The sequence below is a fragment of the Barbus barbus genome (genome assembly GCF_936440315.1).
Source record: "Barbus barbus genome assembly, chromosome: 24".
Taxonomy (NCBI): domain Eukaryota; kingdom Metazoa; phylum Chordata; class Actinopteri; order Cypriniformes; family Cyprinidae; genus Barbus; species Barbus barbus.
The window spans coordinates 18,864,135-18,936,223 of record NC_136752.1 but is presented as its reverse complement, the minus strand read 5'-3'; the positions used below and the strand labels follow the sequence as shown (position 1 = coordinate 18,936,223).

Sequence of the window (72,089 nt, the reverse complement as noted above, 5' to 3'; positions counted from 1 at the left end):
TTTAATTACTGAAAATCTTAACATCTGTTTTTCTTGTGTTCAGGAAAAAAGTAGTTACACCTATTTTTTTTTTTTTTTTCAAGTCAGATCTTTTCATTTAATCCTTTAATGTAGTTCACAAAGCATGATCTGTTTACGAATCAGACTGAATCGGTTTGTGAGTTACATTATTGACTCAATGATTTGGTCACAGCATTAAGAGCACACTGGAGGAAAAATGTCAATAAATTAACTTAAATGCTGTCTTTTGGAACATTGGAAATTGGAACACTGTAAGAATGGACCACCTTTTGATATTTTTATGCTAATCTTGCGTGAATTTTATAAGCATCTAATTTAATTGAAAAGTGTGACAGCACACTGTAAAAAAGTTGTTTTCTGCTGAATTAGCATAACAAAACTTAATTTTTATACTTTAACACATACCTATCATGACTACCATAATAACACAGGTGGTAAAGAGAAAGACACATAATGAATTTTACCTTACCAAACGTTTTATTTTATTTTTTATTTTAATTTTTTCTTTCAATTTTAAGGTAACTAAACTAATGATGAAACTTTCATTTTACGGAAATCATCTTTTTTTTTTTTTACAGTATAAATGATCAGGTTGTTAAAATAATTTTGCACACCACAATCACTGTGCATCAAAATAAATAGTTAAAACGTTCTAGCAAGAGAGTAGAGACTCTTCACTATTTTTTAGCATCAGACCAAACTCTTCCAAAAATAAAAAATTAAATAAAAAATCTTGCCCAGGCATTCGTCTGGCAGGGCTGTTGTCACATCCCATTCATCTAAAAACTGCTCCAGATGCACAGCACCACTGTGAGCCTCTCCACCCCCACGAGAGTGTGTGCATGTGTGTTTGTGTGAATGTGCATCACGCCCAGTCATCAGGAACAGAGTGACCTAGTCAGAGAGACATGACCCTACAACCCTCAAGGCTCGGCATGCAATCTCTCCAGCTAATTTCCCCTCAACCCTGCCTAACATCACCCCACCGGACAGTCCAAAAAACCACTGCACGTACAAATCCGAAATCATATTTACTGTCAATTCATGACACATGTTTGTCTGTTACGTTGCGCTGGTGTCAGTGACCTTGAGATTGGTCCGGATTTATGTGGTGTGACCAGTCAGATTTGCTTGGCTGGTTGTTGCCTGGCCCCAATTCAGATGGCATTATGTCTACAAGAGCCCTGAAACAATCCCGTCATGAGACATTATTCATTTCGCATTCTCTGATGTTAAAAAAATGTTGGCTATGTGTGGTATGGAATACTTGCCTACAACTGTGCACTGAACGCAGCACATTATATAGTTTAAACTTTTATTTTTTTAATAGTAAGAGAAACAGTAGACATTATTATCTTCTGTAGTTTTGTCATTGTTATCAGCTGTTCAAAAGTTTGTTGGTACTGGTAAGATTTTGGTAATGTTTTTGAAAGGCATCTCTTATGCTCACCAAGCTGCATTTATATGATCCAAATTAGAATAAAAACAGCAACATTGTGAAATATTATTACAATTTAAAACAACAGTTTTCTATATAAGTTCATTTTAAAAGGCCATTTATTCCTGTCACGCAAAGCTGAATTTTCAGCAGCATACCACAGTCTTCAGTGTCACATCATTCTTTTCATTATAATATGCTGACCGGTGCTCAAGAAACATTTATTATTATCAATGCTGAAAACAGTTGTGCAGCCTTATATATTTGTGGAAACCGTGATACTTTGTCAGGATTAGTTGATGAATCAAAAGTGAAAAAAATTCATTGAAAAATAGAAATCTTTTGTTACAATACAAGTCCTTGCTGAATAAAAGTATTCATTTATAATATTAATATTAATTAATAATAATTACAACCCCAAACTTTGAAAGTATTGTATATTTCTTCCAGTTCCTCTATCACAGCCATTGTGGGGTACTGTAATCCACACAACATGTATTGTTGTATTCTACTAATTTTCGCAAATATACTGTAGCGGGTCATATGTGTTTCCTATGCAAGCTAGGCACAGTATACACACTATATATTAAAGAAATAGTGAGAGCAGCATGTTAGTATGCTACATCCATTATGTTTTAAGGCATCCTATTGTCTGCTGGAGAATAAAATCTGATGGTCAGTGTTTGAAAATGTTTGGCCCGCTCAATACGGTGGTATATTTAGTCAAGAGCTTCAAAGAGTCTAGACTTCTGCTCTACCTTATCAGTCGGTGTGACTCACTCGGTGTGAATGCGACGGTAATGCAAATTTGTGCGTGCATGTGTGTGCACATGTAATGCAGATGCCTGCAAAGAGTCTAGCCAGAATTCCAATCACCGCACAGAGTGGAGAGTGTGGGCTGCTCGCATTTTCCAGTCCTCATCTAGAATCAGAGCACATGCACAGTAGAGCTCTTCATTATTAGCTACATGACTAGCCACAAAGCCATAGGTTATAAGCAGAATGCGAGCGAGAAAACTGGATCAGCCTGAAATCACAACTACATCAGCAGCCTCTAATTGCGGGTATTTTGAGAAGAACGCTTCCTTGCGTTCAAAACACAGACTGGCACATTTCCCGTTTTGAGACGGCACCGAGCTCCGAGGACGTTTCTCGTAAGTTTTCCTAATTTAAGTACTAATGGAAATGCTCTCGATCTGCCAGATGCAGCTAATCTACAAATGGGCTTGCGTTGAGGGCTCTCAGAGCTCAGAGTCTGAATCAACCCATATAGTGCATGGCATGGATACAATCCACAAAGACACTCTGCGCTAAACAATGAAACAAACCCATCTTCCACCCTGATGCACTCTATCGCATCCTCATCAAAGGTAAGGCTGGAGAACAATGCCTCCTTCGACATCTCATCTCTCTCTCTCTCTTTACCTCTCTGACTCCTGACTCTCTCTCTCCTGGGGGCTCATTCTATTCCATCAGGCAGAGAAGAGATTTAATTGCCCCTGCCATTCTCGAGGCTTGCTTATGGAGAGAGAAACCCATGCCATCAGGTCTTAATGATGCCTGGCAACCGCGTGGGATCCAACCAACACGTCGTCAATGGCAACGGAGGCACCAGAAGTCCTCTCTCCCAGCGACGGGAAAGGCGAAGGCTTCCTGAGACTTCACGTCCTCAGAGAGAGAGGAGCAGTTCAGCGGAAAATAGCTTTTGGCCCCTCATTCGACAACCTAAGTTGGTGCCAGGCCCGGAGGAGACGTGGGCACCCAGACTGCCAGAATCGTCTGACAGGAAGAAATTGCATGTTATCCATCAGATTATACCAGCAATGACTAGCTGAGAGCTAATGGATGCATTCAAATGTGTTCGGTTTTTCCAGTAACTCTTATTCCAGGATTTGCAGAAGATGTGTCCTAATTTCACCCTGAATTTCTGTCGCTGTTATTTAAGGTCTATTTAATAATTACACCAAAACAAAAAGCAGAAATAACAAAAAAAATCAGATACACTAGTCTAAGCAGTTCCCCAAATTAAAGCACACACTGAAAAACACACAAACCTCTATTAAATAAAGCACAAATGCTATCCCATGACACATAACGGAGGTGAAAATGTCATGATGAACTTTGCAGCGCTTAGCTTGTTCACAATGCGGGGCACCTTGCAGCTTGATCTGGCCGCTTTCACACCATACCTGCTAATTACATCTCCTCCTCTACACTACAGCAGCCCGCTGGGCTCCACCACGCCTTACCTCTGCAGCTGGTGTGTTCTTGTGTGCATTTGGGATAGCGCAGCTCGGCCAGTTCTTACACGTAGATAGGTGTATTTCACACATGAACATGTGTAGTCGTGCACAGAGAGAAACCCACGTCTGTTAAAAAAGAAACTATTCCAAAGAGCGCCAAAGAGGTTTGTGAAGCTAAATGTGCCATTCGATTTTTAAAGCCACTGACAATTCAAGGCAAACGCTTCCAAACCCTATTGAGCTGCCTATGAAGGCTGCATTTTAATCCTAGACGCATTCCAAAAAGTAGGTTTATTTTCATCACAATTTGCAGGAGCAATCTCGTAATGCATTGCGACAAGCTTATGCAGCAAGTCATGCCAGAATGACTGCATTTATGTGTTCTTAAAAATTAGCCATATTTACTTAGTTACTTTCTAAGCGCCCAGACTTCTGAATCTGTTTAAGACCCAGAAACCGTGATGCGTGACATCAGTCTTAACGAGACAATTGGGGTCATGTCAATTACCGCAAAACAAAATTGTTGATGAATTTGCGAGTATTGGGTATATTAGTTGGGTATTTTGTGTACTGGTGATGAAGAAAAGCAAATATATTTAGTCTTACTGTAAGTATGATTTCCGAGGCTAACTTACAAGCTAGGGCAACCCCTTTTTTCAACATGCCATGTATTCAAAAGTTGGAAAAATAATAATAATTTTTTATATTATTGTCACTTCATAAATGCAAACCGTGAAAGATGAGTCATCAACATTACATTTGTTCCCTAGTGAAAAATAAATATATTAAAATGCATATGAAATACATTTACATATTTATGTGCTTAAGTGGTATACTAAACTGGTATGCTTAAAGTCTAAATTGGAACAACTAATTTTGTACTTGAACTACATTTTAATTGTGCGAAAATAGTGCTGAAGTTCAACTAAAGATATACTGATGTATATTTGAAAGTGGAACTATTGCTGTAGTATACTTTAGTTTAGGTAAACTTCAGATATCTTGCATTTAAAGACCGATATTATTAAAAGATCAAACAATCCTCATCAACAGTGACATTAAAACATTTTAGGCTTATATTAAGAAATGTGCATTGTGCACAAGTAGTACTCCAAATAAAGTTTAATTATAATTTTTATATCAGTAAGTCTCATGCAATATGTTAGTAAATATGTTAATAGATTTGAACTATACTTAGTATGAAATAAATGTATTTTAAATATATAAAATTTTTACTAGAGTTGGCTGTAAGTTCTTTCATAAATAAACTTTCACACATAAATGCATATTCTAACAAACAAACTTATTTAAAATTACAAAGTCAATCTCACATCGACACGTCGCTCCACTCAGCAATTCCGGAATCATTTTCTGAGTAACAAATTTCCCAATATGACTTCCCTTAATCATTCAAATTCTGGAAACTTGGAAATATGGTTTTCCTGAATCCGTTTGAAAACTGAATGCAGCTAACACAACTGTGAGGGGGAAAAAATCAAGATGGTGGATTAAGCGACACATATTTCGATTATAAATAGAAGTGATTCAAAACCGAAAAGTCACGATTTTGCCTACATTTTTTTGACTGTTTTTAGTGTCTCCTGTATTAAAATCAATTGTGAGTCAAGTATTCTGTATAGTTGAATCCCTGTGCATATAGCGCCATCTATGTGGTGCATTCTTTGCTTCCTACATGGTGTTTCAAATCACTCACTTGCAGTTAAGGCACCTATCTAAGCAGTAGGCAGTGAGTAGGTTTTGGAAGAGAGCTTGAGCTTTTATCAGCTTACAACCAACCGAACCACATGAGAGCTTGACATCTATAACCAAACCCATACGGCTGTCCAAAAAGCTCTTTGTCAACTAATGAGTCTTTCCAGACTCGGTTCAGCGCACATCTGTCCAAAAGCGTACGGGTACTAATTCTCCCCATCTTTATGAGCTCGGTGCAGTGGCGGAATGTGATTAGTTATATGTTGCATTGGGCTCTGTCTCCAGCTTTGTCACCAGCGTATTCTAATCAGTGAGGCAAATCAGCGCGGATTGAGTCGAGATGGAGAGGAAATATGATTTTAATCAGCATGCAGCGCTCGTGCTCCTGTCTGTCTCATTCACAACGCATTCAGAGACGGAGAAACCATGGAGCAATCAGCCAGACCTCCGCTGCGTCCTATCGAGAAGGACGTGCTTTAATTACCACCAGCCAAGGCTCACTTTCTTTCTCTTTCCTTCTCCCCCTCTCTCTCTCTCCCGCTTCCATAAAATGAATAATTGCAATAATGAGCCATTTTCATCTAGCTCTCCTTTACCAAAGGATGACAAAAATTACTCATCTTGTTAAAAACCCATATCTACCGCAACGTGTATGTGGGAAAAGGGAATATGATGTTGTTCAATGTGCTTCGAGCCGTGCGCAGGCTGTGTACTGTAGGCACATTTGGCCCTAATGAATAATTAGCAGTGTGTTTTAGCTGAGTCACTGTGCTGGAGGGCCTGCACTGGACTCTAATGGAGGTGTTGCCTCACGTCTTCCATCACAGGACTGTCCCCAGTGAGCCAATTGCATAGCAGCCTGTGTGAGGCACGGCGGAGTGTGTGCATGAGCGCGCGTGTGTTAAAAATAACAGCTCTCCCACTTCATGACTCATTCTATGAGCTCTCTGTCCGACACTCCCAAACAGTGTCTGGAAAGAAACCCTAGAGCCAACTCCTTAATTTACTGACTGGTCATTCCTTACCATCTTTATGTGTGTGCTCGCTGCTATACGTTCTATATAAATATCCCCATAGTTAGTTGGTATAGGAAGGATATGATGCTCTATTGAAGCTTCGTGCCAGCCCTGTTATATGATGTTGTTATGTAACTTTTCACAGGGCTGGTCGACAATGACAGCCGAAGGTGAGAACGACAGATGGAACACAGATGCCACCAGTGCGTACATGATTTAGTCAGACTAGAGACCGGACCAACTGTGGCAGACTAGCAAAACTGCTAAAATCCATCATTTCAGACCTGTTTGCAAAATATCAGAGATGAAGAGAGCAGCGTTATTGATCCTGGATGTCATTAAACGCAGTCATGTCACGAAAAAACATCTTCTTAATCTTAAAATTGTGATGGAACGGAAGTTGCAAAATCTTTCCTTCCACATTGCGATCTAGATCTGAATGAAACAGTTTATAAAAAAAGGAAAAGAAAATTAGGGCGAAACTTGGTTCAATCCATAGCGTGTTGATTGGATGGAGGAAAGCCTGAATGTGGGCTTGCATGTGATTAGAAGAAAGGATTTAAGCTGATAAGTTTTTGGAGATGTCCAACATACGTCACCAGAGAGAAGTGTCACCAAAATCGATTTATGACATTTTAATTAAAAATTGCAAGGTAAAAATATTTTAAAAAATGGATCATTCACAATGACATGCATTTAGAAAATAGAATTTTCTCTTCAAGTTGACTTTAATCACCGCATTGGCAAATTGTTTTAAGCATAAATTTAACTAAACAAGTGAGGTTTTTGTAAGAGAAAAGGGGAAAAAAAGATTTGCAAATAAGGAAAGAAAAATAAACTAGAAAATACTTCTTAATATCCCTTGCGATTTTGTTAAAAGTAATTTGATCTTGTTTTAAGGATGTTTAGATATTTTTTCCAGGAAAACAAGACAAAAATACTGATTGATTGAGCACAATGATTTTTGCACTGCACAATAGGAAGCGTGACTGATTATATAAACATTAAAAAGCAATTAAGACAGTGCTTTCACAAAAATACATCCTTCTGTCATCTTCTGGAAATTCGAGAGGCGTATCTTCATCCGATACCAAGGCAGCAGAACCTGTTCACCTCTTTAGAATGCTTTGTATTCTGTTAACACACTCCTGCAACAACAACCCCAGCAACCCGTGTCTATGTCTGCAGATGCAAAACACCCACTCATGCCCATTTGAGCTCTCTAATGTACTCCATCCTCCTTTCTTTTTAGAACAACACATAAAGTAAAAAGACTGAGCAGAAACCAGATGATCTCTTAAGAGCTGAACTCGTGTAATCACCCCAGATTAGTTATTAAGGAAAATGCCCCTGCTGCACAAACACACACACAAAAGGAATCCTTTTCACATTCAAAAAGAAAGATGATGAGGCCCCTCCATTTACTTCCCCCTCCCTTCCACGGGTCTGCAAATGCAACAGGAAATAGGCCTCCATATGTGTCCCCAGCTCATGTTGTGAGATGCTCTCACTGATTGGAGTGAATCATCGCCATTATCGGATAGTCGTGTGTATGTGTTGCGCTTTCAACACACAGACTCCATAGCTTTCCTGAGTCACTGTGCATATATGGGCGAATCAGGTCAGTACTGATGCGGTCTGTGGGGATGGGGATCTATGGGGAGTTTATATACCAATGCTTGTTATCAATGGCCTCCACCAGTCTTTACAAATTCCTGATGATCAGATTCACTTGCAGAATTGAATTCAAGGATTCGTGGACTCCTGGATATGTCTGAGAATTACTGACTCTGTATTTGTACAGAGAACAAAGGTGCATCTTAGTTGTCACTATTCAGTGCCATTTTGTAGTACAAATAGTGTGAATAGTGTGCTCACTACGAAATTTACGAGATTTTACATTTCAAGTACACAGATGATAGATGTATTTAATCAAAAAATAAAGTGTGGACCATTGGACGATTCATGCATGCAACAGAGCAAGCTTTAAAAATTCATAGACTAGACGTTAGAGTGCATAGTGTATATTACGTCATTTGGGACGAAACGCAAGTCTAAAACTTCCTTCTCTCCCTAATATTTCTCTCAATATAGGGAGAGAAGGAAGCTATCAATACTGCTATCAATATATGGCACCTCTCTGCAAATCATAAAGGATCAAGTTTAAATTAGACACCCAGCACTGTCCTATATTTAATGTTTAATATAATCTAGATCAAATTTTCATATAACATATGTAGTGTAGTATTTTTTTTTAAGATAATTTTTTGGCATTTTCATGCTTTTATTTTGGAAAGGACAATAAGTTGACAGAAAGCGAAATGGGACAGAGAGGGGGGACAGGATCTGGAAAGGTTCGCGAGCTGGGACTGGAAATCGGGATGCCCGGAGTGCAATGGCGCTACACGTTGAAACGCCGTCCACGAGTCCATTGCCACCGAATATAGTAGTTGTTTTTTGGAGATGAGAGTCATTTAATCTATCCATACTGCAACCTAATTTGACTGTTTGTAGCATATGACAAAATCTTGACAGAATTTGAGGCAAAATACTATTTGATTGGATGTAGGGCCTTTGACGACAAGATAGGAAACGTTTGCCTCCTTTGAAAAGGTTTATAAGCTTATTAGGCTTTAGAATACTTGATTCTGATTGGTGAATCGTGGCATCAAGGGTCAGATATTTCCTAATATTCTCCGACATCCATAGCAACATTGAATATAAAACTATTCATGCGGATAACTGAAACTGGCACTACAGTACTTTCATGACTCTCATATCACCTCTGGTTGATTATAAATACAAATGCATTTCGCACAGTCTTGCATCCCAGCTATCAATTGCAGTGAAAAGGAGATCATCCGAACAGATCTGCAAAAATTAGCCCTGCTGTTTTCGAATAGCTTTCCGAATATGACCCCTGAACGAACAGCTAGTCCCATCCCCAACTCACGCCATTGGTTGCATCAGCATTTCTGTGTAGGACGAGGTGGTTCGGTTATAGCTTTCAGAGCCCTTTTACATTTTGGTACGCTCCTAATTTTGCACAATTATATGTTTAGTTTTATTTTATTATTCGATTTTTGCTTTCTCCCACTGTCCTGGTTTTTTTTTTTTTTTTTTTTTTCTTAAGAAAATTTTATTTTGCAGCTATATTATGTCATTTAAAGCTACCACAGTCCTAATTTAGCCTGAGACACTGCTGGGCTGCAGATGTTTACAAGGGGTGAGAGGTAAGGCTGGATTTGTTTACACTGCATGCCTGCTGATCCTGAATCCTGGGATCTAACCTGAGCTGCCCCTGAATGTTTTATTCACCTCCACACAAATCTCTCATTCCCTGTGTTTGGTTGTCTCAGTCTTCTTTTCTTTCTCTCTCTCTCTCTCTCTCTCTCTGTTTTCCTCCCTCTCCCTCCCTCTCTCAACTCAACTAGGTCACAGCAGCATCTAATGTAGATCAGGGCTTCCCATGAAAATGAATCTAATCTAAAAGAGTGTTGTAGCCTTCATATACAATAACTTGTTTGAATACGATGAACTCTCTTAAGAGTAACAGGTTTCCAGAGGAACAAATAACCTCTACACCATGACCTATTTATATAAATAATCCACCTTTATTCATAATACAACTGTTGATTCAGAGCTACAGTAGACTTTCTCAGTGCCTACATCGGTCCTTCCATCTCTTCTGTACTGAATTCTGTTGGGAATTGTTCACAGAGACAATTTACTAGTGAAAAAGTTGGAAAATGTAAAATTGGATTTCTGTTCTTAGAATGAAATATGTTTTTCAATTCAAGCGCACGATTAGTAATGCTTATTTTCAAGCATTCAATATAGTGATACTTTGCCATTCACTGCTGCAGTCTGCCAAGGATACGATGTTGATGCTAAATCTTTAGTTTCATGCATGTTTAGAGTATTCAGAAAGCAAATATAAGAGACACTGATATTTACATTGGATGCATATGGAGAATAATTTGTTCTAAAATATTGCATTTTAAATTTGATTTTATTTATAGTAAATTTGATTCTAATTTTAATTACATTTACTTCATACAAATATACATTTGCATACACACTATAAATGCGGGTGTCAGAAAATATCCTTATTAATATCCTTTATGTTATTACGTCATCATCACAAAACACTGCAGAGTGAATCATATGCTCACTAGCACCAAATTCATTGATTCAGCCAAAAATTCCCATATAAATATTCATACTCTGAAAAAAAGCAATTGAGATATTGTGGTTCTTCAGTCTTAATGAGCATGGCGTGAACACTGAATGGCCCGCTGGGTGTGTATGTGTGTGTCCATGCTCATCAGCCAATAAAAGCCTGTCTGTCAGCCTGACAACATTCCTGTAGCACCACATGATTCAGCAAAACTCCACCATTAATACCATCAGAGCTACTTAACCTTTCTGTAAACTTTTTGGTACTGAACACAGTAGATTATGAATGTATTATTAAACGGCTTGGTTAGTGTCATGCTAACACTGAGAAGCCCAGGAGTTTCACTCCAGCTTGAGGTAACATCTGCTGGAACCAGAGGGGAATTGGAAAAGAGTTTGGCAGAGCATGGCATGAGTTTGATAGGTAGGCTGGAATGAGAAAATCTCACTCACTTTGACAGCATAAGCACTGACTAACACTATCTATTGGTATAGGACTACATATAACAAAGAGAGTATTTACATGCACAATCTTATGCCAATTATGCTAAATAACCTGAAAACCTACACATACATTTTTTTCATTATACATCAAATTTAATTCATATTCAATGTACTCATGTCTGTTTACATTCTGACATCCAAAAAAGCTGAAAAAGAATGTCACCTAAACATGTAATCCGGTTTTTATAACAAGCTGTTTTTTTAAAGCATTTTGTTGTACATATAAACACACTCATTGTGCATTGTTAGCATTGCGATGACATTATTATGACTAGAATGTGATTCCCGCACGGACGGCTCTGACATTCCAATGAACGTAACACAAAAATCAGTGCAGGTGGTATTGAAGTATCACTTTAAAAATATTAAAACGAGTCAATAATTTCTCAAAACACAACCTCAGTAAAAAAGCCACAGACAAATGAGCAAAACATACAGGCATAAGTAAATGTGGTCAGGATAATGTGCATGTATATTTAATGTAATATCCACATAAATGAAATCTTTCCAATTTTGTTCATTCCCAAGCTGCCTTCACCAACGATGCTATTTTTTATCTGAGCCATTGCCACACATCAGACAGAGTGGTTAGTGTTTGTGTGTGTGTGTGTGTATGGGGTGGTGGGGGTTGGTTGGCGACTCATTAAACCTGTAAGATTGTGAAATGGGCAAGGTTTATCTCTCTGTTTCCCTCTCCCTCTCTTTTTCTCACTGTCTTTCTCTTTCTCAGCGTATAAATGGCTCACCGAAGCAAGGAAACCCTCTGGGGTCATGGAGCTTCTAGCCAGACAAATCACATCTTCTCCTGAGGACTCTTTCTTCTCCTCAAACCCAAGCTTACCTTCAGCCTACTCAGTTTCTGATCCTAAATGCGGCACTTTGCTGACAGGAATGCACACGAATAAGGCCGCTTTAAATAGGAATTTATCTACTGATCTAATGTCATTTCTTGTAGTTAGCCAGTTAGTTCCCCAAACCAAACTGGGAACTAAAAGGAAAACAAGAACACAAAGAAGGAAAAAAAAAAAAAACGCAGTATAGAAGTCACATTGCAAGTCTGTCACTGTCATATCACATTCTAAGAATGTTGCTATGGTAAGGTTAACTTAACCAACAAGCATTGTTATCTATAGAGTCATGAGATCATATTCATAAGTGTGACAGCTCTCTCCTGAACTCTTGTTGAAACGTCTCACTGCTGATCCAGGATCAGAACCTCCCACTTGAACTTCTCCTGAGCTATTATTATGACTAGATATGACTGCTTTCTGATCAGTTGAAAAGGGCAAGTGCAACAACACCCCCAGTCAACAATATCACCCTTCATTGCATAAACATGTGTTCAGATGCTTGTACATATGAATAATGCACAGTGTTCTCTAAAACTATACTCCATCACTGATGCAGATATGCACTGCCGTCTATCATTGTGTGTGAGATTTGCACACCAGATAATCTACATTCTATTACATTTATGCATTTAGCAGGTGCTTTTATCTAAAGTGACTTAAAATCTATGCAAGACCGTTTAAATGTTTTAATTAGTATCATTAGGAAATCTTACAACCAGCTAAGAAGAATGATTATTATTATTTTAAAATTACACTTTAATTATAATATTTAATTTTTTGTAATAGTTGGTTTTATGATAATAACTAGACAAAATATTAAAACAATATTTATTATCATAAACATGTTTAATTATTATATTTAAATAATAGAAACAATAACAAGTTTTGGTCTTATAAATTATTCTAATATTTTTATTGATTATTGAGTTAATATTAATTGAAATAAAGTTAATCTTTATAAATAACAAATAGCAGCTATAATAATAATCATAATAATCATATGATTATTATTGTTAATAAATAATGATAATAATAATTTGTTGTGTTTTTAATAATGTTGTTGTTTGATAATATTTTAATCCAGGAAACAAATATTATCTTTCCATAATGGAAGGCAATAATAATAACAACAATAATAATAATAATTATTATTATTGCATTTTTGAATCCGGGAAACAGAAAAAAACTCTTGGATGGAACTCTTCATGATGGAAGTCCAGTGCATACCTAATTAAATTGCCCTATGGCATGTCACTGGTTGACATTATATAACATATTATATATAATATATTCACACCTATGGCTGCATTATAAGTGGCTGTTTAATGAGCACCAACTGTACAAGCAACACTTCTCTTCTCTTTGTTCCACAGGTAAATCTACAACAGCCCCATCCAGCAAAGCCCTGCCGCAACTCACATTCAACTTCATAATCACTCAACTTTCGGAGTCACACAGTCATTCTCCTGAGGTGAAAATGTGTAAGACGCTCTTGTTTTGCTCCTAAACATGCACAATTAGCCAAAAGGGAACAACATTCTAAATCACGATTTGCTTAAAAGTATTACATAAGAATAAACGGTCAGGCTTGGGTGAAAAATAATATTTTTGGACGCTAATTATTGAGTGTCATGCGTATATGTAGTTGGGAACAACCACTAGTCGGTCAGATAGTTATAGCGTTGCGATTCGAAAGGCAAAGAGGTAGCGGAGCTTACTTTGTCAGACAGCTACTCTGCAGCCCTGTGTTGGAATGCAAAAGTGATGTCTTCATGAATGCATTAAAATGTCTTCTTCTCTCAAACACACACACACGCAGACAAACATGCACACTCCTTGTTCGTAAAGGAACATAGATTATGAGGCCACGACATGCCAGCATGGCAAAACAAGAAGAACAAGAAGTAAACAAAGTGAAACCTACTGAAATGGCGACACTGTCTTTCTCTCTCCCTCTCTCTGTCTCCTCATACACCGTGGGTCTGAAAGTCTGCACCCGTCTTTCTCTTTTTCCCTTTAAAACGCTTTATTTGTCCCTCAACGCACACTCTTTCACTTCTCTCCTCTGTTCTCCTGAGCTTTCTTTGTCTGAGCTCGGTATTCCGCCAGCACTTGGAGAGATGGAGGGAGAGAGAGTGGAGAAGCAGGGAACTGCAGCCGCTCTGGAGAGGCAGTAGAAAGAGCGGGAGAGCGAGAGAGAGAGAGGAAGGGAGGGAGGGAGAGACACAGACAGAAAGGGAGGAGGGGAGTGAGAGAGTTGGAGCGTAGGGAGGGAGCTGTGAGCAGAATGTGTGAGGCGATAGAGAGAGAAGCGTGTGAGCCGGTCTCCAGAAGCGACACGACACTGCAGCAGCAGCGAGTGTAGAGCATGCAGAGCCAGACTTACCCACCTCTTTTGACCGACAGACAGACAAACAGACAGCATGGACCCTCAGCTTAGAAGACGCACAGGCTGCTGGGCCAAAAAACAAAAGGAAGACGGAACTGTATCACAAAATAAATAAACCCGGTCTACCCGAAGCCAGAGAACAAAGGGCAGGCTGGAAATGTATAACCTTAATCAGTGTCTCCCATATTAATTCAGCCATAGACAGTCTGTTTCTAGTCACTCCCTGCTCTGCTTTCCCCATAGACTACAGAGTCTACATAGCCATATGAGCGCGCTAGCGTGTGCAGCAGTGTGGGTGTCTGCATTTGATATAGAATATGAATTATGTGCCAGTAAAATGTGCCTCATTGAAAATTAAGCAAACACCGTGGTATACAAAGGCTACGTCTGCTTTAAATCCCTGCTGACAATGGCTTCGTTCACGAACACTTTCAATAAAATCTCAGTTGAATTAGCTGGGTTCTATTTTTAATCAAAAACCAAGGCAAAAAGGATGAGCATGAAATTCCAGTGCTTTTCAAAACCGCTGAACCACTTTGACAGGCTTTTAAAAGCACTTTAGGACAACCAACATTGTTATGTCTCTCTTTTTGCAGAATCTGGAGATCCCCAAGTGCTGAAACATAAGCGGACAGCGCCTGGTGCTGAAACAAGGGAAAACACCGGACAGCTCCTGGTGCTGAAATTAGGAATATACTGGACAGCTCCTGGTGCTGAAATAAAGCAGAGATTGCAGTTCATCTCTGACCCCCCCCCCCCCCCCCCCCCCCCCCCCCAGTCTTCTCTCTACCCATGCAAGCAAACCCCACAAAAACAAGGCAGCCTGGTTGCCTCTCGACGGAGTGGCGCATATAATGGCAGCTGTCTTGGAAATGCCTCCCTAATCACGTTAATAGGTTTAATCAGTGAATTAGCAGCAGGAAAATGTCAGAGTGGCCAACAGAAAATGGAGAAGCTAATTAATGGAAAAGGAGAGTGTCTAAAACGCCGTGTGCTGGAGACAGGCGTGAAGGGTGCTGTTCCTCATGGGCATTGCTCGAGTGGGGCCGCCGTGAAACGCAACCCTGTGGCAATTACGCATACAAGAGCAGACTCCCATTAGACGAAATGCATATGTACTTGGCTGATTTCCCAGAACCCATGTCTGCGCTTTCAGTATTCACGAGCAAGACTAACCATTGTGACTATGAATGCATATAGCCAGCTCTCTCTAAAGCGGGGGAACATGCGACACGCGTCGTTCAATGTGCACGTGCCGTAGTGGGTTTCTTAGAATGGCCTACGCCTTGTCTGCCTGGAAAAACAGACCGATCGATAGACTCCGAACGCAGTCGTGAGCGTACACACAAACTCGCGCACACACGCACGTTCAAATCACACCAATAACGAGGCTCTCGTAGCCGCAGTGCTTGGAGGAGCCTATCTGGACCCCACGATCCAACAGATATCCCCGTTCTGCAGGAGATGGGATCAGAAATCATATTCTTAATCCTAAACCCGAGGAAATGAAAAACACTGCTCTAGGACCAGGAGAAACAAGCTTTGTGGTGGGAAATGAGGAGACAGGCGGAAAGAGGCAGGAGGAACGAGAGCAGCCTCTGCCACGGAGAGCAAGGGAGTTGGGGGTGGAGGGGGGGGGGGGGGGTCGGGGTGGGTGGAGGGAGGAAAGAGCGGTAATTAAAGGAGAAAGGCAGGGGAGGCTGGGAGGAGAGGAGACTGGAGGAGACATGTACACGCACACACACATTCACGCTAAGGGAAAGAGCTGAGGCAGCGAGGGAGAGGAACGGAGGGGTGCAGACATGTCTTCCCTAGTGGAAGAGACAAATGCATTGTGATAGGCTGGGAAGCCTCATAGGAGCTGATTTATTTCCACAGACGGTGTGTAGGGCTGTGACACACTCATGCACAGACACACACATACACATGGGCCTGCTCGCAGTGACTTAGATCAACATATGCATAAAAATACATATATGAAATATATGGGAAAACAACACTCGCAATATAAATTATCGGAGGCATGTAAAAACCGGTCTGTAACAAAGATGTAGATCTTCTACAGATCTGTTTTCACGATTCTTTCTCTTTCCTCTCACTGTCTCCTTCATCATTAATCTCTCTGTAGGTCTCTGCTTCGCTTTCTCGCTCTCTCTCCTCGCTCGCTGCCAAAATTTGCTGTTGCAGAAGCGACAGAACGCGACCTTCCGTTCAGGCTGCGCCAAACGAGGAGCGCTCATCAGCCATGCAAATGAGTGTGCATTCATTAGCGCTGACAGATGGCCTGCTGGAGAGATGATGATGGAGGAGAGAGGAGGGAGCGTTTCTCACACTCATTTGCTGCAGAGAGCTGGAGAGAAAGGGTAGATTGTGTCAGAGGTGTGAGGGGTTGGCTGAGGCAGGATGGTTCAGATCCATTCACCGAACTGCCATCATCAGCTTTGGGTTCGGATACCATGTGACAGTGACAGGTGCTGGTCTTAGGCATTCCATTGTATGTGTGTGTGTGTTCGGATATGTGTGTGAGTGTCTTCCTATGTCTGTTTCATCCACCATATTGCGTTTTTCTTACGATTATAGCTTGCGTTGGCTCGGTTCTACTGTGAATGTTATTGGAGAAAGCATATGAAGCTTTGTAAACAGGAAGTGAATGTTAGACAGAACAAATTGTTGTCTTCTTTGTAGAAGAAGTTTGTGTTGTTATTTTAAGTGTACAGAATACATAAGAAATGCACACTCATGCACATATACATTATATATAAATATATATATATATATACATATATATATATACACATACAGTATGTGTATATGTACACAGACACTGACACAATGTTAACGGTAGACGGATGAATGGATGGACGGACAGACAGACGGATGGATGGATGGATATGTGTCAATGGATGGATGGGCAGAGCAATAGATAAACATGGATGGATGGATGGATGGATGGGCAGAGTGATAGAAAGACATGGATGGATGGGGCAGAGCAACAGATATACATGGGTGGATGGTAGACCGGTACACATGTATGCATGGATGGGTGGATGAATGGATGACGGATAGATGGGCAGAGCAATAGATAGACATGGATAGATGGGTGGATGGATGGATGGATGGGCAGAGAAATAGATAGACATGGATGGATGAATAGATGGATGGGTGGATGGACATGTTGATAGACATGGATGGATGAATGGACAGACAGATCGATGGATATATGAACAGACAGACATAGATAGATAGATAGATAGATAGATAGATAGATAGATAGATAGATAGATAGATAGATAGATAGATAGATAGATAGATAGATAGATAGATAGATAGATAGATAGATAGATAGATAGATGGACACAGACAGATAGAATCTTTATCATTTCTTTGCAGTAGTCAAATTAACCTTTTTCTGTTTGCAGCAAATGGAGATTCCACATGCACAAACACACACACCCTCTCATGCCTGCACTATTGCCCTGTTTTTGTGCTACTGAACTTCACACATCAATCAATGGTTTGGTGAAGATTCAGAGCAAGGTAGTTGGAGAAGACAACATCTCTGTGTGTGAGAGATCGTGTTGTGTGTGTATATTTGTGTGTGTGTGTGTGTGTGTGTACATGCCTCTGCTACCTCCTCAATCCAGGCATGTTTGAAGGCTATGGCGGTGTGACCTACTTTAACTGCCTGGCTTGAATAATGTATCTCGCAGAGACGGAGAGAGAGAGAGAGAGAGACAGAGATAGCGAAGAGGGGGCTAAGAGGCGTGAGAGAGAGAGTAAAATGAGTGCGAGAAAGAGGCAGAATAGGAGCACGAAAAAGAGAGCGAGAGAGAGAGAGAGAGAGAGAGAGGAGGAGGAAAGCAGCGAAACCCACAGCACGGTTTGTCATTCACACATCTCTGTCGATATGCCTCAGTGTCAACAAACAGTCTCCACCAGTGTGGAGTTAAAAGCAAAGCTGGAAAGAGCGAGAAAGAGAGGCAGGGAGAGAAAGAAAGGGCGTTAGTGCAGGGTTCAGATATGAGAAGAAAGCCCAGGTCTTTAACAGTCTGCAGTGCAGCCGCTTAGCTGGAGAGGAGGGGAGGGGGGCGCAGATGGTTCGCAAGCATCCACACAAATGCTGCTTTATCCATCACCTCCTTGTCACCTTTGTAACACAAATCCCTCTTTAAGTTCTCTACTGAAAAGACCATCATAGACTAGTATGAATTTCAAGGCTGGTCCAGGCTGGTCTAGCTGTAGGACTGTCATAGCTATGCTGTTCGCTTTGTTGGTAAAGCAGATCCACCAGCATTACCTTTCTGGTGAAGATGATTGACCAAAGCACACCACAATCTCAGCCATCTTGGTGATATTTTTAAACATTTAAACATTTATTTAAACACATATTTACATTACAATCGATCAGAATTTCACCTTACTTTTTGCTCATATAAATAACAGCAACTGCATCAAATTGCATATTTTTGCTCAGTGTGGTCCTCTTAATAAAAAAAAAATGTTTTCCCTACATATTCTTACCATATTACATTATAAACCTGATGCAACAAATATTATATTTAAAAAAAAAAACAACTAGAATTTTTTTTTTTTGTCTGAAGGCTCAAAAAACTTAAATTTAATACATACGTATATATATTTCTGACTATTATTAGGCATAAATTACATAATACAGAAAGGCACTTAATTAGTTCTTTTACTAATTAAGTGCTTTGGTACAACCCTCCCCACTCTCCAAGAACTGTACTTATCCAGAGTGAGCAAAAGGGCTGGTAAAATTACTCTGGACCCCTCACACCCAGCACACTCCCTCTTTGAACTGCTACCGTCTGGTCGACGCTACAGAGCTCTGTGCACCAGAACGACCAGACACAGGAACAGTTTCTTCCCTCAGGCAATCCATCTCACGAACACTCAACAATAAACGTGGAACACACAACTATAATACACTATCCATTCACCACACTCACTAATTTTATCTTTATTTTCTCATTTCTAATTTGCACATACTTGACCTGTACATGCATAGTTGTCTATATCATATATTGTATTTTTGCTGCTTTGTACATTGCCTTTTGGTCAATTGTTGTTATTCTTTTATTATCTGTGTCCTGTCCTGTTGCTGTCTTTCTGTTGCACTGTGTAGCTTCTGTCACTACAACAAATTCCTTGTATGTGTAAACATACTTTTTGCATTGCAAAAATAATAAAAAATTACTAATGTCTTGTTTTGCAGTTAAAAATATCTAAATAAAATAAAAATAAATGTATTTAGGAAGCATTACTGCACAAGACATTTGGAGTGAATAGTGTCTTACTGCATTGGCAGATTCTCAGTTTAAAGTTAAAAAAAAATTAAAAACAAATATGCAAATTTATCTTATTTTAAGGATTTTTAGCTATCGTTTTAAGGATCTTTAGATATTTTTGTTGTAAAAACAGACAAATCAAGACAAGACAATTCTCCTTAGGATTCTGAATTTTTATTTTTATTTAGTTTTGCAGTGTAATGGTCTGGATAATCAAATCATTTTAATTACAATGAACTACCTTATATACTTTTCAGTATTACATAAAACATATATTAAATGTAATCATCATTGCATGCACTTCCACCATCTTGGCTGCACTGACTTCAATACATTTTGGGATTGCCTTCTCCATGAGGGACACATTTATGCTATGGCCAAAAGTTTGAGATTTTTGTAACAATCTTCGGGTCAGGAACATGTCATTTCTGGACTCCACTATCCAAAACAAACATATGTCAGTCGTTTCAAAAGATCTGGAGTAAGACAGACAACACTCTCTTATCGCTTGTGCTAGTTGTACATTTCAACCTGTTTTGCAAAATTTACAAAAAAAGGAGAGCATTTTGCATAAAGCCTGGAACATATATTTAATTTAACCCTAAGCTCTCGAGCCCCTCCCTGTGTCTGTCTGCTATGTGTGAAGAAGGTTTAAGCAGCACCATGGAGTCTCATTCAATGGCCATATGTGCTCAAATGGTGTAGGTGCACACTGACTAATACATGCGGTGGCTAATTGGATAATTGTGGTAATGCCGCTGACTCAGTCTGTTGATTGTGTGTGTGATTCTTGCCCACGGTGTTTAGAGGTGAATGAATGCAAGGTTAAAGAGCTCAAAATGACCCACGTCATCCATCTGAAACCAGGAGTGCTGAAGGGTCTGTCTGTTTTTCTGGTGACGTTTATAACAGTCTGAAAGCAGTGTTTCAAGCATTAAATGTAAACTTAATTTAAAGGTGACGTGCATCATTTTTTCATATAATAATTTAACAAGTAGAGACAATTATAAGTAAGCCATTTGGACAACCAGTTTTGTTTTGTTTTTCTCTCTCCAAACACCAGAATACAGGAGCAGGACTTAAGAGGCATTTGCAGTATTTGGGAAACCTGTTTGGAAACAAATATATATTATATATGCATTCCTGTTCAAAAGTTTGGGCTCAGTAAGAATTATTATTATTATTAACAAATTAATATACTCTTATTCCAAAAGGATGCATTAAATTGATCAAAAGTGCCGTTTACATTGTTAAAAAACAAATCAAATTTCAAATAAAAGCTGTTTTATGGACTATTAGTCCTGAAAAAATGTAATTTCCACAAAAGTAGCAACCATTTCAAGAAAACCATTCATGTAATAGCTGCTGAAAATGTAGCTTTGCTTCCACAGGAATAAACTACATTTTAAAATGTATGAAAACAGAACTGAGTTATTTTAAATTGAAATAATAATAATTAAAATTATTACTCTTTTTACTTTGTTTTTTCATCAAATAAATGCAGTCATGATGAGAATAAGAGACATTAAAAATGTTACCGACCCCCAATCCATTTGTTGCCAGTAATGACACAGAAACTATACAATTCTGCTTCAATATGTTCACTTTAGCTATTTTTCTATCATTTAGAAAAAAATCTGCCATCTACAAAATGTTGTTTCTTCTTTTAAAGCTTAAATAAAATAAAAAGCACAGAATGAATCTCCTGAACCACAATGCATCATGATCACTCTTTCAGTGGTAATGCAGCTTTTCAGCTGAAAACTCTTGCATGTAAACATCCGCCTGTGGTAATGTCAGTGGATTTATATCTGTGTGTGTGTCCCACCGAGGCAGTGACATGGATCACAAGGTTCAGCAAAGCTCCTCGCCTGTGCTTCCATGCTGTGTGTGTCACTCAGTCTCAGAGTACCCACAATGCTATGGGCCGAGGCAACTCTCGAGCCTCAGTGGAGGTCACCATCCCCAGCAAAGGTAGACCAGAGGACACGCTTCATCAGATGACCGTAAACTTCACTCCCTCCCCGTCGGGAGTACTGGAGGAGGCTGAAGGGGAAGGTTGTTTTAAAGTGAAGAGGATTTTGGTGCATATGCATTCTGCTGTGTGGGAGATGAGAGTACGGCCTTTCCCAGCAGGCTTTAGATGCAGACAGAGCCCTCTGTCTCACACCCCCTCTGTACTCGTCTGAAAAGGGAAGGCAAGAGGAGAGAGTACAGGCTTGTCCTGACCCGCCTGGCTGTGCCAGTTGTGTGTTTGTGTACAATTTTATTGTTATGTTGGCTATACAATAGTGCTGTTCCAAATCTTAACTAGCTGCCTCAGTGTCTACTACCTAGCGGAGAAGCAACACAAACAGCACTCTGAACAGGAGCACCCACGACTGATTTCAATAGAGTTTGGCATTAGCATGTTGCTAAGCAGTGTACATTTCTAACAGGCATACAAATAAATATTGGTAAAAAATAAATCTGTTTAATCTTCGATTGATTACATTTAACTAGTTTTTTACATTGAACTATATCTAAGCTAGTTTATAATCAAAACATCTTTCAGCTCATCCACCAGTTTTGAATTAATTTCCACGCAGTGTTAAGTAAGATTTATATACAGTTACAGTATATAAATATTTATTAATATTTTAAATGAGCTTTTATTTTATATTTTCAGTTTTCATTTTAACTTTAGTTTGTTTTTGTAATTTATTTTATTTATTATTTTTTATCATTTTTATTTGAATTTCAATTTAGCTTTCATTTATTTCTATTTTCAGTTTGAGTTTGAATAATTTTACTTCAACTTCAACTTATTTAATTTCTTATTTTCATTTTTTGTTGAAGCTTTTTATCTAATATTTTATTTCAGCTTTAATTAAATTACCAAAAAAAGTTTTAATTTTAGTAAAGGGATAGTCCACCTAAAATGAAAATTCTCTCATTTACTCACTCTCATGTTGTTCCAAACCTGAATGCATTTCTTTCTTCTGCTGAACACAAAAGCAAATACCACCGAATTCCGGAAATGTTGGGATGTTTTTAAATTTGAATAAAATGAAAACGAAAAGACTTTCAAATCACATGAGCCAATATTTTATTCACAATAGAACATAGATAACATAACAAATGTTTAAGCTGATAAATTTTCCGAAGACTTTTGTTAGATGCCGTGGTTTTCGGGCTCTCAGACAATACTACATCACTCACTCATGATTCTGTCATTGATATTACTAAATGGGCCCAGGAATACTTCCAGAAACCACTGTCGGTAAACACAATCTGCCGTGCCATCTGCAGATGCCAACTAAAGCGCTATCATGCAAAAAGGAAGCCATATGAGAACATGGTTCAGAAGCGCCGTCGTGTCCTGTGGGTCAAGGTTAATTTAAAATGGACTGTTTCAAAGTGGAAAAGTGTTCTATTGTCAGACGAGTCCAAATTTGACATTCTTGTTGGAAATCACGGATGCCATGTCCTACGGGCTAAAGAGGAGGGAGACCTTCCAGCGTGTCATCAGCGTTCAGTTCAAAAGCCAGCATCTCTGATGGTATGGGGGTGCATAAACGCATACGGTATGGGAAGCTTGCATGTTTTGGAAGGTACTATGAATGCTGAAAGGTATATAAAGTTCGTCCAGACGACATCTATTTCAGCAAAACCACATACTGCAGCTATTACAACAGCATGGCTTCATAGTAGAAGAGTCCGGGTGCTGAATTGCCCTGCCTGCAGTCCAGCTCTTTCACCTATAGAGAACATTTGGTGCATCATTAAACAAAAAATACGTCAAAGATGACTACAAACTCTTCAGCAGCTGGGAACCTATATAAGGCAAGAATGGGACCAAATTCCAACACCAAAACTCCAGAAACTCATAACCTCAATGTCCAGACGTCTTCAAACTATTTTGAAAAGAAGAGGAGATGCTACACCATGGTAAACATGCCCCCGTCCCAACTATTTTGAGACCTGTAGCAGGCATCAAATTTGAAATTAGCTCATTTTGTGCATAAAATTTTACAGTTTCTCAGTTTAAAAATGTATGTTATCTATATTCTATTGTGAATAAAATATTGGCTCATGTGATTTGAAATTCTTTTAGTTTTCATTTTATTCAAATTTTAAAAAACGTCCCAATATTTCCAGAATTCAGGTTGTATTTCAAAGAATGTTGATAACCAAACCATTTTGGTGCCCATTGACTTCCACTGTATTTTCGTCCATACAATTGAAGACAATGGGATCCAAAGCTGCTTAGTTGAGTAAATGAAGACAGACTTCTTTTTTTTTTTGGATGGACTATTCTTTTAACAATAACAATGCTGTTTTTATTTATTTATATTATTTATATAAATATAATTTCTGTCTTTTATGCAAGGCATAGTAGCATAGTGATTCCACAATTTGGCCTAAAGATGGTATCTTAGGCAGCAGCATAATTACCATGACCTTTTGAAAAAGACTTTGTGTCAGGAGAGCGCCTATGAAGTTTTAAAATGCCGCCTCCATAGGCAGCTAGCTAGGTTTTCAAGTAAATATTTTTTAAAAAACATACAGACACAAATACAGAAAACCTACAATGCACAAAATACAACAAACACACGTTGTTTCACCACCACGGCACCGGTCCTTCATCATGCCGAAGATCACAGGGCTGAAGGTCTTGTCAGTCAACCTTCGATCAAAGCAAAGCCAGGCTCTCTACACGGCGCGCTCTCCCCAGCATCGATTTCCCTCTTTTTCATCTCGGCTGTGTGATGTTCGCTCAAGATAGGGCTGAGGTTTGGGACGGAGCCGCCTGCAGCAAAGCAGAGCTCGCGTTGGATAACACTGCGCTCTGCTGAGGAAGAATGGAAGAATGTTTAATAAAAGAAACATATCAAGTAATTGCTTTGTCTGTCCTCAAGGGGGCAGTAATGTTAGAATTCTTTTCTGTGAATTAGGAATCAACCGAGTGAAAGAGACTTGAATATTTATACAGGCATGAAAACACACAGTCGTACACACCGCGATGCATGTGGAGGTTTAGAACAATGGGAACAGAAAGAGAGGATATTTAGGAGAAAGAGAGAGAGTGAGATTGCTGGTTGAGTGAGCTGATAAATGAGAAGCCAGGCTGAATGAGGGATGTGCATGGCTGGCTGGCTGCTACTGCTGCTGTGTGAGACTCAGCCTACACCGGCAGAATGTAAAGCAGCAGCAGGCACACTGGGGTGCAGCGGCTGTCCCAGCCCCCTACAGGCATGAACACAAACAGACAGACAGACACACACACACACACACACACACACACACACACACATTCTCTCCTTCCTCCTCTCTTTTGCTGATTGGAACAGGAGTGAAAGAGTAAAATGATCAAAAACAGTGCAAGCTGAATAATTGCAAAAATGTTGTAGAACTACGACATTGAATTATAGGAAGACATTAAGGAAGGATTTCAGAAATAACGGGTAACTCCAAATGCTTTTTCCTCTGAAGGCTTTTCTCATCTTGGACAGTCCGTTGGGCTGAGAACTGGTAGATGAGAGTGGTGGCAAATAAACTCTGGAAAACTGTTATTGGGGGTCCTAATGTGTGGATGGAAATAAACAAAACACAAACAACATCTTGTAGCTCAGCTAGTTGTGTTTTTATGAACACTAGATTGTCTAAAAATGATACCCAGCATAATACAAAGTAGTACACCCATTTAAAGAGAATCTCAGATTGTAACGCACTAAATTCCATAATCAGTCTGGTAAAACAAAGCAAAATTTCATTCCTTTAATCACAAATTACAACATAACTTTATATTATATAATTACATATCTTTGATGATATATAAACTGACAGATTAGATGATAGATGAAGAAATTAGTGAGGTTTATCCTTAAAACAATGCATATATATATATATATATATATATATATATATATATATATATATATATAATTAAAAAGATAACTAATAAACATATCTAATTAATATTTATTGTAATAATATATTTGAATTTTATGTATGCACTACTGTTCAAAAGTTCAAAAAGGGCTTTTCTTATGCTCATCAATTCTGCATTTATTTAATCAAAAATATAGTTAATGGTAATATTGTGAAATATTATCAAATATAAGATAATTGTTTTTTTCTTTTAATGTATTTTAAAATACATTTTATTAATGTGATTTTCAGCATCCATTACTCCAGTCTTCCGTGTCACATGATCCTTTAGAAATCATACTAACAACTGTGCTGCTTAATATTTTTTTGTGATTTGTTTATTTATTTTTTGATTAATATAAAGTTCAAAAGAACAGCATTTATTTATTTTTTGCAACAGTGTAGTCTCCACTGTCAACTTTGATATTCTTTATTAAAAAATCCTACTGAGCGCCCAGTTTTGAATGGTACTGTATATACAGTTTACATTTTTAAGAATATTTTGATACTTTGACTGGAAAGCAAAACATAAATCCCAACTAAGTCTGTGTGTTTTGCATTGTGTGCACATGCACCACAATCCAATCTCAAATAAGATCTGTCTGGCGTGCTTTTTGCTTCTGAATGATCTCTCTGAGCCTGCAGTGTTCCAGACAGTGTAAAGAAACCACTCTCAGCTGACCACAAGGAAAGAAAGCACAAGAAAGGAGGAATAAGCTGGAGGGTCTCATTTGCCTTTACTGCTCTTACAGTGCTGTGGGCTCATTAAAAGTGCTGAGGATGCTCTGAAGACACGCACATTAAAGCCTGTGGAGTAACATTCCAAGACTGTGAAGCAGACCAAGTATAAATACAAATGAACATGGCAAAACAGATTTATAGCAATGCAGATTTTAAGTAGTTATGTGTCCTTGAAAGTCTTTTTACAGCGTAATAAAATGAAGGGGTGATAACTGGAATAAAACAAAGGTAAGCAGAGAGAAGGAGAGGAGGAAGGGGGGGGAAACAGAACAATATGAAGGTATGGCAGTATACTTGAAAACGCCTTTGGCCACATGCACAAATTCTAGTGTACAGGCGTCATTAAAAAAAGTTAATTAATCTTAATTAACTTCTCCTTTGTCTCAGAGTTCTTTATTGCAGGCGGAATGATTTGCCTCACAAGGGGAAGAATTGGGCTCAGCCTAATGCCATAATCAGCGGTCTGCAGGAGGCGAGGCACTCACGCTGCTGATTGCTTTTTGACAGACTCACGCTCTGACGTGCTGCTTTCCCCCCCCCATCTCTCCCTGTTTTCTGTTGTATGAGCAATCTACATCATGCACAGTATGAAATGGACGACGGCTAATCCAAAGCAGTGAAGAATTTAAGATTTTTCAGAAGAGGGTATTTTTGTCAAGCCCCCCACCACTTTGTTCACTGTGCCAACAGGCAGCTCTCAGTGTCCGTTTAACAGGGATAAGTGTGTGTGAACTGGAACGGGTTTGCATCCATGTATGCATGAGAGACAAACAGAAAAAGAGGACGAGAGAGAGAGAATCCAACTCGCTTCTCATCCTCTCTCGTCATAATTGTTTGAGAGCTGGCTATGATGAGACGTGCGGTGAATCGCAACTCAGTCTATCACCCACAAACAAACAAGAAAGCAAAGAAGAACAAAGACCTTCTCCTCGGTTACACAATGCAGCAAAGCTTGATGGTTTCTAAGCCCATAAGTGCTAAAGCTGCTGAAATTCTTATTATTATTAGACTATCAGCTGAGCGTCCAAACATTCAGGCCTCAGGATATACCCTGGTTGTCAAGACGCTGAATAATTCAGTGCTGAGAAAACAAAACAAGTTAGATCAGCATAAATGGCAATACTAGTTCAAGGAGGTTTGTGCTGTATAACTTGGTAGACCAACTAATAACTAGCTATACTCCAGATTATATATCTCGCTACAATCATTGTATGAGAATGGTGCAGCAAGCAATTAGCTAATAACTTAAAGGGGACATATCATGAAAATCGGACTTTTTCTGTGTTTAAATATAATCAGGTCCCCAGTGCATCTACTATCCCAATAACTTTGTTTTGTTAAAACATGAAACGCTCAGATTTCACTCCCCCTGTGATGTAGAAAGGGATCTTATTATAATATTACCTCCTCTTAATCTGAACATTTCCACCTATGGCGCTACCATTTTGTTTTTGTGATTTCTTTCCCTATTGTTTACCTTCACAGACATAATCGACTTTATGTTAAAAGCACACATAAGTTATAAAAACAAACGTGTGTGTATTTGACAGTATAAGCACAATAAGACATGAAAGAGAACTTAGTTTAATACTCACATGTGACATGTGACAGCCGCTTTCTGTACATGTGCTTCGGATGTGTGCGGTCACAAAACCGTATATCAGATGTTTAAACTGGTTTAAAATGCATGATTTCAGCGTGATAGACATGACAATCAAAACCTAACAGATGTTTTTTTAGCAGAGGTCTTAGGTACTAGCTGTAAGGCACAGTCCTATTCTGGAAAAGGGGGTGGGGAACAGCAGCTCATTAGCATTTAAAGAGACATGCACAAAACAGTGTTTCTGCTTCCACTCTAAATAGCGATTTTCAAAAAGATATAATAAATGATTTGTGGGGTATTTTGAGCTGAAACTTCACAGACACATTCTGGGGACACCTGAGACTTATATTACATCTTGTAAAAAGGGGCATAATAAATGTCCTTCAAGTAACTACATCAAAATGATCAGAATTGTTGTTTGGGAATTATATAGCTAGCTCATCAGTTGATGACAATGATGTAGTTAGTAACTAGGTACTAGTTCAGCTACATCAAAAGGGCTGTATTGGTTGACAGTTTTTTTCCTGGTAAACAATTACTAATTATTTCTAATTAGGAAGCATGGTAACCCTTACGAAAATGAACCATGGTTTTATTAAAACCAAAAAACCATGGTTACTATAGCTAAACCCCGGTAACCACAAATTAACCATGGTTTTGCTACACTAACCATAGTTAAACCATGGTATTTGTAGTAAAACTGTGGTTATACAAATGGTAATCAATGCGCCAAAAAAAAAACATGTTTTTTGTAAACCATGTAATCAAAACCATGTAATCAATGCAACCATTAACCATGGTTAATTTTCATAAAACATCAAGATCTAATTTATTCTTCCTGCATCTTTTAAGGTTTACTTTTCATTTTTGTTCCATCAAGCCGAATAGAAACATAAAAAGCGGCTTCTCTTCGAATTTGCGTTCAACAGTCTCCAGATGGTCTTTGTTTGGTGCTGTGGTGTGAGGTAAATATGGAGGAGGGCAGAGAGTGGCACGCGACACTTGGGCACCGGGGGCTGCTGGGAGTGTGTAGCGGCCATCTTGCCTGCGTTATCTCTCTCCCATATGTTCACCCCGGGCTGGCTCATCCTGCCATAATTGACTTTCTCCCATGGAGCCCAGCCATAGCTGCAGGCTGGAGTGCACTTGTGTGCCTGTGCTCACCCTGATAAAACTATTACACACTCCCCCAGCGATTCAGTGTGTGCATGGCACATGATGCGAGTGTGTGTGTGTGTGTTTGTTTCCGAATCAGAAACTGTACTCCAACCACTGCAGTATAATTGGAATCTAGAGAGGCAGTGGGCTGTGGTGACACTGGCATAGATCCTTGACTTTGCCTGAACTCCAACCGGAAAGCACAGTTCAAATTTATATCCCTTTTCGAGGAACCTGATAATGTTCCTCGTGGCCGGAGTCATGCGAGTGCACAAACATGAGCAGAAACAAACAATGCTCGCTAAAGCAGACTGTAACTCTCCTGTAGCTGCACTATAAAGCGTTTACTCCTCTCTAGCTGGTGTTGTGTTGAATAGTAAAAACCTTTCTGATGTTTGTGTGCTGCACAGCCCCACTGAGCTTCCTGTGAGCTGCTCCCAATAAAGTCTCACCTGTGGCACTGTTATTTTCTCTCTCTCTCTCTCTTTTTCCAGTGATGTGCCTCGGGCTCTTGGATCCAAGCCTCTATCCGGGTCCTTTGAGTGGCAGTGCACTGATTGTCACCGGGGCTTGTTAAATTCGTTAATTGTATTGAAGGCTGTCACGTTTTCACGGGAGGGAGAGGAGCTGTAAATTATTCATTATCCCTTGAAATGCAAAAGACAGCCGAGGCGAGGGAATGGTGCTATGTAGGTCACTTCCTTCTCTCCCACCCCCTAAACCGACAGTCACAGGGAGAGGGAGAACGAGAGAGCGACAGACAGAGTGAGAGTGCTTAACTGCAGCATAACCATGGAACTGCGGCTAGGAAGCCCCACAGGAGGAATACTGATGACAGGAAGCTCTCGCCAAGACTGCTGCACTTTCAGTTTGTATATACTTCAGTTTGGAGCCGGTTTCAACTTTTAAAGCTTAATCAAACTGGAGTGGCAGTACCTTTCTGTTTCCCTGCAGCCATGCTCAGGCCTTGTTTCTGATGCAGCAGTCCCAGGAGTTCGATTCAACAAAATAAAATGGATTATCAAATTGCAAAGGCTGCAATTTAGATAAATTTATGTGCTTTGTGTTTCAGATTGAAGCAGAGCACTGTGTTCTTTTACACACAAGCAGCTCATGATCCAGTGTTTTCAGCATCTCTGAGCGTCTCGGTTCACACATTACTTTGGGTCACTTATAATGTGCATTAGGGAGCACAACATGCACCAGCCATCTCCCCACACTTGTATTGAGAAGCACAAACCAGCTGTTGTCAATAAAAGTGAAGCTTTAAGGGCTCTCTGCATTAAAAACTTATCTATCATTTGAAAATGAAGAAATGAAGACACCTTCAAATATTAGTATTTTAAAATTATTATTACTGTTTTTAATAGTAGTCGTCTCTTAAATATTTGTTAAACTTTTTACAGTAAAATATTACACTAATAATATATCTTTTGTAAAATATTTATTTATGATTATTGTTACTACTAAATAAAAATGTAGGGCTCAACAGTTTGGCATAAATGTTTCAATTACATACCAATATGACTATAATCACCTAATACTATGGTCATATTAATATATATATAATCACAATTTTTTGGCCAAATTGTGCAACCCTACAAACGAGCACAGCAAACATGGAGTTTAAAGATACAAACAAACAAAAAAAGAAATTGCAATTACAATATTCCCCCAAATTGTGAAGCATTAATTTATATACATCATGGAACCTAGACTCTGGTGCAAACATGCCATCCCTAAAGACGGGGCTTAAAAAGCTTTAATAATGCCTACTTCATCTTGTAGCACCTAAAAACCTGCATGGAATCATAACAAATTTCCCCTGCTTCTCAAAGTTTAAAATGTGACTTTTGCTCATATTTCTCTTTCATTACGGTTCTAAGTCAGAGTGCTTTTTAGCTCGATGTGGAAGCGGGGGGCGCCTGTACTCACGGTGGGAACAGGCAGCCATTTTGGCTCCACACAGGGAACCTGATGGCGTAAATACGGCTGCCATCAATCAATCCCTGGAGCCCTGCAGCGACACCATCCCTGATCCTTTTCTCTCGCCCTTTCTTTCTTTCTTTCTTTCTTTCTTTCTTTCTTTCTTTCTTTCTTTCTTTCTTTCTTTCTTTCTTTCTTTCTTTCTTTCTTTCTTTCTTTATCATTTAAAGACACACACATGTTTATGATGACACAACCTCTCTCTATATATATGCATTTGAAAACAGGGAAAAAATATCTTTCTATGAAAACAACTCTAAATAGATTTAAAAATCTGCCTTCCAACATCATCCACTGCGTTGCATGTAAATGACACTTGTGTGTCAAAATCAGGATAATCACTTGTGAAATAATCAAGAATTAGCCGGTATAATCAACACCATTACGGCTACATGAAAGAATCATTAGTGGAGGTGTTACAGTAGAATAGTGCTGATGGTGAGTGGGTGTACGCACGCACTGCAATAACTCAGGCGATCATCTGAATGAGACTGAAACAACATTGCGCTTGGAGGTGGTTCAGAATTCAGCAGGAAATGAAGTTACTGAGCGGAGAGTCATAGAGCGGAGAGCTACTGCAACAAAAGCTGTGAATGAGAGTGATGTAAATGGTATTAATGCCAAACTGGTTGGTAAGAGAGCTAAAGTAAGACCTAAATCTTTCAAACTTCACTGATGAAAAGACCAAAGTAATGGTCGGCAGCATATGTTGTGTTTGGATGCTGCATCCATGCCAGGCTGATTCGGCTGCTCAGCCAGTGAGACCTACAAATAATACAAAGTCAACACTGCTTTTAATGGCAGTTAATAAAGAAAAATGTTGTTTGCAAATGTATCTATCCATATTGAATATAAACCAGACACACTCCAAGTTATGCCCACTACAAAGCATGCCAATAGAGCGCTGCAAGGGTGACATATTTTTGTAGGCCAAATCCTGGAAAGGAGTTAACATTTTAGTCAATTGGATTTTGATTAAATGCCTAAAATAAGGTCTGTGGTTAACACAAGCTTAAGATATGTTCATGTTTTATTCAACAACATGTATTTTAAATTAATCTACTCAGTAGTCCACTTTGTTCTGTGCCTTGTGTGTACAATCACAGTCTTGCAAAATATTTTAATTTAAACTTTTGTTTATAGCCTATGTTTATGTTTAGCTTTTTACTTCTGGCAGTTGTGTTTATAGGCTAAGGTTAAGATTAGCATGAACAAAATACAGAATCATACATGTTTGTTGGTCATAGATTATTTTCTGCAATAATCCAAAATGTCAAGGGAACTAGGGTGATACTTACTTTTGGGTCAGCCTAGCTATCGCCACCTTGTGACAAGGTATTATATTATTAACTGGTCTTCAGTTGTATATATCAGTTGTGTCAACTTCTCACTTTTTCACATTTTATTTTCTCTTTAATAAAATACAGATTAGGGATTTGCTGATATTGAAATTTGGGACAATATACTATTGATAAATTCCTGTTATGCCCAATAAGCAATGAATGGCCAAAAGTTCATACCAGTGGTTCTCAAACCAAATTTAAATGGAGATGAAACAAGCTTTAAAATAAGCTAAAACAGATGCTGGTTTATGCTGGTTAATGCAGACAGACAGACAGATAGACTTTTTTTGTGAAGAAGAACCAGGGTTCTTTCATTATACGTGTGGATTAGCAAGTCATCAGCACAGTTACTGATAAACATCACTCCTGTGAGAGATTCTTTTTCTATTGAAACTAATACATGTGGCAGCTTTACAAAAATAAAACAAATTCGAATGCTCTCAAACAAATGCAAAAGGATGAGAGCTGGGCGAAGGATAGCAAGCCCACAGAAGACGGAGGGAGTGAGAGTAAAAACCTTGTAGGTTGAGACTGTAGGAGGCTGATTAACATTTAATAAAGATCCATGAGCCAGATTGGATGACACTGAAGCAGTGGGCAGCCCAGACGGCTGCTGTTCAGGCGAAGGGGAGATGGGCGCTCAATAATAACGAAAGAGGAAAAGGTCATAATGCAAGGGCACAGCTTTACACTCTTCCCTTTGACAGTCACGCTTATAGAGGTTCTCTCTGTTCCCAGTGCAGGACAAGCCTCTGCTGTTGCATTTCACCAACTGTGCTATGTTTCTCACATGTTACACTGATGTAAATCAATGCCACTGTGAGAAAAGCAAATGTACATCAACCTTTAGCACTCAGAGCTCAATGCACTATGGGCAAGGACGCTCCTGCTGCCGACATGTCACGTATTGATTTGTACACCCACAAAGCTGGTAGTCATGTGACTCAACGTGACCGTCAGCTCAGTGCATCTTAATATATCAGCAGGGCTCAGCTTTGGAAAAAGCAGAGAGTGAAATGAGAAGGAAAGCTATAGTTGTTTGTTTGCAATGCAAATTCATTGCCTTTAAGATAAAGTAAAAAGATGTTAATCTAAAATGAAAGTAAACAGTAAATGGATGTCAACAGTGCATCCACACACAATGTAACTCAAATTACTGACACACACAAACATCCCACAGTTTGGGGTCAGTAAGTATTGTTTTTTTTATGTATACTTTATTCAGCAAGGAAGCATTAAATTGATCAAAACAGTAAAGACATTGATAATGCCACAAAAGATTTGTATTTCAAATAAATGCTTTTTTTATTCATCAAAGGATCCAGAAAATATGTATCATGGTTTCCACAGAAAATCTGCATATTAGAATGATTTCTAAAGAATAATAATATGACATTGAAGACTGGAGTAATGGACAACATAATAAATAATAATCACAATATTACTGTTTCTCATAAAATAAATGCAACCTTGGCTAGCAGAATTTTTCAAAACATTTCACAGACTAAATAAATAAATGCATACATTTAAAATATGGAAAATGAACTGCTGTCTAAAGCATGAAGAATACTAAACTTTTAAAAGTAACATTTTTTAAATGGACTACTGAATATGACAAATATTGATTAAATTTCAAGGACATTTTCAACTATGACTATATATAAAAACTAATTGCATACTGAAAAGCATTTTTTCAATCTGGCAACGTCTAATCTGATTGGATAACTACACAACTTCCGAGAGTAAAGGAATACAGGGCTTTTTATCATTCCACAAAGTCATGTTTACACGGTACTGAGTTGATACAATGAATTATTTGCCAACATTTACAAGGATAGAGATTAAAATAAAAAGAAAAAAAAAAGAAAAAACTTTGAAATATATGAATAATGTTGAAGAACACGTTAGGCACCCATTATCTGCATGTTCTCCTTTATTTTTTGATCACGTCTATGAAAATCAATTATTACTTTTGACTAAATCCTTTTCTGAGTCTACACACATTTTCTCTTTTTTTCCAGTATTTTGTACAACCACACAATTGTCTATATTGTGGTATCTATTTCAGATAAAACCATGGTGAAATCAGAACACACCATGATTGGTTGCTGTACATGTCAATTGTATTGTTTAAGTGGATGGGTCTTTGCCAGAATACACTGCTATATGAACCAGACCTTTCGCTGTTTAGTAAAACCTGACAACACGAGACTGGGTGCATGTGCACTGCTGCATGTGATCCCATGTATCCCATCCCATTAGTAGGGAATCTTTCAAGTACTGGCCTCCCACTCTTTCTCCTTTAGTGGCTTTCGATCTGAAATGCCGCAGTGCCCTCAGTTGGCAATGGCACTTCTTAGTGCTCTCCTGCTTGTCATGTCAGACTGACTTCAGACCTGGAGCCAAACCAAGATAGCGAGCATTTCCGACCGAGACTCTACTATTTTTAGTAGATCTACTATGTTTAATTCAATCTGCTCCAAAATTAACAAAGACAACGCTCATTTATGTTAGTGGTAGTATAAAGAGCTAGAAACACAAAAAAGGACGTTGTGGTGTGGAGGAGAAAGAGAACGAGGGAGAGAAATAACGAACGGCTGAACACAGAGCGAGAACGAGCGAAAGAAATCAATAGCTAGGTTTCATGCAGGGCAGGTTGCTGTGGGCTGTGTTGTCAAGGTGACAGAGGAGCTATGGGGCTTGGTGGCGCAGGCTGATGAATGGGCAGCGGTTGAATGACCTCATGCTACCCATACTGCTCTGCTCCTCTCCAGCCTGACTGAACCTGCAGCGCACACCTTCTACTACTGTATCAACACCAGCTTGCTTTGTGCCAGCCGCTCTTTGCCATGCCAGGGCCAGAAGTGGGCACAGATGCTTACACAAGCCTGGCTGTGTCTGGTAGCGATTTGCACATAAATCTAATCAACAAAGGAATATGGTTGTTTCTGCTACATAAAGATGCCAATTTAGGCAAAGACTGCAAGTTGCTGCATATGATAGTAGCAGGACAAATTATGTGAACTCTGACATGGATTTCTGTATAAAATGATAAAAAAAATATAATTTGATCTTGAGTCAGAACACTAGACAACACACTAAAATGACACATATTCATTGAAAAATGAACACATACATACATTTTACATTCATGTCATGGTTATCTTGGATGACCTTTTATTATGTGAAACAACTATGAAGAACGTTGACATTCAATCTGCACTGGCTCATATTAACTTTCATCGTATGGACAAAAATAAAACGGTTTGGAAAGACATGAGGGTAAACAAATGATTACAAATGAGTAGAATGATTGTTAAATTATCTTTGGTTAGCTATTTCTTTAAAGGGGTCATAAACTGCCTTTGTTGTTTTATTTTGTACGGTTCTTTGAGGTCCACTTATAATGTTATTAAGATTTTTACATCAAAAGACATCATAATTTAGAATGGTCTATTTTCTGTCCTGTTTTTGACCCCCCTCATCAGAACGCTGTTTGAATAGGCGTGGCAGATTGTAGACTTGGAAGTAAACGCCCACTGCTATGATTGGCTAATAGTTGTGTATTTACAGTGTAAAGTCCTCATAGATGGACACTGCTGTGATTTAGGTTAAAAACGCATAAATACTTATATCAAACGATCTGTTTAAAAGACAAAGCGATAGTGTTTGTAAAAACGAATCCGTGGTAAAATGAAGTGAACAAAGCACCAAGTTCTTATTTTGATTTTGAAGAAATAACATATACATACATATCTCTGGTCAAAAATTTGAAAAGTGTTTTGAACGTTTTTGAAAGTCTCATATGCTCACCAAGGCTGCGTTCATTTAATCAAAATACAGTAATTTTGTGAAATATTAATACAATTTAAAAGAACTGTTGTCTATTTTAATATTTTTTAAAATATAACCTGTTTATTTCCTATACCTGGGATGGAAAAGCTGAAGTCAGTGCTACATGATCCATCAGAAACCATTATAATATGATTTTTATATAATATTTTAGATGTTTTTATATTTTTAACAGTTGTGACACTGCACCACAAAACCAGTCTTTAGTCGCTGGGGTATATTTGTAGCAATAGCCAAAAATATAGTACATTGTACGGGACAAAATTATTGATTTTTCTTTTATGCCAAAAATCATTAGGATATTAAGTAAAGATCATGTTCCATGAAGATATTTTGTAAATTTCTTACCGTAAATATATCAAAACTTAATTTTTGATTAGTAATATGCATTGCTAAGAACTTCATTTGGACAACTTTAAAGGTGATTTTCTCAATATTTTGATTTTTTTGCACCCTCAGATTCCAGATTTTCAAATAGTTTACATTTACATTTATTCATTTAGCTGACGCTTTTATCCAAAGCGACTTACAATTGCTATATATGTCAGAGGTCGCACGCCTTTGGAGCAACTAGGGGGTTAAGTGTCTTGCTCAGGGACACGTTGGTGTCTCACAGTGGATTCGAACCCGGGTCTCTCACACCAAAGGCACCACCCCACAAATAGTTGTACCTCGGCCAAATATTGTGCTATTTTAACAAACCATACATCAATGGAAAGCTTATTTATTCAGCTTTCAGGTGATGTATAAATCTCAATTTCGAAAAACTGACACTTAAGACTGGTTTTGTGGTCCAGGGTCACAATTTAGAAAAGGAACCAATTCTCACCATTAACTAGTTGCTTATTAGCATGCCTATTATTAACATATTGGCTGTTTATTGGTACCTATAAAGCACATATTCTGCATGACCATATTCTACATTCCTAATCCTACCTTACCTTACTAATAAGCAGCAAATTAGTAGTTTATTGAGGCAAAAGTCATAGTTAATGGTGAGAATAAGACCTTAAAATAAAGTGTGACCTTTTATATTATACATTTTTATACATAAAAAATATCCCTATAGAAACTTAGTTACTAGAGGTGAAACTCTTAGAGCTCTTAAGAGTTGAAAAGCATGCAATATTAAAACGAAGTAAACAAGAGAACTGCTCCACCCTCTAATGCCCTTTATGTTTGCTGGTAGTGAGAGAGAGAGAGAGAGAGAGAGAGAGAGAGAGAGAATTGATGCATACTCATACACTGAGTTGTGCCATCTGCTCAACTTGGCAGCTTAACATTATATATGGGTGGAATGCCCCTCCCTCTCTCTCTCGTTCTTTCTCTCTGATGATCAATCAGCAGTGGTTGCGGTCACCACAAAGTTATCCGTGGGGTCACAGCAGGCACAGCGGGCACAACAGACACTCTGGGCACTAGTAGATTAACAGGGGTGGAGCATTCAATGAGGCAGAGAGTGCAGGACAAACACAACACTCATAGAGCTGCAGCTCTGTTATACAGCAGAAACACTGTTAATGTGAAAATACAATATGATCTTGCTCTTACTTAGCTTTTTTGAAGAATTTTTGTCAGAAATTTTCAAAACACAGTCTTTTGAGGTTTTGTGCAAGCTAACATTTGCACCTTAGCCTTAAAGTGACAGTTTACCCAAAAATGAAAATTCTGTCATTAATTACTCACCACCATCTTGTCGTTCCAAACCCATAAGACCTTTGTTCACCTTTGGAACACACATTAAGATATTTTTGATGAATTCAGAGAGCTTTCTGAACCTGCATAGACAGCAAAAGAACTACCATGATCAAGACCAATAAATGTAGGGCATCGTTAAAATAGTCCATGACATCAGTGGTTCGACGTTAATATTATGAAGCAGAATGACTTTATTCAACAATTTCTTCTCTTCAATGTCAGACATTGACACGCGTTCACCTCAGGTGAGTGCACAAGCAGCTATTTAGCGCTTTTTATTTACACATATGAATACAAAAAAAACAATTATTTTTTAATTTATACATTTTGTGTGTATATATGATATATAAATATACACATGTACACATATATATAGATCACAAAGAAAAACACTCAACTAGTGTGCTTTTGCTACAGTTACTGCCTCAGGCGACTGGTAATATATATAGCATGAGACAACCTAATTTATTACTATTATTAATCATATAATATATCGGGGGTGGGGGGTATTTAAGGCATTTAAACACATATGAAAAAAGACATATACAAACCCATCCATTTAGATGGGAAAAGAGCATCAGACTGTAAAGTACATGTGTTTGATCGTATATATTATCTACTCCTAAAATATATATTATCTACGCCTATTGGAATGTTGTTTCATGGTCAACGAGAAACCGGGAATAGATAACAGTCACCCCTTTTCCACTTATAAGTGTTATTGAAATAAGGAAATATATGTCCTAAAAAGAAAATAACTGCATGCTATATTGCCCGCTGTTGTTTGCCCACAAGTTTGTTGCAGTTGTGCTGTAGAAGGCCATGCTCCAGCGAGATAGAAAATGAGGCACAACAAACCCTCTGACTCATCTCATAGAAGAAACAGAAACAATGCTCCTTCCCTCTCTTTGCATCTTCCCTGCTGCACAGCTAGATGTGGGCCAAGATCAACCTTGCTCTCTCTCTTTCTTCCCTCCATCTATCGTTGCATGTCAGGACTGCTCTGAGACCCAGCCTCACAGCGGGGACACATTCCTTCACATCTGATGGACTGATAATGCTGCCCCCTCTCCGTTCACTTGACCGGACATGGTAGGCACACTCTGTCGCTCTCTCTCCTTTTTTCTGTCGCACATACACACACACAACCACATCCACGAAATGCACCCGTTCATTCAGGTTGATGCCGTCAGAGGATGATCTCAGGGGAAACTAATTAAGTTGAAGGCAGGCCCTGCTGTCTGCTGATGAGCTGCAGAGACTCAGACTAGCCAGCATCTGAGTTCTCATAACTTGCCTGTATTATCTACAGCACTGCCTTCATATAGTTTGGTTCTGCCTGTCAAGAGATTACTGTCTGTCATTTATGCATAACTGGCTAGGAGTGGAAGATTAGGAAGAAAGAGAGAGGGAGCGAGAGATGGATAAATCAGTCTGAGAGCTGGTTTGAGAAGTCAGATGGTAGACAGGGGGCACCATTGAGCATTTCATATTGTTTTATCAGTTGGAAATTAATGCACGCCTCTATAATACCTGGGTTGTTTCTGAAATTGCCCCCTATACACTTATTTAAAACACTATTTGAGCAGACATCCATTTGTAATGGTGTCCAAAACCATAGTGGATATTATAATTTCAGTGTCATAATGCACCTCAATAATGAATATACAACTGATGTGACTCAAGAATATATGCACTGTGAGAATTGCAGTGTCTGAGTCCCCTCATTAATTTTTTTATTTTTGATTAAGTAACCTAGACAACTTCAGAACCTGAAGTGTCATCTGACTATATAATCTATAGATTAAATACATCTAATTTTGAAGGTCCTGTCTGTTTGAAGGAGTCAACAAGTTTCAACTTTTGGGTCTGTTGAATCCCCCCTTCCCCATTTAAGCAGTACCTTAGAAATCAACTGAAAACACGCTCTCATCCTCTTTGCTTCTGTGATGCAGAATGAGGAAAAGAGAAAAATATGGCGATGGTGCGGAAAGGCTCCAGCTTGTGTACGCAAGAGCACTCTTCCTCACTCTCTCTCATTTTACACTCATATCATGCTGTTCTCAGCAGCATTCAGATTGACTGTTGTTTTCTATAGCGACTCCAACCAAGCAAGCCACACATTTTAAACATTTAAAAGACATAACATGTGATCCCCAATTGCTGGCTTTTTAAATTCTCAAAAAGAGAGAAAAGCAGCACCAGAGATCCCCTATTAACCACTTGAATGCCTCATACTTGCAGCTGTGCACTCCTTGTCTCTTTCATACTAATTTCTCATCTACTGTATATCATCACTATACTGCAACATTAAAAATTAACATTTTATTAAAGGGCAATAGGTGTCTTGGAACTGATTTTCAGATGCAATTTATCTTCTATGATGGGTATATATGGGTATATCAAATTCAAACAGTTAGTAATGCACAAGAAATTATTAAATGTTCTGCAACTGTCTGGTTCCTGATAGCATATACAACTCTCTATCATTTCCATATATTTCCACCAATAAATAAAATTGTGAAATGAAGTATAAAATGTGACCCTGGACCACAAAACCAGTCATACGGGTCAGCTTTTTCAAATAGAGATGTATACATCATCAACCAACCGTTGATAAGCTTTCCATTGATGTTTGGTTTGTTAGAATAGGAAAATATTTGGCCGAGATGCAACTATTTGAAAAAATATTGAGAAAATCGCCTTTAAAGTTGTCCAAATTAAGTCCTTAGCAATGTATATTATTAATTAAAAAAATGATGGTAAGAAATTTACAAAATATCTTCATGGAACATCATCTTTACTTAATATCCTAATGATTTTTGGCATAGAGACTGGTTTTGTGGTCCAGGGTCACAAATGAGAAATAGTCACATTGTGAGATATGAAGTCACACTTAAGATAAATAGTCTCTGTAGCAAGAACAAGTTTTGATAGTAAGACATGCAATTACAATTTCAAAAAGTAAAAGTTAAAATTGTAAGAAAAAGTTGCAACAAAATACATCTAACCCTTCTAAATATATACCTAGACAGGCCTATAATAAAATATTGTGTAATAAATCAAATGGTTGATAATATTAAATAAAAAATAATAATTCACTACTGAGGCATTTTCCCCTGAGTATTTAAATATCTGTGGCATTTGTCAATGCTTCCTGTCCAACAGAGCTCTTTCCTGTTTTCACATCCTCCAACTATGTATTCTGAGCCCTCTAACATTTTAAATCTTACTCTCTCATCTTTTTTCATGTTTTTGCACGCTTCCTCTGCTCTATTGCGCTGTTCTCTCTTTTCTGCTAATACCCTGGTGCTCAGCAGGGCCCTGCGCCCCACAGTGTGTCTGCCTGCATCTCACGCTCATTAAGATTAAACATGGGACTCTACCAGTGCACAGGCAGAGCTGTGGGCATGGAGGTAACCCAGGTTCACGAGCTGATTGTGGCAATTATGATTTTATTTTCTAAAGCCCCTCAGGTGCCAGGGGAGGTACATGAGTGTGATTTAGCGTTTAATACAATCCTGTGTTCCTCATGCAAATTCACATGTCCCACTCCTAACAAGTGGGTTAAAAATATGCTGTTCTTCCTCAGTAAATGCTGTTTGCTTTATACATATAAACTTCAGCAAATTACAAAGCTTCGGGTTCAGACAGAAATGCTACTAATAAATAGACCTATTCAGTCATTCATTTTTAAGTCAGCATAGCCTAATTCTCCTTGGGAATTTCAGGTGGGCTTTTAGGAGAAGATATCATCATGGAAAAACATTGAAACATTTTAAAAATGTTCCACAGAAGAAAGAAAGTCATACAGGTTTGGAACAACAATGAAGGTGAGTAAATATGAGCCAAATATTTTCAGTTGTGTGTGAACTATCCCTTCAAGGACCTTATTAATGGTTTTAATGTTTTGTTCCACAACTTAAATTATGCACAGTCAGACCTCAAACACAAATTTTGAAACCATTGTGTGCTTTTAAAAGTAAGTCCCTTGCAAGCTGCCATAAGGACTACCACTACCACAGGAAGTTTTATGTGCGTTCTGAATCAGAGAACCACTGGCCCCTATTCTAAAAACCCATGCAAAATTCCTAAGGGAAATTCCCATAACTGATTCTCTTTTGGGTTTTAGGACTACAAACTGAACAACTTTATGAGGATGCAATGTCTTCACAAGCCCATGCTGGTGCATTTTTGTGCTTGAAAAAGTGATGTTATAATGCCGCACCATCTCAGTGATCCTGCGTTTGGCTGTCGGCACAATCCGCCTCCCTTCACAGACGACTCGCTCTTCATTATGCATCTAGGGGGGGGGGGGGGGGGGTTCTCGTCTCTGTAATAATATCTCATGCTTGGTTAGAAGGCTGCTGCATAATTAGAGGCGGGAAAACTGATGGATGGGAGAGCAGGGTGGTGTGACCCCGCTGACCTTGTTATCATTATGGGTGGCAGGGTTGACCAGTCCAGCCCCTGCTTCAGCAAGCAGCTGTTGCCTTTAATGGCATCATTTGCTCTTCACCTTGTCACCCCCTCTACCTTTCTCTCACTAACTCTCTCTCTGTCTCTTCCTCTCTGTGGTATCTTGTCTCACGGTCAAGGGCAGTTGAGAGCATGCCAAATCTGACTGGCAGCCTCATCAAGGTGAGGATTCAGATGGTCATCTAGTAACAGAACCACCGAGTGAGGTTGATTCTTCTGAAAATCTTTAAAGAAATTCCATCAAATATTATTTTTTAATAAACATTTACAAATAGACTACATTTGCATTTACAGAAATTACTTCCTACATGACTTCAAAATATGACTATACCATAAAGTAGATACAGTGGCCCCAAAGAGTGGGTAAAGACCTAAAGAACATGTCTGACTATTATTGCATTATATAAGAAAATATCAAACTGAGTTGCCTCCATTTTAAAGACGGAGACCACAAGCAAATAATACATATTTGAAATAGATATAGCATTCAAAATGAAAAAAAAAAAAGAAAGTATTTGGACACTTACCATTTGTAAGTTTGTTTTTGTTCCAATTTTTGTATCGGTTGTAGGTAACCTGCATAAGTGAATTTATAAATCCACTAAAATCACCATTTGGGTAATAGAAATTGGAATTAAAAGTGAGATTAAGAGAAAATGTGTCAAACACATTTTGGGGAAAGAAACTACAGAAAGAGAAAGAAAGGAGATTGAAATCACCTTTATATACAACATTTAGGTAATACCATACTGTGTTAAGAAAGAAAGAAAGAAAGAAAGAAAGAAAGAAAGAAAGAAAGAAAGAAAGAAAGAGAAAGAACTCCAAAAAGAAAAAGAAAGAAAAGAAAATACAGAAAGTAAGAACTATGGAAAGAAAGAAGAAGGCAAAGCAAAAAAAAAACAAAAAACGGCAAAAGAAAAATACAAAGAACTACAGAAAATAGAGAACTACAGAAAGAAAGAAAGAAAAGAGATACAAAAAGAAAGATAGATTTTCTTAATGATCTAACAACTCCTTGTGCAAGTAAGGGTGACGGAGACACAGATGTTCCTTTTGTTTTTCTCCTTACAAATGCTGAAAATATTGCTCGGTAGCTGCTTGACAAATGTATCATTAAAAATCCAGCACGGCTGGCTCACTTTGGTTACGTGTGAGGAGGTGCCGCGGCCGCCTCATCAGCGAGCATGTGATGGGGAACTTCAGCTTTAAGAGAATGAATCTCCTGCTGTGGGATTAAATTGAGTTCTCTGGTAGCTTGATGAGTCAGTCTCATACGCACACAGTCAGGCCAGGCGACACGGCAGACTCTCCTGAGCGCACTGATTTAAGTGGCTGTTCAGAGCACGGCCATCTGCACTATTTGGGTCAAGGACTTTGTGTTTCGATGCGCATATAAGACGATGCAGTGCTTATTAAACTCGAGCTATGGTGGTATTTCAGTGTAGTGAGGGTTTTGGAGAGCTCCTAAGCAGGTGTACTGTCTGAGAGATAGGGAGGGTGGAGTGAGAGAGAATGAGAATGAAAGCTGCAGAGTGCCGCAGTGCTGGAGCTCACCTTGTCAAGCCCCTCTCTGTGGGCAGGCCTTGCCCTTGCAAACAGCAGACGACCAGGTGGGTGTCTCAACCATACTGGCCTATTAAAAGGAAAATGTAGGTGTAGTGCAAGTTAAGTTCAATCAGTAGCATTTGTGGCATTATATTGATAACAGAAATTATGATTTAGACAAGTCCCTCATTTTCAAAACAAAAATGGAGGCTACAGTGTGGCGCTTGAAATAAAAGCAAATGGGACCAGTTTTTTATTTATTATGTAACCGAAAGTAGCGACAGATCATTAAATCCATATTGTAATGTACATCCAAGTGAAAAAGAAAAACTAAATGTGGTGGGACTTGGTTTTACAAATTAAGCTAAATAATTGGCTAAGTCATGACTCATGTATGACACGTGAGAAATCTGCCATTTCACTGGAAGACCAAGTTATGACATTGTACTGAAAAATTACGAAAAAAAAAAAAAAAAAAAAAAGCATAAGATCATTAAGATTCTTTTGGAAAATAGTCATTTAGAAAATAGAAAATGTCATGCATGCAGAAATGTGAAGCTTATGATTTTGTAATAGTAGCCTAACGTTACATTAATTTTTCTATTAAAACGTGTGCATTATTTGACCCCTAAGCTGTCTAAATTATTTTTACGGTCGTTTTGTAGTTTATAGTTGCAAAATTGGATAAAACTTATATTTTCCTCAATAAAATCGTGTTACCGTGCTTATTGTTCACGTTTGGTGGCTATACCAAACAATTTTAATGTTAACATATTGGTACAATTCACTTCATTAAGTGCCTCAGTGTTAAAACAGACTTGCGTTTTTACGAAAAGGAGGGAAGGGTGGAAATATATTTTCTTCTGCAATCAACATTATGTCAGAAATGCTGTCGTTTAACTTGTAGTGAAGTTGTTTGTCTTTACTGTACCCTTCGCGGAAGCTACGTCGCTCTGAAGCGGCTTCCGTCGAGCACGCCGTGGTAGTTCGCTCCGTATGTTTACTTCTCTCGGGTGCGTTTCTTCTCCCTTCCACTATTTTGCAGCTTCTGATTCCGGCAGCTTCAAAGCCCAACAAAATAAACACAAATGCAAACTTCTCTCTTCGCATTAGCACATCACAACAACAAGCGGCGAGGGTTTCTGACAGAATCTTCTCTGTCTTTATCGCATGAGATATCAAACAGTCAGACTAGTTCTGAGGCAGCAGTTAGTTAGGCTGATGCCGTTCCAGACAGCTGTCATGGAAACAGATGTCTGTTCGGTTACAAGCTGCAGCTTTGCTCCCGTGGTAACGGCTTGCCGGTGCCTTTGATTGTGCCTCGCTGTGCCTGCTCCGAATGTGGCTTCCATTGAAGTCCTTGCACAAAGAGGTCTCATCGTGTGATTGTTGGATTCATTAGTGGAAATTCCCCTACAGTTCCTTCCAGATTTGAGGGCCCGAGTCAGCTGTGACATGGCTTTTTGAAGAGAGAAGAGACCAGATGTGCTGTAATGATGGGGTGTTTTTGGTGTGCCTCCTCCTTCCCTTAATCTCCAACAAATTATCACCCTGTTTGATTATCAAACAGCCTTCAGATGAGTTCTAAACGTTACCAGTTGGAACAACTAACTTCCGTAAACATTACAAAATGAGCCAATCTACATTCCCCATTAGGCTTGAGGATAGTTTTCATCTTCAGATCCAACAAGAAGACTTGCAAGGAGACAATCTGCCATTCAAGGTAGGCTCAAGAAACCTGATGCTGTGAAAGGTTATGAGGACTAAATCCTCCTTGTTTTCACCAAGCAAGGACAATCAGAGTTTCCTGACCTATAACTGTTGACCGCACATCCCGCTCTGAAGGTCTTGGATCTCAGCGGGAATTCAGAGGAGCTGAGTTCTGAAAGCGAAGGTCAGGACAGACCGCAAAAGAGAAGATTCCTTCACTCCTCCTCAGCCTGCTGTGCAGCTTATCTGTATTTAAGACAACACTCAAAGCATCTGTCTAGACGCAGGCTTAAAGCAGAGAATCGGACAGAACAGTTATATAGCTTGAGATAAACGACAGCACTGAGAGAATTTCTGGAGCAATGAACATGAACAACAGGCTAAGGCTCTCACTAGATAAAGAAAATTCTGTGTTTATTAACCCTCAACCTTTATTACCTTCTTTCCTCTTAAGTATTTTGATGAGACTTGTGGTAAGAAACAACAACAACGAAAACATCTGACTTTAGACAAAAAAAAACCAAAAAAAAAAAAACCCAGAATTATCTTTTTGTGTTCAATAGAAGAAATAAGTCTTCTGAACTTGACTGAATGACAGAATTCTTATTTTGGGGGAAAAAAAACATTCCTTGAAATCCTTCTTTGTAAATCATTTTGATAGGCTTAAATATTAACTGGATAAAGCGAATTGGATGAAGTTCTCCTCATCTATGAAGAAAATTGAAAAAACAATAAAATCAGAATATCCCCATCATTTAGTTAAAATAACACAGGTGAAGATGGGAAAGGCTCAGTAATAACAGGGCAAAGCTAGATTTTTGTAAAGATAAAATCTGTATTCTACTCAACGTTTTCAGCATGAACTGCAGTGACACCTGCTGTTCATACTGAGGCATTTCCGCATGGCCATTTCTTAAACCCTTGCTGAAAATAAGAGGAAGATGATGCATTCAGAGATAAAGAATCAATAATACATTACAGTGGCAGAATATTAGCCAGGTTGGAGACTTTACACAATTATTTTTCTCACTTGTAATGCATCCAAAAAATGTTCTAAGTGCTTATATTTCTGAGAGATGGGAAAATAAGTACCAGCAATCAATCTCAGGAACAATATATATGACAATTTAATTGACAGAACAATAAAAAACAAACATTTTGGATAAGAAGAAATCTTGGTTCGAGTGTTGTTTAGAACATTTCAACACTAGCACAAAAAAAAAATTAAGAGGAAAAAAAAAAAAAAGTGCATTAGCCATCGAGGGTAAACAAACTACAACCTCCTAGGCACCTAAAACAAAATGTAGCATTATAAAATGAACATGGCAACAGTGGACTAACACGAGGGCTTTGCTGCTCCCTCCCTGGACAGTCTGTCTGCTTCCTCATTGCCTGTATAGCCAGCATGACCTGGAATGTGCATCTAGAATTTAAGAATAAGAGAGTGCATTGTACAAATGTACATTTCTTCATTTGTAGTCATTTCACTGGCAATGCCATGCATTTGTTTCATTACTCATAGCATAATGCCAAGCATGCATGAGAACATCTGAAAGTGAGCAGGAGGGTTCTGACATGGAGACACGGTCCTCAAAAAATTGTAGCAAAAATGCAAACAATTTCTTCAAAAGAACTAAACATGAAATATTAATATTAAAGCTAAATATTAATGTGAATATGAAACTATACACATTCATGTTCATTAGGTGTAAAGCAATATAAAAAGTGCTATATAATTGCCTCATTCAATAAATAGATATTGTATTGCTTGAAGGTATCTCTCAATTTCTCAAAGTTCTGGCATAGTCTTCAATATATGAATATTAGATTTAATACTTGGATACTGATTTAATATTGTTGGAGCTGGACTCTGTAACTGAATTTATTCATTTATTTTCTGACACTGTGTCATGTTTGATTGTAGAGTGCTAGTAACTATAGTTATCCAGCCAGTTTACATTAATACCAAATTTTGAACAAGAAGTGCAGTATATTCACTATTCTACATTCAGAAGGAGTTAAAGATTACTTCCAGACAACATAATGGCCTTAAATCACAGCATTCTTAATAGATCAGCTGCTCTGGTATTACTTTCCCTCCTTAATCACCTGCATCAGTGCAAATTATGCAGATATGCAAGACATCTCTCTTTGTGTGTGTTTATCAAAAATTATAGAGTGAAAGTCTACAGCTGCACATTTACATCCCAAAAGAATGTTTACACACAAAGGTTGGGACATCATGCTTGAAATGCACAAACTGATGAGCAGATGCCATGATATTGTACGTCACTGTGAGTACAGATAAAACATACCCATACGACCTCAAGTTCTGCATTTAGTTTATCCAGCTTTTGGAAGTCATCCTTGTTGACTATGGCCCCACCACCTTTAAGCCTCCAGCCATTAGACTTCCAAGTCTTAACCCAACTTGTAACGCCTTTTGAAAGCAAAAAAAGTAACAGTGCAGAAGTATTGAAATAAACTCAAAATTACTATTTGTAAAGTATGTGTATGTATGACAGTATGTGTGTGTGTGTGTAATATATATATATATATATATATACACACACACATGTATTAAGAAGTATTTGAACAAAAGCAGGAAGCGCATACCATTAATGGTGAACTTGCTGTCCGTGTATAGCACAAGCTTTTTAAAATTATTTTCTCTGGCTTGCTCAAGTGCCTTGCAAGCAGCCTGTGAAGAAATGTTTAATAATATGGTTATCATTAAATGGGTATTTAAAAAAAAAAAAAGCAACACTGCTTGTGAAAAACACTGCTGTTCTTACCTGCAGTTCTGCTCTTTGGTTGGTCTGTCTTCCTGGAAGCCTCTCAGCCACATTACTGAAGAAAGAAAGTATTTAAAATAATTAAAATACATTTTTTGACACTTACAAAACAGTTAAAATGTGTACAGGCCAAAAAAAAAAAAAAAAGTGGACATAAAAGTGTTGTTTTCTGGATTTTTTTTAGAATGCTATTAATCAGAGATGACTTACAGTGGATGATCACGACCCCAATATACACCAATTCCTGCACGTGCTCCTTGTCTCCCATTGCCTGCGCAGCAGCCATCAGTGTATACTACTACAGCATCACCTGTAACAAATGCATAAAACATTTTTCTATGGTATAAATGCAATAAACAGTTTACTATGGTAAAACCTTAATTTAAAAGCTACAACACTATAATTAGTCTATTATTTGTAAATATTGTAACATTATGTACATATTAGTCAACATTTGAAGTGGATCAAAACCTTTCAAAGTTGTTCTAAAACAAAATGCGTTCTTGTCTTAAGACAGCTTTGATTAACTTTTTTTTGATAAACTTAAAATGCTGACTACTGTATATGCATAATCATTATATACTGTAAAACTATTGTAGACCTTATATGTAACGTATGTATATGTAACAATTACCCATATATGTAAATCCATCACTACTGGGTGCAGCGGTCTTTGGCTGTGGGACCTCAGTAAATTTCACTCGTTTTGGAGAGGACAGTCCCTCATCATCATCATCACAGTCCTCATGTGTCCTTTTACTTCCAAGGGGAACAGCCATTGAGGCATCAGGCACATTTCTAGAGGGCAGGACCTCATAGTCACATCCTTAAATGGAAACAAATGTCAGTGTTAATCACTTGCATTACAGTATGTTTTAGCAACCTATCAATACAAAATTCCTGTGACATATCTCAGAGCACAGCCTTTACAGCTGTCTGCTGGTCTCTCTCAATTTATGGTCACATGACAAAAATAAAGCACTAATTTGCTTTATTAATTTATAATTTGCTTATTCTTAATCCTCTCCCTCTTGCACGCATTTCTTTACACACCTGAAACCCCGATGATGCATAACATGGTGGATCTTTAGAAGGGGTGTGTATGGAACATTTGTCATCTTAAATAAACTTACACCTTTTAAATTACCTTTTGGTCTCTCAAAAGATGATGATGCTGCAGCTGACTGGCTCCTCACAAAGGCCCAAGCATCCTGTTCAGAAGCGAACTTCTTAAAACTCGCAGAGGGAAACTTATCCACCTGATGTTTGCATTCCTCCCTTTAGGAGAGAATACGCAGTCAAGCAATGCAGTGCAAAATGCGCTAACAATTACAAATAATAGATATCATATAGTTGGTCACCATGTTTGGTATACTCCTGGTCTAAATCCTTTCCTCACAGCGTAGAAAAAGGTTCCTTTCTTGCCCATCTCTTCTGCGGCGTCACAGAAAGCCCTGCGTACAACATTAAAAAAACCAGGCAGTCTCAACATAGTCTCTGCTTAGAGCAGAGTAAACACGGCAACATCCTTTAGTGGTGGCATTTTTAAAAGACAATGACCTGACAAAGACGAAATACTTATGGATTCAGTAATTTAGACTGTCGTTTGCAAAATCTCCGCAGCATTTGTAACGACTGCCTCCTCTACATTAGGGGTCAGCTGACCAAACGCTTCTTCCTATTTGCTTTTTCAATCCAGTTCACAGAGCGTTACCGCCACCAACTGAAGTGGAGTGTGGCTAGTGCAGACAACCTTGAGAGTATAAAATGAAAATAATAATAAAATGAAAGTATTGAGTCACAGTGCCTCGGTCATATTTAATATTGTGGCATTAAGATAGAACTTTCATTTAGTGAGTCGAAAGCATACAGGGCGAACAGCGTAGTCTGATTCCTCAACATATGATTCTTATGAACCGATGCTTTTCATTAACATACCGCGCGACCAACGTAGTCCGAATACCAAAGGAATGACTCGTATGAATCGGATCTTTTTAGTGAATCAATCAATCAAACAAACAGTCCAGTTTGCGAACGAATGACTCTTTTGAACATCGGATCTTCTATCACGTCTAGATAGAACTCTTTGACTGGGAAAACGTCTTAAATATATGATACATATTAAATGCATGATTTTTAAACTTCTTCAAAGATTGCAAGTAAGTATTTTCAGTAAATGATAAACAAACATATTTTAATGACTGCCCAAAAACTATTTTATAATCTTGTATATGTGAATTATTTAAAATAATAATAATAATAATTATTTTATTCCTTTACACAACTTATAAGTGAAAGGAGCGGGCGCGTGGCGCCCTCTGCGTCCGTGATGGTGATTACATTTCCCATCATGCAACACACCAACGCGCTTTTACCGGCCTCTCGCGAGAATACGTTCTCTTCCCAGGCCGTCGTTGAAAGAGGTGAGACTACTGAATGTGCCCAGCTAAAGAGTTTTCAAATTAAAATGTCTGAAAAAAGTAATATTTGTCTCCACGATAGACCTTTATGTGATGTTTAGACAGGGATGCGTTAGATGCGAGTGTATTAGAGAATGGATGGCTATTTTAGAAATAGAAGTGTATAGTTAAGATGTGCTAGCAGACGTGTCTGTACTTCAGTATTACTGGGCCCCATGTGCTGATCTAAAATGGTCTAAAATGCTTATATATATATATATATATATATATATATATATATATATATATATATATATATAGTAAAACATTATATAATCTCGATGGCCCATATTTGCGATTGAATTAAGCATGAAATGTAAATATAGTCATTCTATGCTAGCTAGTCAGTGCTAACGACATGCTTGGAGTCGAAATGGTCTGCTTAACGGTAGCTGGTGAATTAATTTACCGTGAACCGCTGAAGTTAAGATAACAAAGTCGGAGATAGACAATTTCATCAATTCCCGAGTTACATGATTATATATCTCTGAAACAGGTATTCTGAATTCTGATGTTTAGTATGTCACCTTGCTCGCCTGCAGGCAGTAGCTTGTATGTCATCTTTGAAGCATAGTTCAATTGTTTTAATTTTACTCGCCCTCATGTTGTTCTAAACTTTAGTGACTTATTTCTGCAGACCACAAACGATTGTTATTGCTGACGCCTTTAGTCTTCATTCACTTTCATTGCATGCTTTTCCTCCATAAATTGAAAGTAAATTGAGACACAGGCTGTCTGTCAGTTTCCAGCATTTATGTGTGTTATGAGGATGTACTTTTAGGTTGGGAACAACATTGGCGTTAATAAATTAGACATTTCACACTTTGAGTGAGCAGGTTCTGCTGTGGGTTTTTTTTTAAATTCTAATAAGTCTGTTTGTGTTTCAGACACAGGCCATGTTCAGTACCAGCGCGAAAATAGTGAAGCCGAATGGCGAAAAGCCAGACGAGTTTGAGTCTGGCATTTCCCAGGTATAATATATGATATCTTTTTGAAACGTGATCGTCTATCTGTAGCCTCTAACGATAAGCTGTTGTCTGTCTGATGCAGGCTCTTCTTGAGCTGGAGATGAACTCTGATTTGAAGGCTCAGCTGAGGGAGCTTCACATCACTGCTGCTAAGGTAAAAGCCCTGCTGGGTCATTCATTTTGAATGAATGCCATCACATTAGTAATTCAGCTATAGCTGCTTCAGAATAAGTAGCTGTTTGAACTGATAGTTGACAACCAACGTGGACATCCTGTGAGATGGCTCTCATGTGGCTCTGTCCGTGTGGCATAAGGGAGCGCAGCACTTCGGTGCCATGACGTACAGTCCCGTTCCACGACGTTGGATAGCAAGCTTGTCCCCGGCCTCTGGCTGGTGTGGACGGCGTCCTGTATATTCCTACATCTTTCCAGAGCCCTTTGGGCCGTTACTGGGGAGGTAAACCATGCAGTGCACATGCCCTAACTGTACTGGTCCTTACTGAGCACTAGGTTCATATATTTGTCATTCATATATTTATGCACTTGTAACTTCATACTATTCCCTCTCTTTCTCTCAGGAAATTGAGGTTGGTGGTAGCAGGAAAGCCATCATCATCTTTGTGCCTGTACCCCAGCTGAAGTCCTTCCAGAAGATCCAGGTGAGGCTCGTGCGTGAGCTGGAGAAGAAATTCAGCGGCAAACATGTGGTATTCATCGCACAGGTAAGGCTTGTTCTTTATAAACATGTTTTAATATAAAATTGTTGGCTGCTTTATTTTTATTTTTTGTTATTTAATTCAATTCTTTTTAATATTGTTCCTTGGGGTGGTATATTTAAATGCCTCACAAAATCCTATTTTAAATAGTGGTGATTTAGTCCATGGCTGTATCCGAAATCGCTCCCTATACCCTCAAATAATGCACTATTTGAGGGGACAGCCATTTTAAGTGGTGTTCGAAACCATAGTGGATGTTCTCAAGTGCACTCACTCAATCCCACAATGCACCGCAAAAACGAGTGTACAGCCGATGTACAGTCAACAGCTAGAGAATCCCCAGAATGCACTGAGTCGCTCGCCGAATGAATTCCCGCGTCTCGCCAGAAGATGGCGCCCGCAGCTGAATCATCCATTCATTCATTTTAGAAGCGATCGTCCACGGCGTAGTAATACAACAAAGGTACAAAATTAGCTGATTATTAGGGTTTATACATAATTTCCATGACAGAGTTCAAGAGAGATCCTTCAATCTTACTACTGGAGCTGCCCGTTTCAAATGATTATTTAATAGCAAGCAAACTATGTAAAAGCGGCAGTCCTTCTGGTGCACTCAGTGTCCGAATTCACTCACTCGTTTTCATTCACTCCTTCAAGTGAACTGTATGAGTGGACTAATGTAGGGAATAGTGAATGAGGGTATAGGGGGCGATTTCGGATACAGCCCATGTCTGTTAGCTTTGATGCCACAGTTTATGTGAGTGTTCCTACACTTTGAGTCATTATTTAATGCAGGTATGCACAATTAAAAAAAATATTGTCCAATCAAATGCATCCAATCAAATTTCACTAGTATGCATTATTTTTAAATCTAGAGACCATTGGATTGGGCAATTAAAATTTGATCTGTGTATACATGACAAATTTGACGGGACAATTTGAAAATCTAGAGAGAAATATACAATTAAGTTTCTAAATTGTTCACACCTGCAAAAATTGACTGGACTATTTAAATGGTCCAATCACATTTTGCAAACATGCTCAATTAAAATTGAATGTCCAATCAATTGCTTTTTTTAGGTTTTAAAATGTCCCCCTTTATCTGCAACCTATCTAGCATTTACTGCGTAAATTTTGGCCTTTATTTTATTTATTTTTTTGTCCAGCTGAACATCCTGTTTTAGGATCATGTTTTCACTTCTACAACAAATCTCGCCAAGTGATTTCATGAGGTCCTTTAAACTTTGATTTAGTCTTGGTGTGATTAAATTTTTTCCCAACGTGGACATCCTGTGAGATGGCTCTCATGTGGCTCTGTCCGTGTGGCATAAGGGAGCGCAGCACTTCGGTGCCATGACGTACAGTCCCGTTCCACGACGTTGGATAGCAAGCTTGTCCCCGGCCTCTGGCCGGTGTGGACGGCGTCCTGTATATTCCTACACCTTCCCAGAGCCCTTTGGGCCGTTACTGGGGAGGTAAACCATGCAGTGCACATGCTTTTTAGAGCAACAATGTGATTTCTGCTGAAGACTTGGCATGTTGACCACCAAAATAATTTTTAATCTTGATTTGATCTTGTCTTCCAGAGAAGAATCCTGCCTAAACCCACAAGGAAAAGCCGCACAAAAAACAAGCAGAAGCGCCCCAGGAGGTAAATGTCATCTTGTTGCATTTTGGAAGCTGTGTTTGCGGAGTCAGGGTTAGTAGTGCTTGCTTTTTTCAGTGTGATTGTGCCTACTTTAGCAGTGTTGTGCCGATTAGCCTGTTAGCATATAGAAAACCAACGTGGACATCCTGTGAGATGGCTCTCATGTGGCTCTGTCCGTGTGGCATAAGGGAGCGCAGCACTTCGGTGCCATGACGTACAGTCCCGTTCCACGACGTTGGATAGCAAGCTTGTCCCCGGCCTCTGGCTGGTGTGGACGGCGTCCTGTATATTCCTACATCTTCCCACAGCCCTTTGGGCCGTTACTGGGGAGGTAAACCATGCAGTGCACAGCCAAAACTGTTATATTTAAGATGCTTAATTTGTGGGTCACATGAACTTCTTTTTAATAGCAAAGTTAACCCACTTAATTTGTTTTCCCTTTCAGCCGAACTCTGACTAACGTGCATGACGCTATACTTGAGGACCTGGTATTCCCCAGCGAGATTGTTGGCAAAAGGATTCGCGTGAAACTGGACAGCAGCAGGCTCATCAAGGTCCACCTCGACAAGGCACAGCAAAACAATGTTGAACACAAAGTGAGTACTTCCCTCTTAGAAATGTTTCTTTTAATAATCACCCAACGTGGACATCCTGTGAGATGGCTCTCATGTGGCTCTGTCCGTGTGGCATAAGGGAGCGCAGCACTTCGGTGCCATGACGTACAGTCCCGTTCCACGACGTTGGATAGCAAGCTTGTCCCCGGCCTCTGGCTGGTGTGGACGGCGTCCTGTATATTCCTACATCTTCCCAGAGCCCTTTGGGCCGTTACTGGGGAGGTAAACCATGCAGTGCACACTATTAATTGGCAGTGGGGCTGCTATTTTTGGAATCTTGCTGTATTATCAAGCAATCCTAATTTAATTTGTGCAATCCAAGCGTTCTGTTTTTTTTCTTTATTAACTTAATGTTTTCCCTTTTGAAGACTTCTAGATTAGTATGCACTAGCTTTGTTTTGAGATGTTTTAATTTAGGAGTTGGTCACAATCGCCTAAAGTTTTTAACTGGGTTTTTTAAAACTGGACATTTAAGTAACCAAGCTAATTTGGGTTTTGTTTCAGGTTGAGACCTTCTCTGGCGTCTACAAGAAGCTCACAGGCAAGGATGTGATATTTGAATTCCCAGAGTTCCAACTGTAAAATGCAGATGACGAAATAAATTTGTTTACTGTCATGTTCCCTGTCTGTTTTACATTCTTTTACTAAGTCATGGAGTGACTTCTCACTTTTTATGTGGTCATATATTTGAATGGTAGTTCACGAATGTCCAGCAGAAAAAGACATGTTCTGAAAAGGTATGAGGTCATGGCAATCTTTTACTCTTGTGCAGCATTGTGCAGCAGATTAAGTGTGAAAACAGAATGCAAGTTAGAGAAGATCCATTGTGGATGGTGGCCCATGTCATTATAGAGGGCACAATGAGTAGTAAACTGTCTTTTATAGTGTTCGAACTAATCTCTGTTCAGACCATGACTCCCAGAAGATATGGTTTAAGACTTGATGTAAACCAGGTCACCCGGCAGCCAAGATTGTGACTCTATTAATTGCCAGAAATAATATGCAGATAGTATGTTGGTCAATGCCCAGTATTAGCTTTAGAACTAAAATAAATATTAGGTTAATCGAAAAAGGTTACAACTTTTTTTTTTTTTCCCCCAGCAAATTGAGAGTTTGTTTTCTCTTACCAGTGCAACGGATCAACCAAAGACGACCTTATCGGACGCCTGTGTATAATCTTTTATTTTCTTGTGTTCTGTGCAATAAGTAAACGTTATTCTTTGTTTAACATTACATGAAACGAGACTAACTCAAACGTGAATTAAAGCACTGTTTATTTAAGGTATGCAGCTGTCGCCGGATTGGTCTACTGCTGCTTGTGGTAATTTAGTCCTGATTTACATCTGTTCGATACAAAATCGATAATTATACCATGATTGAGCACGGCCGTTTATAGATGTTTTTCGTGTGATGGTAAAGAAATAGCCCACCTGATGTATAATAAAATGGATAAATTGTTAGCAGCATGCAAAAATAAGCGCGTGTGTGTTATATGGCCAGACCATCTCTATATGGCCGTGAACATTGTGCGAGGCCAGTTATTGCTCAACAGAGGGAGCTATTTTTCCAGAGACTCGCTGACGCTGGGAAAAGAATACGAAGTTCATGGTAGAAATGTAGCATTAGTTAGATTCTTGTCATATAAATTCAAAATATAAACAATATATAAACACTAGTAGAAATTTCCGTTAACTATGTTACTGCAAACGTCCCACGATTGTGTTTTGAGATTAAACTGTGCTTTCATAATATTCAACGTGACAGTTGTTGATCAAGACTGGACTTCGCTCTCTTTAAGAGTTTGTTTTTGAGAGGGCGATAGATGAGGGTTAGCGATTCTCTCTACAATTTGCAGCGTGGATTCTTGTAATATTAAACAAAAGCTCAATTTAACTGGCATCACATTTCAAATCTCGAAAGATTTGAAATGGAAGTCGTGGCCTAATTAGAGAGTCGGACTCGTAATCCAAAGGTTGCGGGTTCGAGTCTCGGGCCGGCAGGGATTGTAGGTGGGGGGAGTGAATGTCCAGCGATGCATTAACCCCCAACTGCTCCCCGGGCACCGCAGGATAAATGGCTGCCCACTGCTCCGGGTGTGTGTTCATGGTGTGTGTGTGTGTGTGTTCACTGCTGTGTGTGTGCACGTTGGATGGGTTAAATGCAGAGCACGAATTCCGAGTAGCAGTACTTCACTTCAAATCTAATCACAACAAACATGGCAAAACGAGCATTGTAGAAGGACTGCACTGCCACAACCACACGTCCTACAGTTCAACAACCTTGCATGCGAAACAGCTGGAGGAAAGGTGAAAAATAGAGCATTTGAAATTAATATCGCTATTCTGATATTCTTAGATTGCGTTTGCTCACTGAAATTGATGAAAAAATTTCTAACATTGTCATTAAAGGATGAGTGGTTTGCCCCTGCTAGAAATCTTTTAAAGTTAAAATCCTTCATGTGTTCGAACATTTTCTAGTATTATTTTGTATTAATTATAATGATCTGAAACTTTTAAGAGAGAATTCATAGCCTCAGCGTTTACTGAATACGGAAAATGGAGGAAAATAATTCCAGGTATTAGTCCATCTGCACAAATCAAAGCGAGTTAAACTGGGAAATAGGGCTCTGTGTGTTTCTCATTTCTCTCTAATGAGCTCTAGTTCCATTGAGCCTGGATGAATTAGAGGAGAATAGCTGCAGGCTACTTCCTTCTCTCATCCATCCAGTCTCTCTGAAGATCTGTAAAATGAACGCATGAGAGAAAGATGTACTGCAATACTGAGACGCTTCCTCATCGGATCGGGCTTTCAGGGCATGTTTTGTAATCTCAAAGAGTGCTCTGTCTGTACTTACAACTGATTTCGGTGATCTCATGAAAGATGCATGTGTCTCTCATCTTGTGCTAAAGGTCACGACTGGTGCATCATTCAGTTAGGAGTTCCAGGAATTATTCATGGCTTTGATGTGGACACATCTTTCTTCACAGGGAACTATGCACCATACACCTCCATTCAAGCTGCGTGTCTTGGTGGGTATCTATGGGTGCAGAGAACTTTAAGAACCAAAGAATAAGGTTACCTTCAATATATATAATATCACATTTAATTCAGATCCGATGCCGTCATTGACTCTTGAAGGAGATCGTACAGGCATGGCATCTTCCCCAAGCCAGTTCAAAGCTGTGGCACAGGTGTAAACCATCATCCAGTGCACTAGATTTTTTTTATACACATAATCTCCAGTCTGTGTTTCTTTGGGAACTCATTCTGAATTTATGTTGAACAGCTTAGCTCAGACAGCTGGGAGGAGCTTGTCCCGATGACAAAGCTGAAGCCGGGGTACTCTGAATCACCCTGAATGTCACCTACCCACACAGTTACCCATATCCGCCTTAACATATATCCAGGTAATACACCATGAATCATTCAGTGCAATTTAAAAAAAAAAAAAAAGACAAAACAGAGAATATGATCATTCATAATAAAAAAAAATGGCCCAGGGAGAGATGCTACAGCGGAGCAGCGTCTTAGAGAGCCATTTGTTTTGTAAAATGAATACAAATGAAGGGTTGTAAAATGATGATAAAATATTAACATTTTATTTATATACCACCTAAAAACTGGTACTTATATGTATTCCACTTTTTTTTTTATGTGGTGTTTTATTTACTTATTTTTCTTAGCGGATGATTTCTTGCCTAAGGTGGTTACAAGAATCTTTTGATAAATTGTTGAAACATTTGTAGCTTTGACTTTAAGCTGAAGTGTGTGATTTCTGTGCCACTAGCCACCAGACCTTCCTGCCACTGGTTGGCCAGACAGTTAGTCCTGGCCTAAACCAACACTAGTGCAACGAATTCAAAAGCAAGTGGCCTTGTTTCTGGAATCATTTTTCACATAGGAATTAAAAAATAAAGTCTTTTTAAAAGTGTTATAAGCCATGAAACAAACCTGTAAGCTATGATGTGAAGCATTACAAAAAAGTAAATAAATTATTTAAAGATGATTTCATAAATAAATATATATATATATATATATATATATATATCAACCTGCTGTTGCCTATCTAGTTGCCTCAGCATGTTAAAATAGGTGTTTTCCCTAGAAACAATGGAAAAAGCGTTTTAACATAAAAATTGACACCTTAGCTTTAAATATTTTATTGATGTTTGGCAGATGGCGGCATTGCGAGGCTAAAAGTTTATGGCATTGGGAAGCTGGTCCACTGTTTCTAGTCAAGACCTAGTGGATCTTGTTGCCCTGGTCAATGGGGGAGTATGCGTAGGCTACAGCGACGCCCACTTTGGTCACCCACGCAATATGATTGGTGAGCTTTTTTTGGACTGACAAGTTGAAAAACATCTTAGAGAGGCACTATGGCTCTTTTTTGTTCACTTTAGTTTTTTCATCTAAAATGCAGACCACTTTTACAGACTTTCTCAATCAGGCATATCATAAAAACTCTGTCTGGACTGTTTCCTAGACTTAAGACATTTTTAATAACTTCCCGAGAGAATACTACACATCGCTTCCCAACAAATAAGTTATGGTCTATTTAATGGCTGTTTGGAGAAGATTATGGATTAACATGAGAGATTTTTAGATCTAGATTAGTACTTTGTGATTGTCTGAATGTGTGTTTCTCTGAAGGTCTAGGAAGGGCAGACAATATGGGTGATGGGTAGGAGACAGCCAGACGCCTGGATCGGCCCAAAGTTTTGAAGGTGAAAGCAGTCTTTTCATTTTAGGAAACATCACAAATATCAGTTTTGTTCCACACTGATCCCATATATTGGTGTTCAGGTGGAGGAGAAAGGCATATTACAAGTGCCAGGCTTTGAGTGGGCTATTCTCAGACTAGGACATCCTGGCACCATAAGCAAAATTGATGTAGACACCAACCATTTTAAAGGTATGAAAAGTATTGAATATTTATTTCAGTTTTGTAGCTTTTTTTGTCTAAATGTTTTACATTCGAAACAACAGTATATGTATGGCAGCCTGGTTCTGCCTCAGAGTAGCAAATAAAAAATTTGTTGTCAGATAAAGTTTAAAATGAGAAATAAAGTCACAACTACAAGAAACACAAAATTACACCGTGAGATATATAGTCACATTGTGAGACACATTATACTGTTTAAAAGTTTAGGGTCAACATACTGACTTTTTAAGACTTTTTAAATCAACTATTTTCCTTAGCAAATTTCCCAGACTCCTGCAAGATTGAGACCTGCTGGTTGACCCCAGATGAGGAGAAGAACTTAATTCGTAACCAGTGTGGATCTGACAAAACCCCCAAGTGGACAATTCTTCTTCCACCTCAAAAAGTATGATTTGCCCATCCGATAATTTCATTTGACTTCATCTTCAACTTTATTCCTTTTTGTTCTGTGTAAATGTGATCAAAGTCTTCCTCATCTAGCTGAAGGCACACCACAGGCATTTGTTTTCAGGGGAGTCTGTGGTGCAGTGTGGGCCTGTGACTCATGTGCATCTGGTCATAGCTCCCGACGGAGGGGTCAGCAGACTCAGACTCTGGGGTGGTCCGGTGTCGAACAACATGACTCGCCCTCAGCAAATCTCCGAACTGTAATGCCATCATGTACTTTCAACACACAGTTACAGAAGAATGAAGATCATCTGTTGTGATTTAAAATATTAACACTATAATGTTACTAACAACACTGAAGACTGAGAACATACTATATACAATACAATACCTAATAGCCTTCGCTGTGGTACAGTATACAAATGAATTATTGTCAAGGCCAATGTTTCAGAAAACACCAGTAAAATACTCTCAAAATAGCTAATAAAATGAACCTTCACTCATTTTGTCTGCCTTGTATATTGCCAAATCTGACATTTTAGATATAAAAATAGTTTTGAAAATACATATTATACATATTGTATCTGTCTGTCAGTGTTAAAATGAACGTTTGCTTGGATTAATTTAAATTTCTGAAACAGTAATGTGAGCAGATGCAGACTGTAAGACAGTCTCAACGTGATGGACATAATAAAAGACACTCCACAAACTGTACAGTCGCATTGAAAATAATTGTTAAAATAAATGTTATCGACAGGATAATATTTTCACAACTACCATTTTCATACGTTTAAAAAGTTCTGCTTGCATGCATCATAGAAACCCCTCTGAAAAATACAATTGTAGTAATATAAGTATTGTCGTTATTAATATTATACTTAAAATAATTATAAAGAAATACCATATATATATATATATATATCTTTTTTATAATCTTTAATGCTGTAAACTTTCAACTAAAGTGTTATTATAAAAGGAACAACATTGTATAGTTAGATTAAAAAATATCAAGCCTGCTTTGTGTGTCCCTCTTTGATGGGCAGTATTTTCTAAAATATTTTGTTGACATTTTTCTGATACAGGAACATGCATCAACAGGTCTTTGATTTTAAAAAAATATGTCTGAGTCAAGAAACAAATTGGAGCTTATCTCTATTTACATGAAAAGTTGCAGTTGACATATTCTTTTGACGTTTCTTACACTACGTGCTTATCCCTTGGAACAGTTGGTGAAAAAAGAAGGTGGGATTTTGACATTCAATGACATGTTTCAAACTTGCTGGCATTTACTCTGTGCAATTGCACAGATAGCTTCTGCAGATGCATAGATTTTCCAGTGAGCTGTTTTTTCCCCCAATCATTTTGTCATGTTTCTCCACAGATTAAGGCAGCGGTCCATAGCAGGACAAATTGTGTCGGCATGGTGGAGAAAGATTCTGCTGGAGTCATGTGCTATCAGGTCAGGCCTTCTGTGCAGTTATGAAGCCCCAGCCATATAAAATACAGTCAATGGGCCTCATTCATAAAGAAGAAATCTCAATGTAGATTGTTCATGAAACCATTCCATTGCAAACTGTTACATTAAATTACCTTAAATTCTGTTCAAATTCTGGTTGTTTCATGAATGAGGTATTTATTCTAACTGAATCTGAGTCAGTGTGAGAGGAGATGTCACTATTTTTTTACAAACAATAAAAATCACATTAAGATTTCAGCATCGTATGACATATCCAAAACAAAATCTGCCCATAGTTCTAGATGTCCTTGAACAGCCTGACATGTGGAGACGCAAGACAGCATCAGACATCTCTCATTTCTCTGGAGTCAAACAGACTGCATTGTGATTAATTACAGTATATTATGCTCACTCATGCAGACACATGAACACTCACTCACTCACACACACACACACACACACTCAGGGCTCTTTGCTGTGGAGGAAGATAAGTGTTTGTTGGACTGAGCTTAAATGACAGAGGGGGTAAACTGCACACTCAGCACTTTGCTTTGAGAAAAGGTCAATGTGAAATATCTTGCGTGTCTTTTATTATCATGAAATATTAGAACTTGGTTTTCCACGCCAACTATTTTGTTGAAAAAGGTTTGTTTGTGCACATGTTGCCTTCCAAATGATTTCATCATGTTTTTGTCATACCAAATATGTTTAATTTAAGTAACGTGAAATGTAACGAAAATGCCTTAAGAGAAAAATAATGAGACACTTGTTGTCCGTAAAGGGCTAATATGGATATCGTATCTAAGATAATTTAGTGTCGGAAGAATTTGTTGAGAAATGCATTGCCCTCCAAAAGTTTGGAAGCGCCCCAACCTTCCTAAACCTTCCAACAAGACCATGACCCCAAGCACACTTCCAAGCTGTGCAAATCCTGTTGGGAGAGGAAACAGTGAGCTGGCATCATGTCTGTCATGGAATGGCCTCCCCAGTCACCCGACCTCAACCCAATTGAGCTACTATGGGAGGAACTGGACCGTGATGTCTGTAAGAAGTGTCCAACCAGTGTGAATCATCTTTGGGCAATCCTTCAGGAGGCTTGGAGTAATATACAGTATCAAGCCAATGTTTGAATAAACTGACAGCTCGGATGCCCAGATTATGCAGAGATGTAATAGCTGCTAATGGTGGATATTTTGATGAATCGAAAATTTTAGTTTTTTCTATGTATAAACTGTTTATGTAATAAAATGTTTTCATAGTTTGTGTTGTCCCTTATCAGTGCAAAATTATCACAAATGAAAAAGGATTGATGCCAATATTGTCCAAAACCCCACTTTTCTATGGAGTTTCCAAACTTTTGAAGGGCAGTGTATATTGAAATGAAAGACTTTGAAATGAAGACTATCTCAGTGTTATTAGCTAAAATGAAAATCTTAAAACCAACCATTTTTGTTACTTGAAATAAAATGTTGACCGAAATAAAATATAGGTGCCAAGCAGACGTTTCTCATTTTAATATGGTATAACTTAAAGTAACTAAAACTGAAAATGTAATGTAATATTATATATATATATATATATATATGTATATATGTGTGTGTGTGTGTGTGTGTACATACTAGACATTTTATACATGTCTAAACTATATAGACATTTAGAAAAATAAAACTAAAACTAACTAAAAATGACAAAACACATCTAAATTACTGAAACTTTACCATTAAACTGAAAACGGAAATTAGAAAAATACTAAAAACTATAAACAACTGTAAAAATCAACTAAGAAAATGTTAGTATCTCAGTTATACTAAAATAACTGCTTTGTATCCTGTCAAATCGGCGAGAAATTGCTGAGATTTTAGCTGAAACATGAATATGAGATTATTTTTCTCCATTTGCTTATAGTTTAATCCCATTGCTGTCTGAGGGAAGACATATCATTTGTGTTTTTTTCTTATTGGATAGAATCTGTTTGAGAGAAAATATGACGTATTTATGAGAAGTAATGTGTGTTTGAATATATATTTAGAATTTTTGGATATTTTTACGTTCAAAAATATTTCAAAATCATGTTACATGGCTAACAAATATGTTGGAAAAGCATTTTAAGACTAAATAAAACACATATGCTATGCATAACATTGTATCAGTCCTGAACAGAACTGCTGGACTGTCACCACATACTGTACTCAGATGGTCCGTTCATCCAGTACTCACCAGCAGGGGGTGACAGAGGCCCAACAAACCTCTTCTGACCCCACAGGTAATGTGAGACTTGTGTGCATCTGCTATCTTAGCATAACCTCTCTTCTGTCTGTCACTCTTTGTGTCTCTGCAGCACGGTGTGTGATCCAGTGGCCCCAACAGGCTGTAAATGTAGAAAATTCTGAATCGAAAAGTCTCTCAATCACACTTACGGTGAGGTGAATTATATGAACTGTAGCTAAATGGACCAGAACTGCATTAAAAATGCTATTCTAAAGCATATTGGTCTGAAATGACTGTGTAAATGATGGTAATTTTTTACCATCATTTACACCAGTTTCTTTAACAAACACCAATGTCTTCAGTGTTCTTTGCTCTCATGCAGCGATGGAATTGTTTTACCTCAAACCCTAAAGCTCTGTTAGCGAACATAGTCAGTGCACATTGATGAAGTGGTAAAAAACAAAAACAAAAGTAAATCTACTTCTCATCACCCTGAGGGAGAAAAACATTTCACCTAGATGCCCTGATCTGATATGAAACGCTCCATGAAATTCAGATTTGTAATACGTGCACCCTAATACATACACAGAAACATGCACACACACACACAAACTCCCTTTCTGCCTCCACCTTGCCCTCCTCTCTTATTCGGCAGGCCTCTCCATCAATATCTGTCGGTTGGCTGCCAAAAAGAAGGATATGCTCAGGAATTAACTCTTTTTTTCTAACCCTTCCCTTCCAGCATGTTTGGATTTTCTCTGTTTGATCTGAACTGTTAAATAAGACGAATGCTATTAGAAATTCATGGCTGTGCCGTGCCATCAATAAATGATTAGTTTGCAGTGCTTGCCAGTGATTGATCGGCTGGGCAGGGGATGTATTGAAACCAGACTCATTCAATGCACGGCGAGTCGCTGGGGAACGGCTTAGCTTATCAGTGCCTGAACAACCCAAAGTGGTGTTTGTTAAGAAAAGTAGAAAAAAGAAGACGTAAAGGGAGAGAGAGAGCTGGGAATTTAAGACTGCTGTTTGTAGTTAATTGCACTTATTTACTCAGATCTGATAGATTTGATATACAGAGTGCATAAATTCATCTTGGAAAGTTCTATTTTAACACAGTAAATCTGATCAGTGTCAAGGTACAGTATATTAATGACTGTATATTATGCTATATGTTTATGGTAATATAGCATATCTCTTACAGGCCTCAGAAATCTGTTATGCCAAGGCTTTGATTACACTAAAAATACACTAAAAACTGTGAAATATTATTACAATTTAAAATAATTGTTTTATATTTGAATGTATTTTGAAATGTAATTTATTCCTTTGATGGCCAAGCTGAATTTTCAGCAGCCATTACTCCAGTCTTTCTTTCAGAAATCTTTATGCATTACAAATCATGCTGATTTGGTGCTCAAGAAACATTTATTACTATAATCAATGTTGAAAACAGTGCTGCTTAATATTTTTGTGAAATCCGTGATGTTTATTTTTCATGATTCTTGGACAAATAGAAAATTCAAAAGAACAGAACGTGAATCTGTAACAATGAAAAGTCTTCAGTGTCACTTTTGATAAATTTTATGCATCCTTGGAGATGTCTTTCCATAAATAAATAAACAACTCTTTCAGACCCTAAACTTTTGAATGCACATCTCTCTGGAATACTTAATTTGCTGCATTGAGCATATAGTGATGAATAAATTGTACATTTCACCATTGGTCATGGCAAAATACAGTTCCATATACATTCACGAATAGCTCATTAGCGCCATCTTGCAACTCAAAGCAGTTGGTACAACTATCAACTGTAATAAAACAACTATCAACTGTAATACAATTAGCAACTGACTAAAAACAATTGTAATATACACAATTATTGGCCATTAAACATGATTTAAGATGACTGAAAGTTTAGGAGTCTCCAAATAAAGCAATTAAAACTTTCTCTTGGAAGACCAAAAAGCTGGCAAGAGAACTGTGGCTAAATATATTTTGTTGGATTGCAGATTATTGTTGCAGTGTTTTGTTGTTATGGGTGTTTCTATGTGTTATCTCAAGGACTATTTGTCTTAGTAGTAGCTTACAATAACATATTTTAAGTCAATATTACATATTGTGTAATATGTAGTAATAGTAATAGTGATTTTTTTTTAATGTGGGTATGTATTTCATAATTTATGTGGGAAGTAGCTGTATAATTAAAGGGATAATTTACATTCAACTGGTCACTAACACACAATAAACTCCCTCAGGGATTCATTTTGTGATCATTTCCAACTGACTGTACATTATCCCTTACATATTTGTCCAGCAAAATTGCGGTTTCACTTGTGTGCGAACATGCCGAGTCTTTAAATCCCAAATTCTTTTTCATGTAGTCTGCAAATCGGCCAGACTCCACGGACTCCAAGTTCATTGCCAAGCCTGAGATGTGAGCAGCCAAGCAGCAGAAACAAGTCTCCAAAACTCCCTGTCTCCACTATTCGGGGGGTAGAAACCTGCTAACGGGCCGAGTGTGTGTGTGTGAACACCTTTAAGCACTGATGCTAATTCGCAGGCTCGTAGACGCTGCCTCAGACAGTAGGCAAGACAATCAGTGCTGCGGAGCGAATATTTTAGCTCTGCTCAAGCTCAGATAGAGTCATAAATTAATTCAGCACTTACAGGGAGTCCTCTCAACCTTGCCAGAGTCTTTCTCAGTCTCGCTTTTAGTATTTCTCGCACTCTTTTATTTTATGTGGGGTGTGGAGACTACCATAAATCATTCATCTCATCATAACCAGATCAGACAGACGATTGTTTGGGTCATACAGTGAATTGTTTTTTTTTTTACAGCTCCGCTCAGACTGCACTGCTATTTCCAAAGGCAATGCAAATCAGTGCTTTTTCTGATGGATGTTTGGACATTTACATTTTTTGGTGTACTGAAAAGACAGTTTGTAAGATGGATCCATTGAGGGACGTTGTAAAGTCGTGGTTGTGCATATTGTGGTTGTCCGGATCGCAGTCTATATATTAAACAATGACCTTTGGCGATATATGCTCTTAATGTAACCTTGGGGAAGTGGATTTGACTCCCTTACACGTGTCATCCTGTGTCAGAGCTCTAAATGCACCTCATACCGGCTCGTGATTGACACGGTGTGTTGCTGGGCTTGAGATTCCTATTAAACTCACTCACATATTCAGCAACCCGTCAGCATCAGTGTCAGTGCCACTTTACTGGGACTGCAGCCAGAGTCAGCGTGGCAGCAGAGGTCAAACATCTCTTCCTCCTGCTTGGGCCAAATTGCATTTCAAACACCTGCTGTTGAGGAAATGAGGCCCCTTTTTCAAAGTTTATCCTCAAGTACAATTTAGATGCTGGAAATTAAAGCTGTTTTTGAGCTGAGAGGTTTAAAGAAGTCAATTCAGTGGCTGTGGATACCTTTCCAGGTGACACTCATGGGGGGGCTGGGCTTTAACGGTGATTGACAGGCTCATTGAGTCCGTTCATTGTTGAAGAACGGCAGAAGAGGGCATGGAGCTGGTTGTACGAGTCTGAATGAGTGAGCGAGAGAGTGTCAGCGGACTGAAGTAACACTGATTAATGGCCTTTCTTCGTAGGACAGCGCATCCACCGCCAGAGATCGCCGGATAAGACCGCAGAGCTACCCAAAGAGGGTCACTTGAGGTGGATCTGCTTGTCGATTAGGTGCCTCTCTGAACTCTTCAGTGCAAAGAAAATAACATGCTATCTAACTGATATTCTTAGAAAGCACAGAGATAAAGATGTTTTCCAGGTTCTGATTGCTTGCTTGTGGTTATTAAGGAGTGTGTAAGATTATTTTATCTTTTAACAGCCAGAGTCTGAAGTACTGATAGGAGCAGTGTGACAGAAAATGCCATGACAAAAACTGAGAGGAGCTCTTTTACCTTCTAGCAACCTCATAGAGGCAGAATAACCAGTGCTACTCAGCAGTCAGATTCTAAAGTAATCAGTAAAATAGGTAAAATAGAAAACAAAATAAGGGGTCATATGATGAGATTTCAAGTTTTCCTTTCTTTTTAGAGTGTTACAAGCTGTTTGTGCATATATAAGATCTTTGAAGTTGCACAGACTAAAGTCTCAAAACCAAAGAGATATTCTTTATAAAAGTTAAGACTTGACCACGCCCTCCTAAAACGGCTCATTTAAACATGGCCCCACGTCTACGTCACTGTGTGGGAAGATTTGCAAAACACCGCCCAAATATATATGCAAAGAAAGGTGAAACTACTTTGTTTGGACTTCCAAAAGAGGACACAACTACAAATCAGTGGTTAAGTTGTATTTACAACACTGTTCCAGAACAATTCAACCCAAATATTAGTGTGTGTGCAGCACATTTTACGGAGGACTATTTCCTGGCAGCCAGCCAGTGAACAAAAGCTGTTTCTATAAAGTGGGGCAATTCCAACTTTGCAAGAACAGTCTGGCGCTTCTGACTCACAGCCACTTACTATTCAAACGTGAGTTTTGAGCAGTGTAGAGTAACGTTAGTGCTTGTTGTTGTTTGTTGTTTCTCCGATCACAAATGCAGACACGGTAATGTTTACATGGCGCGATGCAACGCAACGCGACGCATAAAAAGACAGTATAAGTCATTATAATCAGTAATTATGTCCCCACTGGATGCAACCAATGCCTCATTTATAATGTGTTTTACTTTTTTTGTCTCGTCGTCCCGGGACATGGCATCACAATACGGTAAGGGGTGTAACATATACGTCTTACGCTTGAGGTATTCGGCCAATCACAACGCACTGGATAGCTGGCCAATCAGAGCACGCCTCGCTTCTCAGAACGATGAGCTTTGTAAAAATCAACACGTTTCAGAAAGGTGGAGCATAGAGGAGCAACAATAATATACATTATGTGAAAAATAATGTCTTTTGAACCTTAAACCATATAAACACATTGCATTACACCTAATACACAAAATAATGTTTTTAGCAATGCATATGACCACTTTAAGAACCACTTAGATGCACACTGCTTGGGGTCAGTTATTTGTTTTTTAAAGAAATTTCCTTTATTCAGCAAAGGCACACTGAACTGACCAAAAGTGACAGTTAAGACATTTATTGTGTTACAAAAGATTTATATTTCAAATAAATTCTAAATTCAAGAATTTTGAAAAATTTCACGTTTTCCACAAAAATATTAACTAACATGACTGTTTAACATAACTGATAATAATAAGTTTTTTTTTAAAGTGCTAAATCAGCACATTAGAATGATTTCTGAAGGATCATGTGACACTGAAGACTGGAGTAACAGCTGCTGGAAATTCAGTTTTGCCATTCCAGGAAAAAAATTACATTTTAAAATATAGTAAAACAGAGAACAGTTATTTTGAATTGTAATTATATTTCACAGTATTGCTGTTTTTTGATAAATAAAGGCAGCCTTGGTGAGCATAAGATACTTTCCACAGCATTGAAAAACCTCATCGATCCCAAACTTATGAATGATAGTGTACATGAATTTGGATGGAAATAAAGAAAAATGAACACTGTTGTTTGATTTAGAATGATAAGTAATTGTTGGTGTTTCTTTGCCTCTCACTCAGGTGTCAGGATGTGAAAATAGAGCCAATGGATTTCTGCCACCTCACACATCGCACATATCACCATAATCAACAACAGCAAAGCAGCTCAGGATCTGTTAAGCAACAGAGGTATGTTTATAATTTCATGAAACGCAGCAGATTATCAAAAACAAACTGCCCTGTTGATTCAGTGAATCAACATTTCCCTGTGTATCTGTTGAAAACTGTTTTTTTTTTTTTATTGTTTTAAATTAAACATAAGTTGTTTTAACTTTTGAGGCATTGATTTGACAGAACTGTGTGTATACTAATAAAGCATTTAGGGATTTTAGACCTAGTCGATGAGTCTTGGCCTTCAAATGCACTTTATTTCTCCTCACAGGATGCAATAGTTCCCCCCAACTTTTCTGTATTTACATAAGTAAAATCCACATCAAGGTTAACCGTCAAGCTCATTTTGTGTTCATCACAAGCATTTATTCACACTTAATGATCTCAGCCGATTCATCAGTCAGTCAGCTGGGTATTTCTCCTCAATGAATAACAAAGTCTGCCGATACAGTACAGATGCACTTGATCAATCTCAGACCCCCCCCCCCCCCCTTCATCAAAAGAAATTAGCAATAAAAAAAATCAAATTGCTATCGATTGGTCTTCATTGATTTCCTTTAGTCTTTTCCATTGCAATTACTCCTCGCGCAACGGCCGCTGTTTTCTGGTGATTGCCGGACGGCCAGCTGGGGTTACAGCCACACGCGATGCTTCTCTCCCTTTCTTTCTCTCTCCCTCTTCTTCACTTCACGATCAAGGTCAACTTTAATCAACCTCAGGGCCTGTCAGCGGCTGCCGACAGCCTCAGCTGCGCCCCGCTCTCAATTCCTCTGGGCCTCGATGCGGCGGCTTACAGAATTACTCTGCTGTTCATCAAACACCCAGTTGCTCATTACTCACCTCACTCCTCCTGGAGTCATTAAGAATCTGGGATACAAAGGACTTAGAGCAGCCAGACGAATGCGCTTCACTACACTGTTGGGCCCCCCTGTACCACAGGAGGAGAACGTGTACTCATGAGCGACACTGTTGTCGTTTGTTTAGAGCACAATGTTGATGTCGACAGGGCTGGTTAATCTCTGACGTTTCGCATTATGCGAGGTACTTGTTTAGGCCAGACCCCATTATTCACAAACAGAGCCATACTGTAAAAACTGACTCTAGGACTGGTGGTTGTAAAAGTACAGATAGTTTATTATTGGGTTAGTCTGTTGAATCATTGATGTTTGAACATATGGATGCTGTTTGAAGTTGAACATCTGATACTGATGTGTTCATGGGTGTTCAAAGGAATATTTCGGGTTTGGAACAATTTAAGCTTCCTTAAGCTAATTTGTGATGATAATTTTTTGTTGATTAGTTAAATTTTATATTCCATTGTTTTCCTAAAAAAATCCAAAATTGAGGATACCGTGAATGCTTAGGCCTAATGAAAGTAAATGAGGCCAATTTTTGTAGGGGTTAAAAGCAAAAATGTGAAGCTTATAATATTATAAAAGCATTTAGATTAATTCTTCTGTTTAAACTTATGAATTAAGTTGTAATGTTGTTTAAATATCAGTTAAAGGGTTCAAAAATGTTTATTTATTTTTTTAACACAGGAAACCCGTTGCCTTAAAATTATTAAGTAAATAATCATTTTAAAAAATAAGTTAAGTGAGTTGTCAAGTTAAGTCAACTTATAACTTTTTACAGTGTAAAATCATGTTTGCATGCAATATGTTTATGTCTGGTGGCTATGCTATTGAAACAGTGAGTATTTTAGCATTTATGGATTAACTCCATTTCTAATGTAAGTGTATCATTGTAATCCAGATTTTTGCCTTTTTTAAGAAAAGGAAGGAAAATTGGAGATTAATTATTCTTGTATAATCAATTTTATTCCACAAAAACTGTTCGTTGAGTTTAAAGGGATAGTTCACCCAAAAATAAACTTTGGAACAGAAATTAAGAAATTTTTTATGAAATCTGAGAGCTTTTTTGACCCTGCATAGACAGCAACCTATCTACCACGTGCAAGGCCCAGAAAGGTAGTGAGGACATGGTTAAAATAGTCTAATTTCTTCTAGAATATTTACTTTTCTCTCGTGTCAGATGTGTTGCTGTCTATGCAGGATCAGCAATCTCTCAGATTTCATCAAAAATATCTTAATTCGTATTCCTTAGATGAACGGAAGTCTTACAGGTTTAGAACGGTATGAGAGTAATTAATGACAGAATTGAATTTTTTGGGCAAACTATCCTTTAAACTGAACCCAGAATATTCCTTTAACTTTGTATCATTTAAGTGTCAGCTGGGGTAAACATGGTTTGTGCTTTGTGTTTTGAATCAGTATACTGTCCATGGCATCACATATAGAATATACGATTATAACCCAGTGCCTTGCTGTCACATGGAATAAATATATGAAATATTTCAGGCTTGCAATCGAGATGAGAACATCTCTTGCATATGCCCTCTAAGAGTTTTTGTGTAGCTTTGCTTTGATGGTACTCAACCTGTCCTACGCAACTGAATCTTTCACATGCGCTGCCACTCACAAACAAACAAAAAGAGTCTGTAAAAGATTAAAAA

General features: G+C 38.4%; 3 protein-coding genes and 1 pseudogene across 7 annotated transcripts; 2 read left to right on the top strand and 2 right to left on the bottom strand.

The window, feature by feature from the left end:
* Positions 1-22,730: 22,730 nt before the first annotated feature.
* On the bottom strand, positions 22,731-46,899 carry LOC306844337 (uncharacterized protein). Of its 2 annotated transcripts, none has more exons than XR_013781907.1 (4): positions 44,913-45,161; positions 43,991-44,069; positions 24,261-24,497; positions 22,731-23,403 (listed from the first exon to the last, which is right to left on the bottom strand). XR_013781907.1 is itself a non-coding variant. In XM_079376385.1 (4 exons), exons 1-4 carry the CDS (start codon positions 45,089-45,091, stop codon positions 24,328-24,330), a joined length of 477 nt encoding a protein of 158 aa, XP_079232511.1. In that variant the 5' UTR covers positions 45,092-46,899; the 3' UTR covers positions 24,242-24,327. The 2 variants fall into 2 exon arrangements, 1 of the variants encoding a protein (XP_079232511.1); XM_079376385.1 differs by lacking the exon at positions 22,731-23,403 and adding an exon at positions 42,964-43,012 and having other exon boundaries at positions 24,242-24,497; positions 44,913-46,899.
* On the bottom strand, positions 46,801-50,689 carry LOC306844336 (ribonuclease H1-like). 3 transcript variants are annotated; one of them, XM_079376383.1, is made up of 9 exons: positions 50,047-50,404; positions 49,848-49,940; positions 49,634-49,764; positions 49,121-49,312; positions 48,697-48,796; positions 48,487-48,541; positions 48,308-48,392; positions 48,007-48,131; positions 46,801-47,114 (listed from the first exon to the last, which is right to left on the bottom strand). In XM_079376383.1, exons 2-9 carry the CDS (start codon positions 49,913-49,915, stop codon positions 47,028-47,030), a joined length of 843 nt encoding a protein of 280 aa, XP_079232509.1. In that variant the 5' UTR covers positions 49,916-49,940; positions 50,047-50,404; the 3' UTR covers positions 46,801-47,027. The 3 variants fall into 3 exon arrangements, with proteins under 3 accessions (XP_079232509.1, XP_079232510.1, XP_079232508.1); XM_079376384.1 differs by having other exon boundaries at positions 50,065-50,368; XM_079376382.1 differs by having other exon boundaries at positions 49,848-50,689.
* Positions 50,690-50,764: 75 nt separating this feature from the next.
* Positions 50,765-55,507, top strand: LOC306844335 (small ribosomal subunit protein eS7). Its single transcript, XM_079376381.1, has 7 exons — positions 50,765-50,909; positions 51,833-51,916; positions 51,996-52,067; positions 52,492-52,635; positions 54,216-54,280; positions 54,723-54,873; positions 55,396-55,507. The coding sequence occupies exons 2-7, from the start codon at positions 51,842-51,844 to the stop codon at positions 55,471-55,473; spliced, it is 585 nt and encodes a 194-aa protein (XP_079232507.1). The 5' UTR covers positions 50,765-50,909; positions 51,833-51,841; the 3' UTR covers positions 55,474-55,507.
* A 1,577-nt stretch (positions 55,508-57,084) lies between these two features.
* LOC306843486 (allantoicase-like) lies at positions 57,085-70,534 on the top strand (annotated as a pseudogene). Its single transcript has 13 exons — positions 57,085-57,197; positions 57,801-57,920; positions 58,003-58,082; positions 58,178-58,298; positions 59,068-59,218; positions 59,542-59,615; positions 59,695-59,803; positions 60,091-60,218; positions 60,314-60,439; positions 61,602-61,679; positions 66,269-66,321; positions 69,485-69,592; positions 70,273-70,534. The product of its transcript is annotated as an allantoicase-like (transcript).
* Positions 70,535-72,089: the final 1,555 nt, after the last annotated feature.

What these genes read in the sequence shown, in the direction of transcription:
- LOC306844337 (XM_079376385.1), bottom strand. Translation starts at nt 45,091, where the DNA reads ATGCGAAGAGAGAAGTTTGCATTTGTGTTTATTTTGTTGGGCTTTGAA. An exon ending in CGACGTAGCTTCCGCGAAGG is followed by an intron (nt 44,070 to 44,912) that starts GTACAGTAAAGA and finishes TCCTTTTAATAG; the next exon opens with GCCAGTATGGTTGAGACACC. An exon ending in CAAAAACAAACTTACAAATG is followed by an intron (nt 24,498 to 42,963) that starts GTAAGTGTCCAA and finishes ATTCTTCCTCAG; the next exon opens with CAGAGCGCAGTGTTATCCAA.
- LOC306844336 (XM_079376382.1), bottom strand. Translation starts at nt 49,978, where the DNA reads ATGTTGAGACTGCCTGGTTTTTTTAATGTTGTACGCAGGGCTTTCTGT. An exon ending in TGATGGATTTACATATATGG is followed by an intron (nt 48,797 to 49,120) that starts GTAATTGTTACA and finishes CATTTGTTACAG; the next exon opens with GTGATGCTGTAGTAGTATAC. An exon ending in ACCAAAGAGCAGAACTGCAG is followed by an intron (nt 48,393 to 48,486) that starts GTAAGAACAGCA and finishes ATTTCTTCACAG; the next exon opens with GCTGCTTGCAAGGCACTTGA.
- LOC306844335 (XM_079376381.1), top strand. Translation starts at nt 51,842, where the DNA reads ATGTTCAGTACCAGCGCGAAAATAGTGAAGCCGAATGGCGAAAAGCCA. An exon ending in TTCACATCACTGCTGCTAAG is followed by an intron (nt 52,068 to 52,491) that starts GTAAAAGCCCTG and finishes TCTTTCTCTCAG; the next exon opens with GAAATTGAGGTTGGTGGTAG. An exon ending in ATGTGGTATTCATCGCACAG is followed by an intron (nt 52,636 to 54,215) that starts GTAAGGCTTGTT and finishes CTTGTCTTCCAG; the next exon opens with AGAAGAATCCTGCCTAAACC.